Here is a 72,089-nt window from a genome sequence, read left to right on the forward strand (position 1 = left end):
TATCTATTTATTTGTGCACACACAAATGTCTATGCTGATAGGGATGGTGGATGAGTGCCTTTTTGGCATCACACCATATTTGGTTGGCTCTACTGTAGTAGTTGTCAAACTTGGCAACTTGAAGATATATAGAGTTCAATCTCCCAGGATTTCCAAATGCACATTTACCACATTCAAATTTGAGTATCTGTGATAAATTTTCTGTGTATCAAGTTGTCCTGTGACTTCCCTCTCCTTTGAATCTAAGAATCTAGAACTGAATCTGGTGCAAAATGTGATGGTCCTGGTAGTTCTATGAATCCCAAGACTGGTGCATGTTGAACTTCTGCTCTGCAAGTTGTATTGGTTGCCAGTTTGCTTCTGAATTCAGTATAGGTCAAGGTGCAGGTTATGACCTATAAAGTGTCTTCCAGATACATTGCACTGAGCTGACAGTACAGTAGTCATTATAGTTGTAACCTGGGTCATCTAGAAGATACCAGTTTAGGAAAGGCTGTATTATCAAAATGTTTCTGTATCAACACCCATTTTGAAAGGAACTGTCTACATAAACAATAGTAGTGAAGTACTTCTGAAAGGCAGTTAAAATTGTGTGAAAGTAAACAGACGCTTTCCATAGATATATTTTGCCAAGAGCTCATAGAGAGGGAAATAACTTCAGAATGAAATTTTTGTTCAACTACATTTAGAAACAGTGCTATATTTGGAATGTGGTACATTTAGTTGTATATGTAGCAAGTGTTACTTGAACATGGAAAAATATTTTATCTAAATGTGGATTCATTCTACATTGCATTACACTTTTACTCTTATTTCAAAATTTTATGGTATTATTGATATACATGAGTTCAGTTCTGGCACTTTTCAGGCTCTGAAGAAGATGGGTGTATGTAATAAAATGTAGTACAGGGAGGATTTGATTATAGTTACACAGGGACTTCTTTCACTTTCTTGAAATAAACCTTTTCTTTCTGGACTCTGAAATAAGTCGTCTATATACCACCTATGTATAAGGCAATGCAAGATAATTTCAGAGATTCTTCTACATGTAGTTGGATTAGATGTTCTACCACACATTATTTCCCACCAAGCTCTGACCCTGGAAGGCATGATGCCTGCATTCTTTGTTTAAGATGTTCCTCTTCATAACATGAAATGAAGGTAAGCCCCAGTTTTCACAAGGATGAAGTATTTCAGATGGTCCAACACTGTAGAAGAGGAGCATTGTTGCTTTGAACAACTAACAGCAAAAAATGTGCTGCTATACTATCACTCAGCAACCAGAGATCCTTTTTTTCTGGAAGTGCGGATTAAGTCTTCTGAGGGTCGATATGAAAGCGAAGTCATCTTTGTTGACAAACTGGAATGCCTGACATTTGGAGGGATGTATTTGAGTAGCCGAAGGAAGTATTTTCTAAAGTTCTTTCCCCAAAAGCCATAAAAGACAGGATTTAGACAGTTGTTAAAATAAGCTAAGCAGATTGTGAAGGGCATAGCTGTATCCACAATATCTTCAATATCACAGCTCTTAATCAAATCAAGCTGAATCAGCACATCTATAAAAGTAAATATTTGATGAGGAATCCAAGAAAAAAAGAAAAACAGAACTATTGCAACAATCAACTTAAAGATGTCATCACCTCTGCCGTTATTCTTCTGAAATTGGTAAGCCTTTTTCAGAGTTTTCCAGATTAATATGTAGCTTATTAAAATGACCAGAAAAGGAATGAAGAAGCCCAGAATATTTTTGGATAGGCCTAATCCAATGTTGATGGTTATGTGGTTGGTTGAATTCCTGCGTGTGCCATACCAAAAAGCACATACTGTGATGTTTTCGTTTTCAAGGTCATATGCGCGGCGGTGAATCCCAACAGGTAAGCTGGCAACGACTGCCAACAGCCAGATAATGATGCAAGTTACCCGGGCAACGAGCATTGTGCGTCGAAGGCGGGCCTTCATGGGATGCACTATTGTTAAGTAACGATCTACGCTGAGGCACGTCAAGAGAAAGACGCTGGCATACATATTGAAGGTTGCTGCAACTGAAGCGATCTTACACAAGCAGTTGCCAAAAGGCCAATGGTACTTCATGGCTGTTGTAGCTGCCCATAATGGTAAAGTTACTAGGAAACACAGATCTGCCAGGGCTAAATTAAGCAGAAATACACTGGCCACAGTTTTCAGCTTCATGTAAAAGTAGATGATAATCACAACCAGGCTATTTCCAAATATACCAATGATGAAGATGATGCTGTAAACGGTCGGAACCATAACAAAAATGTAGCTGTGTCTTCCCATAGAAGGGCAGTCAATGGGGTTCTTTTTATCGGTCTCTTCTGCAGAAATATTTAGAATCATTGTGATCAGTTCTGTTAGAGGCTGTGTGGGAAACTGATACCAACAGCACCTGAGAAGGAAAAATTAAAAGGTCATTATTCTTGTTTGTTAGTTCAATGTATTAAAAGCACTTACTTGACTGCTCCTTAACACCATTTTATTAGATCTTTAAACTGCTATAATATATCAGATTTCTTTGATGGTTAGATTATCCAGTAGTTTTCTCTCTTTTGGCATATAAACTGTAATTGGGCAAAGACCATATTAAAGTAGCTATCTACACCCAGCGATATCCCTGAAACAACACTTTTGCTTAATATTACATTGCATTTTATGGTTTCTTCCCATTCATCTATTTGTTGGTATATCAGGTTAATTAGTATATAGGATTTTAGCCTTAGATTGAACTCTGTGGCCTAAATAATAGTAAATATTTCTTGAATTTAGGTATAACCTATGCTTTTTTTTAAAGGCTTCGCACTAGAACAAAAGGTGACCTTGTAATCTGGACACACTGCAGCACTGTAAATAAATGAGATGTTGTCCAGTGTTCTGTTATCAATGCAAAAATTAAATATAGCACAACTGCTAGATTCCAAATACCTTAGAGTTCTGTATCTGTTACATTAGGAATGGATTTAGGAAGCATCCAAAAAAGTTTCTCTGGTTGGTCTTGGAATACAAAGACAAAGAACACAATTAAATGTGCATTTTAATGCTCTCTAAAGGCATTGTCTGAGATCACACAAGTTTAGCAGACATTAAGATAATTCTTTCCTGCCTGTGTCCACACCCCATTCTTATCCAGGGCCTAGTGACAATGTTTGTATAAAGTGATTAGTGTTAAGCTTGGTTGGGATTTTTATGGCTTAGCTACTTTTGCAAACACAGATTGACTAGTGACTTCAAAATACCGCATGAATTCAGAAATGGTTGAGTCAGAGACAAGATTAAATATGTTGGGTGTGTGAACACAGCACATTTTCTGCAGTTACACTATTGTGTGTACCATCCAGTAATTTGCGATGTGATTGATTTTAATCAAAAATCTTTATCTGGATTTCTAGGGGAAAAAATCAAGGTTGGCAGTTTTACACTGCCATTAGCAGAGGGAAGCAGCCATCTGGTCCCAACTGTCAGCTGATCTACTAGCTGGCAAAATAGGGATATTGTGAGTGGATACAAGGAACTTATTTTCTTCTCTTTTTATGAAGGAAAAGAAGGAGGGATGATTTATTAATTCACAAAGCACTGGAAGCTTTGGATATTTCTCCAGTTTGAAAGAGAAGGTGTTCTTTACGGTCAGCTATTGGCTATGTTAAAAATGAACCATATTTAGTTCTGACTCTGTAAGCTTCAGGTTCACAATACCAAGCAGTAATACTTTGAAACCTGAAGATCAGGGGTAGGTTCTAAATTTTTTTACTATCGGTTCTGTGGGCATGGCTTATTTTGTGGGCATGGCTTGATGGTCATGTGACAATTATTTAGGATTTAGCAGAGGTACTGGTCTACCAGGCTTTTAACTGCTTGCAGAGCTGTACTGATCTACCCACTTATTTTTGCAGGCGCTGATCTACTCATGTATTTTTGCAGGGACCGATCTACTCATTTGTTTTCTTTTACCACTGATCAGCTGTAGGACGGCCCTTTGAAGCCCCGCGGCAAGAGTTTAAACAGTTTTTTTCGCTCTAGCCATCAGCTGGGACTCAGGAGGCAGCAATAGATTAGGAGTGGGGCCAAATAAAGGGTAAGAATAACGGGGGGGGGGGGTGAGTGGGGGGGGTGGGGGGCATGGGGGGCCCAGAACTGGTTCGGTGACATCATATCATCACCGCTACCGGCTTGGGAGAACCGGGCCGAACTGGGAGGAACCCACCACTGCTGCAGATAGAAAATACTCTTTAGAGAAACTGTAGGTTGGTTTGAGAGTGCATTTATGAGTTATTAGTAAGTGGAGGACTAGTCCTGTGGCTGATTTTTAATGTTGGGTTGATTGAATGAATTTCTTTTTAAGTGAACTTTGCATCTTTGCCCATCTTCTAATAGTCTGAAAACGACCAATCACTATATGAAGCAGAATAAATAAATAAAATCCATTTAATAAAATGTAATCCTTTGAATGTAGCATGCCATAAACTAGCCTTTCCCAATATATTGCTCTCTGTTATCCTGGACTTCAACTCTAAGAATTATCAACCATCACATAGGAAACTTTGCTAATGGAGGAAAATTCACATGAACAATTCACTCAGAGACAGATTCACAAAAAATATGCAAAGTTAATACTTAGGATTTTGGAAAGGAGTTGAAAACATCACATGCTTGTTCTATATTTTAAACTTAAATAGAGAACATGGGAACTATTTTTCTTCATTTTACATTTTACAGGTGCTTTTCTGAGTGAGCTCTAAAATGCCTGAGCCTTCAACTCAACATGATGTTCTTCAAAATATTTTTGACTACAACTCCCAACACTTGTAGAACACAACTCCTATGACAGTCAGTTGTGATTTACAATATGTGCAGAACACCAAGCTGCTCTTAATAATTTATACTGATTGCTACTGTTTGTTGTTTAAGAATTTTCATTTGACATCATGGAGTCCTAAAAAGTAACACCTGTATAATTTCCCCATGATAAGGTAACAATGAGATATATTCATAACCTTATCTTACCTTAACCTTGGCAGTTATTTATTTGACATTTTTCATATCTTTCAGATACAACAGCCCAGTACCTAAGCTGCCTGGAGGAACCACTGCTAAATCCAAATTGGATTTTTATATCAAAAGGGAACTTCTAACATTTCAAAAGAAATGTGTTGCTCTGAAATTCACAGCAATAGCACTAGTATAAAAAATTGAAAAACAAGTACTGTACAAAGAGTAAGAATTAATCAATATATATTCTTACCTAATTGAAAAATCAAGATGTCAGCTAAAGGAGATAGGATGGTACATGACAGCTCTGAAAATACTTTTGTTTTGCACTAAGTTATTCCTTTTCCTTCTAAAAATAATAAAAATCACAACGTTCCCCCTTTAAAAACAGCAATATCTACTTAAGATCCATTTAATTTGCCTAGCACCAATCAGGAAAAAATGTTTAAAAAACCCTAAATAATGTATGAAATATGTTTAAAAGTAAAGAATTTCACATTATTATAAATGATTCTTTGCTCTATTTAGAATGTCACCTGCAGTGGCAGATTATTTAACAGCATTGATTTTAGCTAATCAAAATACAATTGGGATTAAACCTGGCTCAAGTAAAGCAATCAGTTGAGGTTCTACTTTCATTAGAACATGCATTGTGAAAATTTGTTACCTTCTTGCAAATAATACATTTTGGCCTTGACCTTTTTCTTTTACCGATATATTACATTTTAAAAAATCTCTCTGTTTGGTAAATCACAATGTGATTAATTATTATCAGGAATTCAATGTTGAAAACCTTGCAAAGCTGAATATTTAATTAACCTAAAGAAATTAAGAAAGGACACTTAGTTTATTTGTGCCTTCTTTGATCAGAGTTCATATTATGCTGTCATTTTGCTGATTGCCTGTAACAAACAGATTTCATTTTAGAAAAAGAGACAGGAATTATTCAAATCTTCCTTCCTTCCTTCTTTCTTTCTTTCCTCCCTCCCTCCCTCCCTCCCTCCCTCCCTCGAAATAAAACAGTATATTAGAAGCAGTGGTGGGTTTCAGAATTTTTTACTACTGGTTCTGTGGGCATGGCTTGGTGGGCGTGGCATGGCATGACATAGCTTGGTGGGTATGGCAGGGGAAGGATACTGTAAAATCTCCATTCCCTCCCCAATCCAGGGGAAGGATACTGCAAAATCCCCATTTCCTCCCAATCAGCTGGGACTCGGAAGGCAGAGAATAGATGGGGGCAGGGCCAGTCAGAATTTTTACTACCGGTTCTCCGAACTACTCAAAATTTCTGCTACTGGTTCTCCAGAACTGTTCAGAACCTGCTGAAACCCACCTCTGAGTAGAAGATAAAAAGAACAAATGTGTGAATCAACAGTGTCAGAAATCATTAATACTGTTAATTCCAGTAGGATGATTATCCACCTCTGTATACTCAAACAGTGATGTATGAATGCTAGACAAAGTAGCATTTTTGACTGTGAGGAGTCTTCATTTGCATTGAAGTGAACACATGCAGAAATTCTTTGCAATGCTTCCAGCTCAGTGTAAGAAGATGCTTTGCCAATATCAGGCCAGTTCTCAGGTGCTCAGGCAATAGTTTCTTTTGGATCCAGAGACAATAAGCATACAAGTGAATAAAGGGGCGTTAAGCTTTATTGTTTGCTCAGGCAAACAGGATTAAAAAGCAAAACATAAAAAGCAAACGTACCAAGCAAGATGATATCTAAATCTCTTACAAGCTGCCAGAAGCTCCTTAATGATACCAGAGATACCCCAAGGGCAGCCAGTTTCCACAGTCCCCAGTTTCTAGCTTGGGTCTGTGCAGACGCTCCCAACAACAACAACCCCAAGGTTTTTATTAAAACTTGGCTAATTTCATGGCCCTGCTATCGTCAGGAGATTGCAAGATCGCAGACAGTTACTGACTGGCAATAAATCTGGGATGAAAATTGAAAGTCTAAGCCTTTCAGTGAAAATTTTTTGAAGCTACATGATCATCACCCCATCTTATTTATTCAGTAAAAATCTAAGTAGGCTACCTCAAATGATTTTTCTTAATATAAAGGAGAAATCAAAATGTTACTAAATCCCTCAAACAGATATGCAGATGATACCACTCTAATGACAGAAAGCGAAGAAGAACTAAAGAGCCTCTTGATGCGAGTGAAGAAGGAGAGTGCAAAAGTTGGCTTGAAATTCAACATTAAGAAAACTAAGATCATGGCATCCGGTCCTCTCAATATCTGGCAAATAGATGGGGAAGAAATGGAGGTAGTGACAGATTTTTTTTTTTTCTGGGCTCCAAGATCACTGCAGATGGGGACTGCAGCCAAGAAATTAAAAGACGCTTGCTCCTGGGGAGGAAAGCTGTGGCAAATCTAGACAGCATACAAAAAAGCAGAGACATCACCCTGCCAACAAAAGTGCGTATAGTCAAGGCTATGGTTTTCCCAGTTGCAATGTATGGTTGTGAAAGTTGGACCATAAGGAAGGCTGAGTGCCAAAGAATTGAGGGCTTTGAGCTATGATGCTGGAGAAGACTCCTGTGAGTCCCTTGGACTGAATAGCATACATGAGCCAGAAATCATAGTTTGCACTCTACTTAGCCAAACCAAATAAGCCACATGTATGAGTTTTGAGATCAGCCAGTATAAGAAGCTTCCCATATCATGCTCAGATAAAATACAATTCTCGTGAAATGTCTACTTTTTAAGATGGGTAAATATTGTGACAAACTTCAAAACTAAAGTTACCAAATTGCTGTTTCTGTACTATTTCAACTTGCGTGAATTGTTGTGGTAGATTTTTCCATAAATGCCAGTTGGAAGCTTGGAAACAGTGTTAGATTGTGGCCTGACCTGCCTAACACTGAGAGGTAAAAGTAATCTTTGTCAAAAGCCCTCATTCAAGGGGCATCAAATGTGATGATCATTGAAGGCTCAGTCTTTCATCAAATTATATGGAGAGCTGCTAATCCCTGTTGTATATAACTGTCCTGGCTGACCTTTTCTTTTCTTTTTATAATTGCAATGATTATAATAAGTCACTGATGAGAATATGCTGTTGCTTCATACTGTTCCACCAACTATTATTTAGCACTATGCTCATTTCCTATGTTGGATGATCATACCTTCTAATTAAACTGCCTGAGATAACGGAGAAGGATGCTGGGCCTCTCTATAAGGTAAACAGCACTTTGCTGAAATGAAAAACAAGATGAGATACTGGTGGCTGCAGCTTCCTGTGACAACTTCATTAATAGCAATCACGTAAGCAAGGATTGTAAGCCAGATTTCAAGGAAAAATAATTTTTCAGCATTTGCTTTCCAACAAGGGCCTTCTTGACAGTAAGTGGATACGCATTGTAAAAAGGTCACCCGAACATCTTACCTGAAGGACTATTTCACTGCCAAATCTCTAAATATTTGCTCTTGTGAAAATGGAATAAAATTATAGCCTTATTTTTTATATATTTTTGGCATAAAATAATTCTCATGTATGATTTAAACTTTTCTACAATTTCTTTAAGGAGAATAGAAAATATTTGGGAATATGACTTTAAGCAAAATAAAACTGGAGATAAAGAAGGACATTCATCACTTTCTTCCCAGCAAGTTCTTGCACAATTTGGTTGAGATTATGAAGCTGTTCAGTTTTGCAATTAATTCATAGCTGCTTGGATTTATCCATGTCATCAGGAGAGAAAACTGGATTCACCCTAATGACTTTGTGTTAAATTTCAGCAGAAATTCAGTTGTAATTAATTAGAATAATTTATGATTGGCCAGCATTATTTGTGAAAGAAAAGTGAATAACAATAGTGAAACAGAACATGAATAGTTTCCTGTTCCTTTATCACGTCACATATGGGATCAAAATTTAGATTTTGATGCAGTTAAGTCCATTCATTACTTGCAGAGTATATAATGGTTCTGCAGTTAATTTGGCTTAGCATCAGTTTGGAACAATATATTTTATTATAAACATACTTTTAAGTCTTTACTTTAAGCAATAATAACCCTAACCCTATACTGCTCCACTGTGACTTCTAAGAGTAGCTTCTGTTTTAATATCATCCTTATTGAATTGATGTGCTGATTGATTTGAACCATTTTTATTTCAGTACTTCATCTCTGTAAGACAAAGCACCCTATGAGAAGGGTTAAGAGTAAAAGGGATAAAAAGTTAACACAAGACCTAATTTTTGGCTTGGAGAACAATTCAACTTATTTTATTTTCACATTCAGAAATGCTAACTGCTGCTTCTTTTATCCACAGGAAATTGTTCATACCTTGATTTCCTCTCTGCCTTAAAGTATCTGAGGCAACATACATAGATGAAATACTAGACATAAAAACCCACTAGGAAGCTGCAGGACAGATTAAACACCACTAATGATGACATCAGTGGTAGGTATGAATGAGGTCTTGCTGAACTTGAAGAGACAATCTTGTATTTGAAGCCCAACTAGACTGGGGGGTGGGGGACTTACCCTGTCATGTCTGAGGTTGTATTAATGTGAGCAAATGATCTCACTGTCTCTATACATTTTCTCTTTTCTCTGGGGATCAAACTAGTTATGAAACCATTCGTGAAACCGTGTGAAAGTGTTTATAAAAGGAATGGGGATGTATTCCAGGCATTTGCAGCATTTCTGAATCTGATTCTAAAAGTCTTTCTATGTATGTAGTACCAATCTACAACTCTTTAAAGCAGCTAAATCTTTTAGCTTGTAACCTTGAGAAACCAGAGAAAGAGCCACAACCAAGATAAATAAGGTAAATCTGAATCCAAAGCAGGAATGGGAATGGAGAAAGTGTCTCAGCATTTCCCTTCCTAGTTCACTGGAAGGTAGAGGGAGGGGGCCATTCAGACTTGCAAGATTCTGTTACTATAACCTTTGGATACAATTAGTAGCATTCATTATTTTGTTTTCCTAATCTGGTCTACCTCAATGAGCTGACATGATGGCATCTCCCTTAATTGTGGTGAGAAATATGTGTGATAGGACTTTATTTTATTTTGCCTGTTCTAATTTATTTTGGTTCCCATGTGCACCTTCATACTGAAAGATGGGGCAAGCTCAGAGGTGGTATTCATCAGGTTCTGACCAGTTCTGGAGAACCGGTAGTGGAAATTTTGAATAGTTCAGAGAACTGGTAAATACCACCTCTGACCGGCCTCACCCCCATCTATTTTCTGCCTCCCCAGTCCCAGCTAATTGGGAGGAAATGGGGATTTTGCAATAACCTTCTCCTGGAGTGGGGAGGGAATGGAGATTTTACAGTATCCTTCCCCTGGAGTGGCCTGAAAATGGAGATTTTACAGTATCCTTCCCCTGCCATGCCCACCAAGCCACACCCACAGAACCAGGAGTAAAAAATTTTGAATCCCACCACTGGGCAAGCTTCATTTGACTTCCATGGAAGCTGTTCCCTCAAGACAAATAGCAGGTGCATTTGAGTGAGGAGAAGATATTATTTGTCGGGATTCCAGTTTGGGGCAAAGGTTGACATCAACCCCACTTCAAGATTCTAACTTTACTCTTGTAGTATCCTTTGAAAAAATAGCTTTTACCAAATTGCTAATTACTGAACCACAACATTGTAGAAAAGCAATATCATTTATCCTTTTGTTCCTCCATTATATTAGCATAAAAAGATTGGAAGATCTGACTTAAGAAAGCAGAATTTTAAGAGGTGTTTTTTAAAAAATGTTTAACCTATCCAGGAAGCAAAATAGCTTAAATGTAGGTAACTAAAGCTCTCAGGGGAAGCAAGATTGTTCTATTTTTGCCACCAACCATCATGGGGTGCCTTTGAAGGGGCCCTCTGGCTGTTATGCATGGGATGCTGTTGGAGGGACTATTTAAAAACCTTTGTGCAAGTTTGAAAAAAATAAAACTTCTGATACCTTCAAATAAATGCAATTTTGATTGCTTTGTGTGAAAATATCTGCTGGAAGCAGGGCTAGAGACAGTTGAAAAAATAAAGTTATTTTCAACTAGAATCTTCTATATTTGTTCCCTGAAGATGATTTCAGTAGAAAATGAAGGTACTTATATTACAAAGAATAAAATGGTTTCATTTGGTTCAAAATGTACTTCTCAACAAATACAGGATTTGACCGCTAGAGGTCTGTATAACATATTTATTTTTAGAAAAAGAATTTACCATTACTCAGTAGTATCTATACTTTTAAAGAATTTCTTCGCGTTCCAAAATTAATAGTAGAAGGGAGGATAAACTTTATTTCTTGTGTAGATTAGGGGATAATAATAGATCTTTTCCTTTGCTAAATGCTTCTATTTTAATATGTTTTTGATTTGCTGACATTTAACCTAATATCCTGCTATAGTAAATCATGGATTCAGATTTTGACATCTGTTGCTATAAGGTCACATAAAGCTTGCAATCCATAAGCTCACTGACTCTAGTTATGAAAAAGTGTATGTTTGCCATAATAAAAATTCCATATTAAGGATTAATGAAGAACTCACTTGAATTGCAAAATGAGCACACTGCCCCAGAAATAATTTTTCAGACATACAGCACTTTCTTCCAAAGCACTTTTAAATTTTGAGAAATTAGAGGATATAAAGTTTGAGATCCCTTCCTGATTCTTTCTTTCCATGCATATTCTATCAATCTCATCATTTCTCTGTTACTTTTGATGCTGAAATTAATGGTCCAAAAAATAGGAGTATGTAGGAACCCCTCCCCCCAAACTGAAACAATTGTTTTTCTTAGAGTGATCTAATGCCAGACACAAAAGAGCAGGACCACATGCGAAGTTCCAATTAAACTGATTTAGTTACTCATGGCTATGCACAGGAATCAACTACTAGTTAGCACTACAGGATAACCCAATTCAAGGGCAGGTTGGACTTAGTCCATATGTGGCTATATAGAAATTCTAGGCTGATTCCTTTTTTGACCCCTGCCCTTAGGTTCTCCCACTTCTTCTTCTGCATATTATTAGTTTTCTAATATTGAATTAATCATATAATAAAATTAAGACCCCCTCAAACTGATAATTAGGTAGGTCCAGGGGTGAAATGCTCTGTCGGTTCACTTTGCTACCGGTACTCCGTGTGCGTGCATGTGCGGTGCTTGCCAAATGTGTGCTTCATGCACGCAGTGTTGAAAAGGAGGCTTAAGAACCCTTTCCTAACGTAAGTAGAACAGCGAGGGGAGGGGAAACAGCTGTGCCACGTGATTTAGATTCACTAGAAAGTAGGATTTCCTGCTTTCTAGTGAATATAAATCGTGTGGCACAGCTGATCGTCAGAAATATCATTTCATCCAAACTGATAGCATTTTTTACTACCGGTTAACCGAACTGGTAGCTTTTATTACTACCAGTTCGTCCAAACTCATCCAAACTGGTAGCATTTCACCCCTTGGCCTAATCAGTCAATAGGACTTGGTCATGCCCATTATAAAACTTTGATTTTTCCCACCAATACAATACAAAATGTTATTTTAGCTGAATGCAGGTTTATTGTCTTCGTTTTTTTTAATTTCAAGAAATGTAGTAGAAAGGATAACATTCCTTTCAGGTCACTTATTAATCCATGGTACTGACTCTTCTTCATATTCAAGATGATGGTGATGAGTTATACCCAGAATACCAGATAGTAGCTCTTCCTCCTCCTGTTTTCCTCTTCTTCTTTATAAAAGATTTTTATAATCTTTATAAAATCTTTATAAAAGATTTATATATTTTTATTTTTCTTATTTATTATGTTTCTAATAAATTTCTAACCTAACTTTATCACATTTTGATTGTTTTTATGATTTTATATAACATTTCTGTGTGTGAAAAGAAAATGTCTGTATGAATACACAGTATATATAGATAATATCATTACTGTGTAAGCCAAAAACAGCACCCAGCAAAGTAACCTACATTAAAATTTGATTAAGTATTTTGAAGTTCAACATTTAAAGAAGTCAGGCTGTGGTCTTCAGATATTGTTCAATTAAGGAATTCACACTAACTCATATGATTTATTCGTTCATAATATTTTTCTCTCCTTTATCTTTCTCTCATATTGGATCCAATGGCTTAACAAAATAAGCAATATACCGAGGGCATTATGTCTGCTGATACACCATCATTTGAGCTTCTCCAAACTCCACCTATGACAAATAGCTAGAGAGATAATTTAAAAGATGGGAAAACAGAACACCTCAATTTGACTCTGATTCTGGCCTCATATTTATTTCCAAATACACCAGTGGGTCAAACATTTTTAGAAAATAAGAATAATGACTGAAACTTAGTGCTTTTTTCAGAAATGCACCCAGTAAATTAAATTCTTCCTAAAATATACTTTAAAAAAACTATCTCTCCAGTCCTAGCCTTTCAGCTGAGGGATATGAAATACCATGTTACAAAGAGTATTATTATGACAGCAGTAATGATTCTTACAGAAACTAAACAAGTCCCTAACCTATGTACTAGGAGAAATATAATGAATCACAAACACCATTATGCCATGCCAGAAAAACAGAAATGTTATTTTTCTAACTTTTCATCACAATCTCTCATATTTATATTAGTTACGGAACCCATATTTTGTCTTCTAATAGGGAATTTATTATCAGAAATAGAAAATAAAGCCAGAAATAGAAAATAAAGATTTTTCCAAGGTTGGGAAAAAACGAATGTTTTGGAAAAAAGAATGAAAAATAATGGAAACTGCATATCTGTGGTCTAACAAGGGAATAAGTGTAACTAGTGGCTGAGGAAAAAAAAAGAATTTAACACTCAAAAATGGGCACTTCCCCAGTTTCTAATAAGAAAATGATGGTGACAGAAGAAAACATGTATTTCCTGAAGTGTCAGAAAATGATATCATTATATGATATATGGCACCAGAGATGTATTGTATCCACTGTTCCAGAGTTGACAACACATATTTTTGCCCATTTGTAGAAACTGAAAGCTTTTTTTCTTTTACTCACATTCTTTGTACACTAGGAAATATTCAGTATAAAGATTGCAACTAGGAAGAATAATATAAAAAAGAGATTTTTAAAATATTAGACTTGATGGCAAAATTACAAGTTTACTAAGCTGAAAGATATTGGGACTCATCCTATGTAAAATATATTAACATTCTGGTGTGACACATTGATGTTGACTGTTTCTACTATTTCCTTTCTTGGGTGTGCTGTGCCTTGAATTCTGGTGACTACATGGACAGTTTATGCAGTTTACAGAAACATTTTTTTCCCAAAAATAGTTTCCCATTGCTTTCGTCCTAGAGCTCACAGTGACTGGCCTACAATCACCCAGCTGACTTGCCCCTCAGGTGGGATTAGATCTCATGGATTCCTAATTTCTAGTTCAGTGCCTTAACCACTACATCAAACTGGTTCTCCTTCAATCACAGGATCTTATAAACTGATTTTAAAAAGAGGATTTGAGTATTGAATTAAGAACAATTTTAACAGCACTTTGATAGTTCCAGAGGAAGAAGATTGGTATATAAATTATGTAGGTTACCATCTTGCAAGAATTAATAACATACTGAGGAAAAAAGCCTACTTACTAGATATAATATGAAGAAACCAGGCCTTAAAAAGAAGTCCAAATTGAACTCTTCTTAGAAGAGTGGACATAATTCACTCAGACACAACATGCCTAAATTCACAGATTTCACCAGCATTACAGGATAGTGCCAAACAGAACCTTGAAAAATTTGGGAGCTGCATCTGATCAGTGTAGATAGATTCTATTGAGAAAAATGGATCAATAATATGATCATCTGATGTAAGGCAACTTCTTGTATTAATTTCTTGAGTTAAAGGCAAATTATTACAGAAGCTATACTCTATTGATTAATAGAACATAGCACATGTTGTAATGATAACACTGAATATATTTGTAGATCAGGATTATAATGAGGGTCTTTGGTGCTTTCTGAGCTTGGTTGCTGCAGATATTTCATTACCCAAACTAGGCAATATCAGCAGTGCTAACGCTGGCCTAGCACTGATGATGTTACATACTTTGGGTAATGAAATGTATGCATGAAAACAACCAAACTCAAAGAGCACTAAGGACCCCTGATACAGCTAAAAAATAAAACCATTCCTCAAGAAGATGTAGAAGAAGAAGAATCATCATCATCATCATCATCATCATCATCTAGTGCTGCAGTTCGTTCTTTCTTGCATTATAACTGATATCTATGGAGATTCTCAGTCATCCAGGTCCTGGTTGTCCCAAAAGTACTTTTGAAAGAACAGCCTTCTGTTAATAGAGGGGGAGGGATATGACATCATCTATCTCCAGTCTACAACACAGTCCTTTCAACAGTTCCAAGAAGGCTCCACACCCATTTGCACCACTCAGATGATCCTGATGACAGACATAAACCTCCAGGTGACCTTAATTACTTGCTAAAAGTATGCAAATGATCAGCTGCCTGCAAGGAGTATAAATCCTTCCATTCCCCACCATCCAGTCAGAGTTGAAGAAGGTTCTTGGATGAAAGCGAAAGGTCTTCAAAGAAAAAACAGAAAGTCTAATTGCTTCTTGAAAAAATACCTTTGGGATTATAACTGATAACTCATAGCTCAGTGTTACTTTACCGAAGACCACGGTTTAGATGATTTCATACAATATCAAAGTTTTATTTGTAGTTGCCAGATTCGGAATTGTACCTGCACACATTAAATTCATTATTTGATGTTGCAACAATTGAATTACAAACATAACTGTCAGCTTTGTCAACATTCCAGATAATGATTACCTGACCTAGTACCAACAGGATGATCTTGATTTTTTCTCTATGTAAAAATTGTTAGAAAATAACAGCATAATCCCTTTGCCGAGCAAAAAGCAAGCAAGTAGAATCATCAGTTTCCTGGCAAGCCTACTTCAAAAGCAAGAGGAAGCAAAACAGCGGTAACAAGAGATTTTAACCTCTAAAAGTGTTTTGTTTGCTATTTAAAAAAAAATCATTTAAACATTAACATCGTACAATAATGCCATTTCTCAGTGCAAAGTCAGCCATGAAAGCAGAAGCAGAATAAAATTTCTTTGTTTTTGTCCCAGGAGTATTTGGAGGTATACATAATGAAGTGTTAAACAAAAAAGCTACCATTGGATCAATGATGTTAAGTAAATAGAATATCAGGTACAAATACCAGGTAAACTAAGTAAACAAATTCTAGGTAAAAATGACACTAAGAGGGCAGGAATAGCCAACATCCAGGAAGACAAGCTTAGGAGCCAAAAAGATCTTGACAAACCTGAACAATGGACCTTTTTTAGATATACTTTTTCAGATATACTCAAGGAAGGCAACACTTCGCTGAGAAAGAATTCCAAAAAGACTTGAACAATGGGCCCTATCCTACAACATGAACTTTAATGTGGAGAAAAGCAAGGTTTTACACTTAGGCAGGAAAAACCAAAGTACAGATTAGGCTAAACCTGGCTCAAAAACAGTAACTCTGAGATGGCCCTTGGAGTTCTAGTGGACAATCACTTAAATATGAGCCAGCAGTGTGCAACAGCAGTCAAAAAAAGCTAATGCAATCCTTGGTTGTATAAACAGAAGCATAGAATAATCAAAATCATGTGAAGTATTATTTCCATTTTATAAAGTCTTAGTAAGGCCACACTGTGGTTGGTCACCACAGTACAGAAAAGATGTTGAGACTTTGGAAAAAATGCGAAGAAGAGCAACTAAGATGATTAAACACCTGGAGACTAAAACAAATGAAGAACGGCTGCAGGATTTGGGTTTGGCTAGTCTAGAAAAAAGAAGGATTGTGGTGACATGATAGCAATGTTCCAGTATTTGAGAAGTTGCCAAAAAGAGGAGGGGGTCAACTTATTTACCAAAAGATCTGTAGGCAGGACATGAAACAATGGATGAAACTAATCAAGGAGAGAAGCAACCTGGAACTAGCTTCCTAAGAGTCAGGCTTCCTAACAACCAGTGGAACCGTTTGTTGTCAGAAGTTGTAGGTGCTTTATCACTGGATGTTTTTAAGAAGAGATTGGACAGTCATTTGTCTGAAATGTTATAGCGCAGTGATGGCGAACCTTTTTGGCACCGAATGCCCAAACCCGAACGCACATGCATGTGCATTTATCTGCCCATGCCAGAGCATCAGAAACCCGAAGACCAGCTGGCCAGCATGCACATACCTGGTTTTGGGACATTTTTCAGCCCAGTTTCAGGCTAGTTTTGGCCCAAAAATGGCCTGAAAATGGCCTGTTTTGGGGGCCGTTTTCTGGCCATTTTTGGGCAGTTTTCCGTCCATTTTCCAGGCCATTTTCCAGTGCTCTGGTGCCAGAAACCAAAAGAGCAGCTGTCCGGCACACAAATGCCTGGTTTTTTGGCTATTTTTCAGCCTGATTTCAGGCCAGTTTTGGTCCAAAAATGGCCTGAAAAATGGCCTGTTTTGGGGGCCATTTTCTGAGCCATTTTCCGGCGGTTTTCCAGTGCTCCAGCACTGGAAAGTAGAAGAGCAGCTGGTGACAGTGCGGGCGCCCACGGAGAGAGCTTTGCGTGCCACCTCTGGTACACGTGCCTTAGGTTCGCCATCATGGTTATAGGGTCTCCTGCTTGAGCAGGGGGTTGGACTAGATGACCTCCAAGGTCCCTTCCACCTCTATTCCACCTCAATCTATTCTGATTGAGATTGAGATTGAGAACAGTTTTCCTATTTTTTTTTTTGAACTAAAGATGCCATACACCCTTGCTATTTGCCAGGATGCTTTCATTGATGGAAGTTGCAGTTCAAAAATTCTGAAGGACACCAGCCTGTCAGTTTTTGACTTTCTCCAGGTTTTCTTCTGAAGAGAACATGGAAGCTGTTTAGAGAGAGGTGAGTGTCTTCCCTTCTTTGCATTTTGAGACTTCCCTGCACATTAAGCAAATTAAGAAAAATGCTACTTGTTTTTGTCTGTAGAATCTTTTAATTGCAAGTTAACAAAGAAAAAGAATATTGATAAATGAATATTGATAAATGATAAAGGAATCAATATGTTTAGTGCAGGATCCAATCTGGGACACGTATATTTGCCTTCATTTGTGAATACCGTATGTTTAGTCTTCAAAATGTTACTCTAAGATGCACATAACTAATTCTGTATGAGCAACAGGAATATAGCACATTTCTTTAGACAACTAAGTATGTAACTTTAAAGTCTTGTTTATTACTAAATATTGAATATGAGGTTAGTCAGAGTGGAGCTTGTTGAATACAGGCTCAATGAATCTTAGCCAACAGTTACAATAGTGGCCAAAATTGTGGAAACCTTTTGGGGAAAAGTGTATTTTTGAGGTTTGATGGCCACTTTTCCGGGGAGTTTCAAGATAATCATATTTCACTGCTGGAATGATCTGGGAATAGCACAGACCTTAACCCAATTGAAAATCTATGGAGTCGACTAAAGAAACGTGTTAGTCAGAAGCGACCCAGCAATAAAACCCAGGTAATAGAAGCAATCATTCAATCTTGGTTTCACATTATAACAGCTGCAGAACTAAAAGACTTGGTTCACTCCATGGGAAGAAGTTGTAAAGCTGTAATTCATGCTAAAAGTTAGCCAACTAAATATTAACTGACATGTGATAATTTTTGTATATCTTGTTTTTTCTACATGTTTCACTTCTTTATACTGTAACTGCTATTCTAATAGCAAATCCTTCATAAAAGTTATTGCGTTACATTCTTGATTAAATTATCTTTCCATTGATATATAATTTTATGGTACTACTCCAAAAAAACAGTGGTGTTATTAGCTAGTTTTAGAAAATACACTTTTCCCAAAAGGTTTCCACAAGTTTGGCCACTACTGTAGACTAAATTCACGTTGTAAAAGGACATGAACAATTGACTCAATTACCTGATTCACACAGAAACACCAAGGGGATCACATGCACACAGGCTCTAGAAAATGCCTATCAATACTTGAGATAATTAAATGAGCACAAGTAAACCGCTTGAAACTCTTCCAAGATTCTCTGAAAGAACTGATACTGTACGTCTTTGAGATTTGATTTAAATTATTTTGAGATTCCATGTCCCAAATCTGCTGTATGATAAGAATGTTAGCATTTTCTAATCCTAAAGGAATACATACTTGGTAAAAGACAGCATGAAAGCAATTTATTTATACTGTTTTTCTATCTCTGACGTATAATTACCAAGATGGATGGAAGCATCCCAGTTGGATCTAAGTTCATCTTTATCCAGGCAAATAGAGTAACTAACCAAACATTGGCTTTGATTCTTGGCAATCAAGCAACTAGTCTTAAAACCTCATTAGAGATAATTGTAAATATAGCAATCAGGAATATCTTAAAACTATTCTACTTTTTCTTCTTTATTTTAATATATATTTAACAGACAAACATGTAGAAAAAAAGAATAAATGAAAAAAAATTGGAAATTTGAATAAGGATATTCAAAATAAAATTAAGTGAAGACTATATATAAAATAATCTTAACTGTTAATAGAATTGAACCAACAATCAATCTTTAATAAAGTAACCAAAATAGTAAGAATTGTCTACCACATACACATCTATCAGTTTTAGAAGATCCATCCTTATGAAAAATAGATAAAATACTATATTTAACATTTTATGTAAAAAAAATAGCAAAATCAGATATGATACAAATCAATGTGTGGAATTATGCCCCATAAATGATTTATAATGTGTGGAATTATGCCCCATAAATGATTTATAAAGCAAATTAAATTCCCTAGTAGGCAAACTTATTTCTGAAATTGATATTACTTCCATAACATAGTGTGCCATTCTCTAAAGCAGAGTTAATGTGTGATTTCCATTAAGAAGTGTTAAGTATCCTGTTGGTTGTTAGTACACAGAAAAACTACTTATAGTTGGAGCAGTATAATATTTTAGTAATATTTTGCAAAAAGAAAAGTTACTAGAAAAGAAGATTCAATCATTAAGATTTGTTTAATTCTCATTTATTTGAATAGTTTTCCAGAATTTGTGGCTTTAAAATTTGTCACCCCAATGGAAGGGAAAAACAAAACAAAACACCAGACCTGATTGTTGCATTTCTACTGATTTTTGGAATTAAAAAAAAAAAAAAGTCCAATTGTACTTTTTCAAAGCATTAAATGTGTGCAGTAAATGTGTGACTGAGTTCAAAACAAATGATCTGATGGCAGCTGCAATTAAATTCTCTTCCGGATGTATTCTTAGAATTCTTACAATATTTGTTCTGAACTGTATTCTGTTATAATTTTCTCAGGGCAAAGCAAAGTGTGAGGATTTAATGCATATGGTGAAAATGTGCTCCTAGAAGTTGTCCTCCTATCTGTAACAGTTAAAAGCATATCCAGTTTTGTGATTCATCATTCATCCCCATGCTCCTCTCCTTCTTTCCAATAGTTTTTAATGGAGGACTAGCCAAGAATGATTTTCATCTTGGATGACTGAACATCTTGTTGCAATCAAACAGAATAACAATTTAATGATGCCTTAGTGTATTGGTAAGAACATCGATATATCAATTTCTGACACCATTCAAATATGGGAATTTCATAAGTAAAAATTATGTCACCAATAAGAATTAGAAAAAAAAATCACGTTCATCCATCCAACCCATGCCTATGCCTGTTTTTTGTTTGTTTTGAGCATTGCTCTAAAGTCATGAATGGAAAATCCCCATTTTTAAATTGCATTTTTGCCAGTACTCATGATGTGTATTTTTTCATGAAGCTGAATTCATGTGTAACCGCACTGCCACACCCCAAAATTGCATGCAGCAATAGATGACATGCTGCCATCCAGATGTTTTGGACTTCAGTTTCTATTAGCTGCAGCTACCATGGCCAATAAGAAAAAGATAAAGGAACTGTAGTCCAAGATGTCTGGAAGGAACCAGGGTGCCTAAACGTGGGAGAATGGTTTAGAATATTATCCTAAATATAATAGAAACTAAGAATACTTTTATGAGAGAGGAACGGAAGAAACAGTGACTAATTCTAGGCAAATTTATCTGAAAATATGTACCAATGTTTCCTGGACTAACCTTAAGAGAATTTGAACATGATTACATATTTTAAATACATTTGACTTTGAAGCACATGGAGTTCAGTCTATGTGCTGGCTGAAATGCTGATGGACTGATAAAACACAACGTTCCCAGGGAAGCTAAAAGATAAGGAGGAAATTTGTAATAAGCTTTTATTGCTCTTTAAAAAAAAAAAAGTTAAAAGCAGTTGGGGAGCAGAAAGAAATGAATATGACTGAGGCTTCAGTACTAAAAGAAAGGGCTTAATTTAACATAAATTTGTTATATTTCTTTAGGATTTTGTTTGTATAAGTATATTCAAAGGTTAAGTACACACTAGCATGGAGAAAAACTATGTGATCACTAAAAGTTGACACCGACTTGATGGCCCACAATCAATAAAATACAATGGTTTCTGATTGAATGGTAGAAAAAAATGGTGAAGTCTGATAGTGGATTGATTGCTAGAGATGAGCAGGGTTTGTGTGTGTGTGTCTCTCTGTGTGTGTGTCTCTGTGTTTGGTGTTTGTCTCCTCTATTTTGTTCAAGCATATGCTAGTCAGCTATCTGTGTGGGAGATGTTAATCTGCATTTCTGCATGAAGCAAGGGCCTCATAGTCTCTTCTACGTCTATGATCTTGTGAAAAACCTGACATGCTATCTATACATTTAAAAATAGAGATGGAATATAAATGTAATACTTCAATAAAACAACTTATGCTCAAAAACCACACATCTTTTCTGAGAGTTCTAGGAGTTCAGTGAGGTAAAAAATTAATAAAATTAATAAGGTACATGACAGAGAACAAAAAGTGAGCATCTCTAATCAGATATATTAATGCATAACAAGATATTTCCAAATATAGATAGTCCTCAGCTTATGACCACAATTGAACACAAATTTTATGTTGCTAAGTGAAAAATTTGTTGACTGAGGTTTTGCCTATTTTACGACTTTTCTTGCCACATTTGTTAAGTGAATCACTGCAGTTGCTAAATTAATACTACTACTACTACTAACAGTTAAGGGGATGTGGTTTCCCCAGTGACTTTGCTTGTCAGAAGGTCACAGACATGACCCAGGGGCATTGCAACCATCATAAATGTGAGTCAGTTGTCAAGTATCCGAATGTAAATCACATAAACATGGGTCATAAGTATGAAAAATTTATTTATTATTTATTTATTAATTCAATTTGTATGCCGCCCCTCTCCGAAGACTCAGGGCGGCTCACAATGCATTTAAAATCATTATAAAAAACATTTAAAAATTAAAAACATTAAAACTCATTCACACCATACATGGCCGGATCTCGCCGGATTGCAAGAGCGAGATCAACGGCCCCAGGCCTGCCGGAAAAGCCAGGTCTTCACCACTTTTCAGAAGGCCAATAGGGTGGGGATGATCCGGACCTCAGGAAGTAACTGGTTCCAGAGAGCTGGGGCAACCACAGAGAAGGCCCCCATGGGCCCGACAGCCGGCATTGTTTAGCTGACGGGAGCCGGAGAAGACCAACTCTGTGGGATCTTACCGGTCGTTGGGAGTTAGGCGATAGAAGGCCTCGAATATACCTTGGCCCTGAGCCATGTAGGGCTTTAAAGATAATAACCAACACTGTGAATTGTGACCGGAGACCAATAGGGAGCCAGTGCAGCTTGCGGAGAATTGGTGTAATGTAGGTGTACTTAGGTGCACCCACGACAGCTCACGCGGCTGCGTTCTGGACCAACTGTAGTCTCCGAACACTTTTCAAGGGTAGCCCCATGTACAGTGCGTTGCAATAATCTAACCGTGAGGTGATAAGGGCATGAGTGACTGTGAGAAGAGCCTCCCGATCCAAGTAGGGTCGCAATTGGTGCACCAGGTGAACCTGTGCAAAGGTCCCCCTAGCCACAGCTGTCAGATGTTGCTCTAATCTTAACTGTGAGTCTAGGAGGAGATCCAAATTGCGAACCCATTCTGAGGGGGACAATTTCTCCCCCCCCCAGAACCAAGGATGGACAATCAACATAGTCTTTAGGAGGCAATACCCACAGCCACTCGGTCTTGTCTGGGTTAAGTCTGAGCCTGTTGACTACCATCCAGAGGCAGACAGTGAGGGTGAGTGAAGGCGTGGGGGGGGCGAGAGAGGGCTTTGGCGACCCCTGTGAAATGGCCGTTGGACCCCCAAAGGGTCACGACCCCCAGGTTGAGAACCACTGCTATATTGGATTGCAGTTGTTTCCAGTCACATCACCTGTACTGAATCTACTACATTTATCTCAGAGGAATACTATATTTTTTCCCAACTCCTCCCCCTAAAAAAATTTACTGTGAGAGAATAGGCTGAGGCTTACTGAAAAATAGTATAGAAGGCAAATGATTTTTTTCTGTCTTATCTTTCTTTTGGCAGGATGGATTCATCTTCAATGCTAGGTTTTAGGTAAATCAACAAATAATTTGCTCCCCTTGCTCATCCCCTATTTTTGCTGTTTTGCCAACTGAATCCTATTCAGATTATCTGCATAGACAAAGATTTCAAGAGAAAATTAATCTCCAATGGGTTAGTCTGAAGTAAAGTCAATGGCCGGCAAAAGAAATAAGTTACTGGGACAAAGAACATTTTAGGCAGCTCAGATGAAAAACAATTTCACACGGCAGGTGCAAGCAAGCATTACATATTTGGCTTCCTTTGCTTTGGAAGATGTTCCTCATGAGCAATAAAAAATTGCCTGTGCTCTTTTCTATCCCAAATGTGCCATTTGCCAACATTCTGAAACGGCCATTTCAGTATTTACTTGTGGGCAGAAAACATTTCTCAGATATTTTTAGGAATAGCATACTTTTAATAATTACAGGTAGTCCTTGACTCATGACTGTTTGTTTAATGATGGTTCAAAAATAGGATAGCCTCACCTGGCTTCTATCAAGCAAAGTTAACTGGGGGAATCAGATTTGCTTAATAATTGCATGATTCATTTAATGAACATGTGATTTGCTTAATGTCTGTGGTAAAATGGTCATAAAATCAGTAATGTGCTGACCTACTTAGCAACCAAAATTCTGGTATGCAAGCAAATCTTCCCGCCCTTGCAATGTCTTTTAGTTTTACTTCTACTTGCAGTAGTAGCAGCTCTGGAATGAGGTTGGCTACTCATCCCCAATGCCATGGACAATACAGCTGCTAGCTGTAGGGGAAAAAAAGAAAGAAAGAAAGAAAGAAAGAAAGAAAGAAAGAAAGAAAGAAAGAAAGAGAGGAAGGAAGGAAGGAAGGAAGGAAGGAAGGAAGGAAGGAAGGAAGGAAAATGATGAAATACTTTAAAAAAAGTATTAAAAAGTATCCTTCTTGAACTGATGTGTCAACAAGGGAAACTAATGATATCAAAATGGGTGTGACCCAACATGTAAATGTTATTATGTTTGTATTAGAGTGAGATGATCAGCCATATAAATCAGATAATTGATAGATGATAGATGCTATCTATTATGACATATTATATTAGCCACTGTAATCACAAATATTCCTCTAGTTTTTATTGAAACTCTTTAAATTGACCAATACCACATTGTATTCCATGCTATACTTCAGCTCTGAAAGTTTTCATTTGAAAATGTCAGTGCCCTAAATTAGAAATGCTATTGTGAAAGATGTTTAAAATGCCAAATGAGAGAGCAGGCTAAAGAATATTTTCTTAAGCATAGCTGTGATGTATTCTGCTGGTACATAGTCAAATTCTATCACATGGAAATATTTTGGGCGTTGCTAACAACAAATAGACCAATCATACTAAGTATTCATTAATCAACATGGAACATTTTGATTAGATCCAATTAAGTTAAATTAAAGTGCATCCTACTGGACTAAAGCAAATTGATTGTATGAGTCACAGTTTTAGATTTTATACTGATCATGACACATCATAAAGTATAAATTCTCCACATTGTAAGACATCAGAGTTGGGTTGCTATATCAAAATGATGAATAAATAAATACATTGTAACCTGCTTGTTTACATATTGGAAATATGAGTGGGAGGGGTTATCTTGTCCACCAGGGCAACAAACATGAAGAAGTGCCAAATATTTTGCAGCATATTTAGAGAAAAATTTCCTGGCATTTTTTTTTACAAAAATCCCAAAACTATTTTGTCTAGTAGCAATATCCTGAAGGCAATTTTGGAAAATTAATAATAATTATTGTCATTGTACATGTATACACAGTATACACATACAACGAAATTCACTTAACACCCAAAGACCAGGTCCAAGACACATAACAATCCCCAAACACCCCCTCACCCACCACAATTCCCCGCCCCTAAACCACCCAAACATCCACACAACAGGCCAAGTAATGCTGTCCAACAGCTCACTGATGGTGGCCCTTTAGTTCATTGTTGAGTGCAATTATAGATCTGGCTGGGATAAAAACTATTCAGAAAACGTATGGTTTGAGTTTTAATTGTTCTGTATCTTCTGCCAGAAGGCAACAGTCCAAAAAGATTATAAGCAGGATGGGAAGAGTCTCTGAGAATGTTGTGCAACAAACAGCGAGATTCGAAGATGTCGCCCAGGGCTGGTACTGGTATTAGAGTCCGATGATATTCTGGGCAGTTTTAATGATTCTCTGTAGAGCTTTTTTGTCCGCTACAGAGCTGCTCCCGTACCATGCAAGAATGCCATATGTCAGGACACTCTTGATTTTCAAATGTCCTAGATAAACAATGACTATATTTCAAAGACCATAGACTTTGATCAAAGTCAATTTTATCATTCTTGTAGTTTCTCATTTTTCCATGCAGATGTTTTAAATACTGTATCAATTTACTTCTCAAACTGTTGCTGAAAAACTTGTTCCTTTTTGGAACTATTAAGATCCATTTTCCTAAAGTTATTAATTTTACTATGAAAAATGTAAAACAGTTCTTCTGACTCATTAACTTAAAGACCGGAGGAAAGTACAAACATAAATAGTTTTTCTGAGTCCATATACAATGATATGAATTGTTTAAAATTGTACTGAAAACTGAACTAAATAAATGTTAAAATCCACATAAAGTGTTGCAATTTCTTATTTCTTCCCTTGCACATGGCCTTCCAAACTCGTATAAATATTCCAATATGGTTGAATTGCTATTTTCAAACCCGTAGGTGTAATTCTACTGAAGTATTTGCAGTTAGTTTTTAGTATGAAATTACATCAACCCTACTTCAGAGGAAGTGTGAAGTTTGGGCATATAAAACCAACGTTAAAATTATTTTAAAATTAATATTTCCACTGTTTTGCTTATAATTGTTCCCGAGAAGATGCTTTAGAAATTATAAGATAAATAGATTGTCCCACTGCAGGGAGAGTTGATGCTCCAACCTTGAAGAGGAAAAAAAATCTTCATTTGTTCTGAAATCTTCTGTACTCTGTACTTTTCCAGTGTTGGAGCTTCAAAATGGGAAGAGGAGAGGGAAGAAGAAATGGTACTACCAAGGATGGGAAGGCCCTGGGCAAAAGATTCTAGACTTTCACATACTCCTGCAGACCCTCATACTCCCCTCCATTTTTCTCTTCCTCTTCCATTGTTATACAATACTTCTCTCCTCCTGTACTCCTTAACAAGAAGTTCTTTGTTATTCTTTGTTAACAAGAATAAGATCAGAACAAGCCTTTTCTTCCTTATTCTTTAAAAGGGTTGGAGGCATTGCCAAAGAAAACTTCAATCCAACATCTTCTTTTCTCTGATCAGTTTTTAGGATGGGAAAGTACAGCCAAGTCTTCCCATGCATCTTGCAGTAAGTGGTACCATCATCACTAGTGATATGTTGTGTACACAAAAGATTTTGGGATTTTCAGACTGAAACCTGGTTCTCCTCACCAATAAACTACTTAGCCTTATAGCTGAGATAAATTTATTTCTTCTCTGATTTCAGTGACAGAGAATCCGTTAAATATGAACAAATCACAAAATGGCAAAAGTCAGAAAAAGCGGAACATCACTGCAGAACATTTATTCTTCCACTCAACTTTCTCTACTAGGCACGCATCTTTAATAGGATCCGAAATGGATTGGCATGAGGATTAGGTGAGAATTTTGGCAAAGGATAGCATATAAAAGTGTTTATAAAGTACAGAATGGCGGGCACTGACATATTTAACAGCAAAGACGTATCTGCATAAAATACTGTAAATAGATACTCCATTAAAATGCTTTCCTAAGAACTGTATTTCTACTTGTAAATACTGATGACCACTGGAAAATTTAATAAATACTAAGCTTTTGTGATGAGAGATTTTCATTAAAAACAAAAGTCAGGACAACATAATGGACATCCATGCTGCATCACCAGTATTATGTGAACTCAAATTCAAAATAATTTAAAAATAGCAAACAAGATGAAAAATAAAATGTATAAAAAGACAGCTCCCGCTCCTAGTTTGTTCACACATTAACAATGTCTGTATTTTCAATTTTTCCGTATCGTAAGGCAGCATGTGCCTCTCCAGAAATTATTGGACTATGTCTTCGAAGATTCTCAATATTTTCTGAGGCTAATAGCAAGAACGAATTCATCACAGAATGCTCTGCAACAGGGAACATTCTGTATTCTGCCATATGCAGAATACAAAGTGGTGTTTAAGGAAACATGGTACTCGAGAAAGCAAGAGAGTACATAAATAATAACATCTACATCATCCTTTAGTGCTCATAATGTTGACATCTGCAGGGTGCATAAAAAAAAAGGTGACATGTGTAACTGAATTAAACCTCACATGTACAACATGCAACTCATTAGAAGGGGTTGGGGTTTCAATCACACAGTTATGCTCTCTTTGTTGACTCTGTGACATTTTCCCATTGATAATATTTTTATTGTTATATACCTGGACATATTACATGGAGTTTTTATATGTTTTTTTAAAAAATAGCTTTTGTTTCGTACACATCACTGGATTTCTTTAAGCAATACGTTTTGAGAGTTATGTATCATTGAATCCAAAAGAGGTAAACATGCATAGGATAGGGCTGTATATGTATGTTTATTCAAGCAAACAATATAATCACGTTTCAGAAGGATTCTAGCTCCCTTTGTAGAAAGACAAAGCAAATTTATAAAGCAAAAAACTGCTGCAATGGCACTCCACACTCAATAATTAAAAGCCTGTTAGATTTTTTTGCTGTAATAGATCATATATGATTAACTCAAGGAAATTATGTAATCTGTTGTATAATTTTTCTTCCCCAAAATCAGTTGTAGGAAACTGTAGCAAACAGAACTGATGTTATACATAGGTAGATTGTAAACTATATAGTTTGGTACATTTTAAATGTTCAAATTTCAGATCGTTTTTTTGGTTTGTGCTTTCATGGCACACTGTAGATCACTTATAATGAAGCGTAAGCTAAATCGGTTTAAAATAAAATTCTAGCATTAGGAGATATTTATAGTATTGCAAAACAATCAACATTTTTTTCTCCCGTCAGGTCCTGAATAAAAAGAGATGGATAAGATGTGTATGCAAGATGAACTTCCTAGTAACTTTAGCCTTGTTATATATGACAACTACTCAACTGGAGGGATCTTCCTTAAATATATTTTCTAAAAATGAGAAAAAGGCTGTTTAAAAGTGCCCGAAGCATAAAGCATTAAAAAAAATAAGAGTAGCAGAATCAGCCAGGGGTTTATTAATAGCTTATTTGTTATGGTCCTAAAATTAAAGGGTGGGTGGAGGGAAACATTCAGGTTATACAAAAATATAAATAGGTTTAAGAGAATTAGCTGGAGACCAGCCACAAAGGTCTACACCACCAGAGGGCAGGGGTGTGGCAACAAAGGACAAGGTTGTCTCGGGTGGTGCCTTATGGCCTTATGGAGTAGCTTTGCCATTGTGTAAGGAAACACAGATGTGTTTATAACTTCAAAAACAGATTCCATTTAGTTACTTTGTTCTGTTTCTATTCTCAGAGGCTTTTAATGACCAATTTTATTGCTCTTGCCTTGATGTTCAAACTCTGTTTACCTATATCTCTCTGCAGACTTTCTGCTCTCTGCCTGCTGTGGTTGGAGGATAAATCATTTTCTGAAAAAAAATAAAAATAAACCATTTTCATTAAAGTAAGGGGACAAATAATCAAGAAATACACTATAGGGAAGGGAAGTCATAAGGGTCTTCAGAATATCTGAAGATATTCAGATGCCTGATAGATCTACAACTACAAAGATTAGAATAGTGCAAGCATTTGTATTCCCCATGACACTCTATAGGAGAAGGATGGATTTGAAAGATGCAGGATAGGAAGACTATTGATGCTTTTGAATTTTTGTGTTGGAGAAGAATACAAAAACACCCCCCCCAACAAATACATAATTGAACAAATCAATCCAAATTCCACTCAAGGTACAAAGGACCAGGCTCAATTATCTCACTTTGGACACATTACATAAAGACCTAGTTCTCTAGATAAGGCCCTAATGGTGGGAAAAATAGAAAGAAAGACAAGAAGAGGACAACCAGCAGCAAAATTACAATGGCAATGAATGTGCCATTGGGAGACCTGAAAGACCAGGTTAGGGATAGATCATCATAAAGAAAATCTATATTTTAAAAATCTATAAGCCGCGGTGGTGCAGTGGTTAGAGTGCAATATTTCAGGCTACATCTGCTGATCACAGGTTGCCAGTAGATTGGCAGAGTGAATCTCACCAGACTCAAGGTTGACTCAGCCTTCCATCCTTCCAAGGTCGGTAAAATGTGGATCCCGATCATTGCGGGCAATATGCTTACTCTGTAAACTGTTTAGAGAGGGCTGTAAAGCACTGTGAAGCGGTATATAAGTCTAGGTGCTATTGCTATTGCTATATTTGCCATCCTTAAGAGTTGATGATGATTTGATGGTACAGTCAGCCAGCCTGCCTGCCAGCCAGCCGGCCAACCAACCAATCGTGGTGTGAAAGTGCTGGAAGATGAACAAATCTCCCAGCTGAGTGAACGCATCTAACAAAGGTTCTTGTTTTCTGATTTTAGACCAAGCCTCTTTCATCCTTCACCTTTCCATGTTCTACCCTACAATTTCATATTGAAGAGGAAAGAAATACACAAGAAATGTCTTTAAAGCATGTTTCCCTTCATAGTAATTTCAGATTCAACCGTTCAAGAATTGTGAGAAAAAGATTATATGCTATCAACTTTTTCCCATGCATGCCATTCGTTGAGAAAGTACATTTTGCAGAACATGACTCCACTCTAAAAACTGTTAATAACATGAATTTCCATTGAAAATGAAAGAGAACAAGTTGAACCTGTAAAAAAAATGTTTCTTCAAGATACTAGATTTTATTTTCCATCCTCCCCATTCAGGCCATCAACATTTGGTAGTCATTCAGCATCATTAGTTTTTGAATTTCTGGCATTTTTTTCCCATCTGGCTCCATGTTTTCTTCTCTCTTCTACTTACTTTTAAGATATATAAGATGTATGATAAGGGAACAATGATGTACCTGATGAGGAATTGCAGTAATTTAATAGTATATGGGTGTACTTAGCCTAGTGGTCTTTAATGCATATTGCTTCAGCTTTGTTTAACATGTAAACCTGCCTAAAAATTGTACAATCCAGTGTTACAAATTGTACAACCAAATTGCAGCAGTAAAAATTGCAACTGGTAAAAATGAGGAAACAAATCAAATACAGATCATAAGTGACAGATGTCTCACTTGTTTAATGGATGATTCTTCTCCCTGCTGAAATTCTGTTAACTATCTTGAAACCTACTGAACTTGAGTATGGACGGTGCTATTTTATTGACTATGAAATGATCCAGTGATGCTTTCCCAAGGGTGATAAGCAAAAGAAAAAATTTCAATTTGCTTTATTGCTACAAAATTTTTCCTGGCTGCTATTAAAATTGAAATAATTTTCTATTGAGATGAATAAACAAAAATAGCAACATTCATGGGACATTTTAAAGATAAATTATTGTAGCATAATAATAAATCAGCTGGGCTCAAAAAAGCCACTGATAGCTAGTGAGCTTAACCTGGTCTTCTCTTTATTCAAGTGCACTTTGGAGAATATGAGCAATTTTACTTCCCCTCCTCCCTCATCGATACACAAATGACAACCCAAATGATCACATTTCTTAAATTATAGCTTACAAATCTACATAGAGCCGAGGTGGCACAGTGGTTAGAGTGCAGCACTCCAGGCTACTTCAGCTGATTGCTGACTTCAGCAGTTTGGCAGTTCAAATCTTACCAGCTCAAGGTTGACTCAGCCTTCCATCTTTCCGAGGTCTCAGAGGACCCAGATTGTTGGGGACAATATGCTGACTCTGTAAACCATTACATAGGCCTGTAAAAGCACTATGAAGCAGTATATAAATCTAAATGCTATTGCTATAGAGAAATAGCTTATAAAATTGGGTTCAGCATGTTTTGTACCACAAAACCCTTGGAGTTTTGCTGTAGCCACTCCAACAAACCAAAATTAGACCACTCATCATTATCATTGACATATACTGAATATTTAATGTTCTTTCATTGAGCATTCTGAACAACTTTTGCTTATTTTTTACAAATTTACTACACTTGTAATTTGCTATTGATAATTAAATCTTTTGCAATTTATCATTTTACTAGCTCACGGACAAAGTACAGTACAAAATTGTAGCTCTTTATATTTTGAAACAGAAAATGCCTAAATGCACATTATAAATAATAAGTCTAATAAATTATCAGCAACAAATTGCACATTAATGTCTGCTATTGAATAGTGAATATATCTAGTTTTAAATCAACATTCCAAATCTGAATTTTTTAAAATCAAAAAACAGCGTTGAAGAGTATAGTCATACATCAACATAAAAGAGGAATTTCATTACGAAAAGAGAACAAAATAAGGAATGGACTTGAATAAAATCTATGTCAATAATGACTACAATCTTAGTGTCCATTTTATGAACACTAGAGATGTGCTATGTTCCCTCTTGCTTTAAACACTCTACTATCATCCCAGTGCCGAAGAAGCCCAGCCTCAAAGAACTTAAAGACTACAGACCAGTTGCTCTAACATCTGTAGTCATGAAAATCTTTGAAAGACTAGTGCTGTCCCACTTGAAAACCATCACAGATCTGCTGTTAGACTCCTTGCAATTTAAATACCGAGCAAATAGATTGAAGATGATGCTATTAATATGACTCTGCACTACATCCTACAACATCTTGAATCTCCAAAGACCTACGCAAGGGTCCTCTTTGTAGACTTTAGTTCAGCGTTCAATACCATCATTCCGGACACACTTCTAAGCTAAACCAGCTACAGATACAGATACAGATACAAATACAAATAAATAAAATACATAAACAGGCAATCACATAGAGACATGCTTTCAGGTTATGTTGTTTTTTTCAGGACAGGATTCACTAGGCATATGTCATCAAAATGGAACCTCACACCCACTCAGCTCTCTTTCAGCTTTACATACAACTGCAACTCTGTTTTTTGTTTGGGTGGAGGTGTTTATAGCTTTTATATTGTGGGTGTTTTACTTGGCTTATATACTTTATGTAAATCGCAGAGAGTCTCTTGACTGCAGTAGGGTAGGAATGTAGAAAATCATCAATCAATTATTCTGGCAAGCAGAACATGCAAACAAGGATACACTTTAGGAAAGCTTGGAAGTCTATGGAGTATTTCACAGATGTTGCCTACCAGATGTTTGGATAATATCTTATGTGGACAGACTGTGCAGTCTACAATAAACCTTAGAATCTATGAAAATATAATATATATTCCTACCAGATGTTAAGATAACACCACATATTATCCTAACATCTGTTTTTATGCAAACAAGAAAGCCTTTATTTTATTGTAATGTATCCTTGTATCCTGCAAAATAAACAGATATATGCAGGAATCAGTTTATGGAAAGTGTGAAAATGGAGAATAAAATCTTTTTCCTCACAAAGGCTCAGTGTAATGACTAACATTTCACTTGACTGTATAATCAGTAAATTATTTTTCCAACTATCTAGTCACATGCAGCTTTCCATTTGAAATGAAATGGCAGTTAGGTATCTTCTGTCTTGCCTATCCCTAAATTTTTCCTGGTGTGGTACATATTCACACATCCAAGTTCATCTTACTTTCTCTTTCAGATGTTGTCCCACCTAAGTAAAGCTGAAGGTGAGGATGAATAATGCATAATATCTTCACTGTCCAGCATGTGGGGTGATTAGTAATTATGACACAATACTTAAAATTATGAAGAACACATAATTTTTCCTTTTATTTGTCATCTCTCCATCTCTCCGTCTGTCCATCCATCCATCCATCCATCCATCCATCCATCCATCCATCCATTCATCTCTTCTCAGATTTGATATTCATTTTGTATCTTCAGTTTTGTTCCAACAATTATAATGAATTTCTTGATTTTTGTTTATGTGAAGCAGCTTGGTTTATAGACTCCAGCAGAAGGATTCATCTTTTTTCAAACAAAGTAGTTTCTGGGTTTTATATGGATTATATGAGGTCATTCCAGCAAGTAACCTTGTCTATGAGAAAGATTTCATTGGTTTCACTTCATTTCATTTCACTTCATTTCACCATGAGCTGGTTGGTTGCCAGTTTGCAACCATTTTGAACCCAATTCAAAATGCTGATTTTAACCTTTAAAGCCTTTTATGGCATGGGCCTGGCCAATCTGAGGGATGTCTTCTCCCTGGTTACATCAGCTTGCTCCATTAGGTCTTGCAGAAAAGGAATGATGCAGGTATCATTTGCTAAATTTCATAGTTTATAGTATGGTAGAGTATTCAATCAGCATTTACTTTCCTTTTTATAAATGAATATTTTCATATCCAAGTTATGAAATATAACATTATGCAGTATTATGCAATACTGAAATTAAGATTATTTTTTTTAATTTTGCCTTAAACTTAAGGAGAAAGTAATTTTGCTTCTCCTTTCATTTGCATATCTGTGACATTCAAGAAAGCTTTAAAAAAATTGAACAACGAAGGTTGTGATTGGCAACCCTGAAATGATATCCTTCTCTATGTTTTTTAATGTAAATTCTGAATTGTGTAAGAGTCTTGCCTGGGATCTTGCATGGGTAAGTAATTTTGCCTTGGATGATCCATGTTGTTATCTAATGTAACTTCAGGACATTCAGTTGGGGACAGCATAGAAGCAAAAATAGAACATTATTTAATTTTAAGGTGTTTTCCACATTTTCTTTCACCAGATACTTTACTTACGCAATCCACTTTTTGTAACACTGTACAATGCAAAATTCATTTCCCTTCTTTTCCATTTTAAATTTAATCCTAGCAGTGAAATGCTTAGGCTGTATGGTGGTTTTACAATTGTCTTTGAATGATAGGCTTTTATTGCCTCAGTTTGTTCTGATTGATTATAGAAATATAAATCAAGCAAATAAATGTAGTGTGGTATATTTTATAAGTTTATGCACTCCCTTTTGTAAAACAGCCCTATTATTAATCTGACCTATGACTGTGAGGTAACAGAAGGCTGACTCAATTTTATTAGAAACTGTTTCCTTTTTTCAAACTCACTCATGTTCCATTCATCCCTTATAAAGAAATGGAATATTAATATACATTAAATAGTTATTATAACACATGCTGGAGACCGGAGAAATTATTTTCATTTCCCAAAGGAAACGTTCATAAGAACATCTTCTTTCACAAGGGGAATGCTGGGGAAACATGGACAGCTGGGAATTATCCCCCAAACTTGTCTCATGTGCTTCAGAAAGTATTGTTCAAAGCTCATTCCATTTCTTTCCTCCCCCACATCCCAAGCCAAATATAAGTGGAACATGCACACTATTGACACAATCTTCTGAATCCTTAAACAGAGTTTCTAATGCTTCCTCTCTTTTATTTTAGGTGGGGGGCATATATCCTGTTGGGTACACTTGCTTCAACGAGTAAAAAAAAAAAAAACTGAGTTCAGTTTTTAATGACTACATAAGGACAGCCCTATAGCAGGCATGAAATGTTTCTTGTTTGGACCGGATCGCCCGATCGGGTAGCGATGGAGGCGGGTGGTTCGGAGAACCGATAGCAAAAATCCCTGCCCCCCCATTGCCCATCTGAGCCGCGCAATCATCAGAGGCTTTTTTTTAATTTTTAAAAGCATTTTTTCTATAACCTCTTTGGCCGAAAAAATGCTTTTAAAAGTAAAAAAAAAAAAAGCCTCTGATGATTGCGCGGCTCAGCTGGGATCATCAGAGGCTTTTAAAAGCATTTTTTCTACAACCTCTTTGGCCGAAGAGGTTATAGAAAAAATGTTTTTAAAAGGAAAAAAAGCCTCTGCCGATCCGGCAAGTCAGCTGGGATCGTCAGAGGCTTTAAAAGCATTTTTTTTTACAACCTCTTCAGCCGAAGAGGTTGTAGAAAAAATGGTTTTAAAAGTAAAAAAAAAAAAAAAGTTGGCCATGCCCACTCAGTCATATTACCCTCCCCCCACCAAGCCACGCCCACAGAACCGGTAGTAACAAATTTTACATTTCACCACTGCCCTACAGTCTTTTTGGAAATAGTGCAAAAGAGACAGAATTGCTGTGGCTGTGATAAAATGAATGGGAATCTCCATCTAAGCATTGAACGGATAGGATATCCAGTAAATCTAATAAAAACAAGGTAGATGTATTTACTGAAGCCCACCAATAATGGATTCTTCTTTTATTTTTAAGAAAATTACGTGAAAAAGTGAGATTTTTTTTTTTTAAAAAAACAGAGATAAGATTGATTGGTGGTGGTTGTAACCATTCAGTCATGTCTGACTTTTGGGAACTTTATAAACGCTCTGCATGCTTTCCTGTCAAGCACAACTTCTTTCAGTTGTTGGATGCTCAACTTTGTATCAGATTTGATGCTATCAAGCCAGTGTGTTCTTTGCTTGCCTCTTCTTGTTCCACTAACCATTCCTAGCACCGACTACTCCAATGAATTTGCACGCATGATATGGCCAAAGTAAATCAGACATAGTCTTATGATTTTGGCTTCTAGTGATGTGTCTGATTTTATATGATTTAGCACCTCTCTGGTGCTAGTTACTCTAGTTGTCCATGACATATGCAGTAATTTATACCAGCAGCAGCATAGTTCAAAGACTGCAATTCTTCTTCGATCAACCATTCTTAGTGTCCAACTCTCATACCCATACATCATTATAGGGAAGACTATTGTTCTAACTAGCCTGCTTTTTATATTTATATCAGTAGCTCTGCTTTTCCAGACCATATTCATGTTAACCATTGCAAAGTGTCCTAAAGTTATCGTGTGTTTGATTTCAGAATTGCCAAAGTGAAAAATTTTTGATCCAAGGAAGCTAAATTGTCAAACTCATTAAAATTTCCTCTTTGCTGATTTTAAACATCTCATCTTTTTTTAGCAGCTGTTATCATTATCTTTGACTGATTGATTGATTACATATCATCAGTTTGCTGTCAACTCTTAACCATCATGTAGATAGATCTCTTCCAAGATGATCAGATGACACAGGAAGTTATATGTCAGAGTTATTATTTGAGTTGTCAAGTTTTACACAAAATTAGGAGAATTTTGGCAAGGACATTGCCAAAGAAAGCAGGACATTCCTTTAAGAAAAGTCATCCTGATGAATGTCTTAGTTTTGTACCACTGTGTCTTATCAGACATCATCTTTTTTTTAGCCAATGTACTGCCGTAATGTAGCAAGAAAAATAGGCTGAGGAATTTTTGTAGTTTGAAGAGTGTCTTCTTCTTCTTGTGCCATATCCGTCATCGGACATTGACGATCATGTTGGCAATCCAACATTGACTAGTGCTTCACAATATATCTAGTAGCATTGCAGAAGGCAATAGAATATAATTCAAATTCAATTAAGATATGCTAAAACAATGCAAACACATGATTGGTATTGTTTTTATAAAACAACTTGTAAGCAGGGTGGATAAAAATCAATGATTTTTTAAAAAAATAAATAAAAAAAAATCAGATTTTTTGATTTAAATTGGATTTTTTTATTTAAAACGGATTTTTTTGATTTTTATCGAATTTATTTTAATAAAAAACTTTTGGGGTAAAAATCTATCGTAAGATAGTTTTCTATTTAAGATACATAAATAATTTAATTTATTCAGCATGAAACGGAGCTTAGTTATGTAGCATGAGGCTGTATATTCTGCAACACTGGGACTATCGGTGAGTCAACAATGGGTCAAAGGTGTAGCAGAGATGACAGTTGCTCTTTAAAAATTATGATTTAAATCGAGTTGATTTAAATCAAGCCTTTTTACTAGTGATTTAAATCATGATTTAAATTGTGATTTAAATCAACTTGATTTAAATCAAATCCACCCTGCTTGTAAGCAATAATGCTAGGCTTAAAATAAATTCATTTAATCTGGGTTACAAACATCCTGTTGACAACTACACAGAAAGTTTGGACTCTTTGCTGCTATTGAGAGGAAGCCCAGATGTTTACAGTTCATTTAAGAGAAATATCTCACAGCAGTTCTAATTATAAAATGTGCAAGGAAGCTAGCAATGCAACATATACACCTAAAACAAGAAATGTGTTTTTAAATGTAATACATAGTAATATTGTTTGCCAAATCAAAGAGACAAACTTATACACATTCACTTGAGAGCTACAGTTAGGATTTGTTTCTAACATTGCTATGATAACAGTCACAAGGCTGTATGTTGACAAAAATCTTCTGCCAATAGTAATTCCTTATGCGTTATGCGTTACTTTATGGATATTACTGGTTTAGCACAAAAGTATGAATGTTAGAAAACTATTGTAAAGACTTATCATCTGTCTATTCATCCAGCCATCTCATGTTTTTTTTTCAACTGAATGTTGTTCGGATGTGCTGGATTACAAATCTCATTAGCAGAGTAAATAATTTTCATTCTTCTTCTCCCTCTCTTTTTTCTCTGCAATTCTCTGGGCAAATAGCTGAAATTAAGGACTCACTTACGTCTTGACATGGACATGGTCAACAATTTTTTTTCTGCAATGTTCTCATGTTGTTAAAATCATCTCATCTTCAGGTATTCCTTTTCAGTGGGCAATAAGCTGTGCAGTTTTGCAATCTAACACACTTCAAAGATGATTTGATTACTGTTGAGCTCTAGTGAACTTTACAGGGAAGGATCCTTCTGGCACTTTCTGACCAAGTTGAGACTTTTGAGGGCATATTCCATAATCCCTGAACAGTATTTTCCAAGGTCATTCTGCTTTGAATAGAGGGTGAATAGTGGGAGAGACATAAATCACCCCAAAGCAGCTGAGAGAGTGAGAGAGAGAGGCTGTATGTCAAAGCTGGAAGAAATAAGATTTCATTTTTCATTTCATTTTATTCAATTTGTATACCGCCCTACTCCCGAAGGACTCAGGGCGGTGAACAGGCACAGAATAAAAAGATGGTCATCTTTCTACAACTTCCCAGTGCAATTTTTCCCAGCATCAGTTTTTGAACAAAGATTTGCCAGAATGATCCTTCCCTATAAAGTTCACTAGAACTCAACAACTCAATCATCTGTGAAATGTATTAGATTGTGCTCATCGCAAAACTGCACAGCTTATTGCCCACTAAAAAGGAATATCTGAAAATGAGATGACTGTAACATCTAGTAGAACATGTTAGGCTATTGCTTAACGCATTGTAAGCCGCCCTGAGTCTCCGGAGAAGGGCGGCATATAAATCAAATTAAAAAAAAAAAACTCTTCTAGAATTCTACTAAGTGGTATCTAAAAGAAGCCCAATAAGCATCTCTGCTATGGCAAATGGCTTTGCAGTTGATGTTCAGGACTCTTTTAGGTATGAGTTTAGTCCTGTTCCAAAATAGCCTAAAGCCCTGTTTATTGGAATTCAGTTAGAAGCTCATCATTGATTGCACTCACACAAAACACTTGCACCAACCAGAATGAATGGTGACAGACAGCTAAAAGTGCTGGCCTGGCCATCTTCAAATCTTGTCTCCTCCCCAACGCATCCCATGTTAATTAATGGTTATTTTGCCATTGGAAGGTAATATTTCATGGGAATGGACGAAAACATAGCTGGGGAGCCCACCAATTTCTGTCATTAATGTACACTCACCTTAAATAAAAACAGCACTATTTGCTGGTATTGTGCCTCTGGCAGAGTAGGATTGTCAATAGACACAGCAAGTTATAGTTTTCTAAAAACTCAAGGACAGGTGGATAGCACTTTAGCTCAGCTGTCAGGAAGAGCTGTAGGATAAACAAATTCATAGTAATGCGTCTATAAAATCTGCACACTAGTTTTAAACACAGGGCAATGAAGTGAATTTTGCGATAACAAGTCAGCTTAAAACTCAATGAAGAAAAATAATCCAGCAAACTAAAACAGTATAAAATCAGAGTCCATTTAAAAGGCATGGAAATCTCTATCTCAATCTATCATCTATCATCTGTCTTGATAGATGTTTCTGTCTTGCCTGACATTGATCTTATCCCTATAGTTCTCTAAGAAGCCAGTTTATGAAATCATACAGATTACTAACTGAAGTTTGTGTACTTTATCCGGAGCAATTCTTAAACAGAGGTCTTACCGAACACTGCAAAGTTTATATAAAACTACTGTTTTATATATAAAACATGTGTTCTACTACTAATCTTCTCTTCCCCATAATGAAACCCATCATTAACTATTCTGATTTATTGAATTTCTGAAGTCCAGATATATTTCTACATGGGTTTGGGTCACGAGGATTTTTTTGGTGCATATTTTTGCTCTGAGTAACAGAAACTCAGAGTAACAGAAACTTATTCTGATAGTTGAGTTTTATCTATGACTGTTGTGATAGAAATTCTAATTAGTTCAACAGGATAGTTTAGGGGTTACACCATAACTTCCGTTCCCTGGCATCCTTTGGAAGTGACTATAGCCCCCAGTCAACCAAGTCCATAGACATATTGTCTGTAGATTAAGAACAGAGTAGGATACCTTAGATATCATCAGCACTTAACCTTATTTTTTCATGGGGAAATAGGTTGAACTAAAGATGAATAACTCGCCTCAGATCTATTCCTATGACTGTGAATGGGGTAGCACTCAACTCTCCCCAGTCCAGTTCAACACCTTACCAAATGCACACCTTGGTTCTTGGTCTACAGCCTTAAATATTGCAACATTTAGTCACAGCAATAAGATAGAAAAGCAAAAATATCTTCTCATTTTAAATGGGCTTATAAGGTCAAAAATGTTTTCTATGAAGTCACTAAGACAATAAAAGGAACCCTCATTTTTGCCCTGGACCCACCGGATGGGAGGGAAGAAACCAACGGACAAAAAAGTATCCTATTACAATACATTTATATATAAGGATAATAACAATAACTATAGGATAATAACAAAGCTAGTGAGCCTAAAAGCCATAGTCTTGGAGGAAAACCCTTGAAAAATCTTACCTGAGAGATAACTAGGTTCAGAAACACAGTTAATATGTCAAAACTATGTTTACGAGCCACCTACTTCCTCCAACTCATGACTCCTTAAAAAAATATAAAAAGGAATCAAGTTTGCTTTGTATCCACACAAATTGTAGGAGGTAATAACTGGTTGACTGCATTTATTTCTCATTCAATTTCCTTCTTCCTCAGTATCTCAGTAGTACACTGTGGTCTCTTCACATGCCAGAGCTGTTCCTTTATTTTTGTGAGAAGTTTGTTTTGTATATTATGAAAGCTAAGGGGTCTCTGGTATTGCCCCTTGCAATCATATCCCATCCTTTTCCTCTCTAGATTCCTAGCATGTTCACACACATACTTTCCACAGATGAAAAAGTGATCGACATTCCATTTGGAGAATTCCCACTGTTTTCTCTGTCTATGTTTTCCAAGCATTTTTCTCCCTTTTCAAATGTCTGCTGCTTCTTGTCTTCTCTTCCATAATTATACACCAAAGGTCATGGAGCAAATCTTCTCAAGTCTACTCAAGTACTAGCACTGATTTCAGTTTAAAAGCAGAGACAGACAGAGTTGGTTTCTAATCTTTCATGCATGTTTATCTGTATATATCCTAAATCATGTAATGTTTATTCTGGCTACTTTACACATAGCAAAAAATCAGTATTAGGCAGACTTTATGTAGCGTGATTCACTCTTTACTTTTGTATGGTAATGGAAATGTTCAATTAGATAGGCCCCATAATGGTGATGTTTGACACGCAGGGTTGTTTTACAATTTTCTTCCACCTGGTCTCAAATATTGCCATTTCTATGTTGTGGGACCCAAGGTTAATATAATCCTCAGTTTTCCTTAATCAGAATTTTACATATTTTTAAATTCTGACCTACACTTGCAATAAATGACAGATTCTTCCAATTATTATGACTCTATTAAAACTATCAATTCCAATCCGCTTAGCAAGATTGGAGTGTTAAGAAATCATTCCTCACTTTATCCACATAAACCAATGTATCTGTTCTACAATACAGGGTACACATACCAAGCAGCCAAATGCGGATAAAATAGAGAGGTTTGGAAGAGTCAAAAGTAGTAATTGGTAACTAAATTAAACATATCCATGGAGTTTTCGAAGTGCAAAGTACATTAAAGTACACATTCCTATTAGTTAAATGCTGGACTTTTATTTACGTCAGACTTTGATAATAATCAGGGGACAAGAGAAGGCATCGAAGGTCATAGAATGGAGTGAGTTTCCTAACCAGAACATGTGACTGTGATCCTCTACATAGTTTGGCTATTCAAATGCCACTGAATTCAATGGACTTTAACCAACCCAACCAAATAGAAAGAGCTTCCCCGGGACTACAGCGTTTAACTGCAAAGAGCCAATGCACAGAGCTAATGCACTGAAGCCCCCAAAAATCAGTACCTTATCTTGTGAGAGAAAATCAAGAAAAACATAGCAATATCTAAGATACAATACTGGCATGAAATTACTTCATGTTCAGAAGAGAACAGACTGTGAACTCAATTGTTTATTTTTTAGATCCAAGCAAGAATATAACTTTTTCCATTGGATGTTGTGAGAAGTTGGAAAACTTGCCCCTTGTACAGTAATGGCTGGTAGTCTACACTGTTAAGTGATTGGAGGTGCTGATAAGAGGACAAAGACAAGAGGATTCATATGATAAGGCCAGAAGTGGAGACACCCTTTATCATTTGTACACAGCATTGTTTCTGTGGCATCGTTTCAAGCTAGCCTTGGAACAGCACTACTCTCTTCATGGAGGGGCCCAGTTGTTATTGTGAACTGATTAATGCAATCCCACTTTCAAAGTTTTCTGAACATTCAAAGTTTTCTGAACAGAGTGTACAATCAAAGCCATCACTCTGCTAAACAAATAATTCCCTCAACACTATTTACTAAGTCAAACTATTTACTAAGTTTGCACTACTATTAATCTTCTCATCTTCGCATCGTTCCCATCACCCATCTCCTCCCACTTATGACTGCATGACTGTAACTTTGTTGCTGGTATCCTTACGATTTATATTGATATTGTTTCCTGATTGCTTATTTGTAACCTATGACTATCATTACCTTATGATTCTTGATGAGCGTATCTTTTATTTTATGTACACTGAGAGCATATGCACCAAGACAAATTCCTTGTGTGTCCAATCACACTTGGCCAATAAAAATTCTATTCTATTCTGTTCTGTTCTGTTCTGTTCTGTTCTGTTCTATTCTATTCTATTCTATTCTACAACCTCCCAAAAAGTGCTTATATAATGAAGTACATATGCACCTTGAAAGATACATTTTGTATTGCGCTTCACCAGAAAAAGAAGTAGCAGTGTAAATAATAATAAATCGTAAAAGGAATACTTTATCCTAGAAACAATATAAATAACTTTAAATATGGCAGCAAGTTAAATATCTCGAAAGTCTTTAAATTTTAAGTATTCCAGAATTATGATCCAATACAATACTCAAGTTTAGCCAACTACTACGAAATTCAGAAATCGAGTTGCTGGATTTTGATTGCAACTGTCTGATTTTTTTAAAGCAAAGAACTGGAGAGGAGGAAATAACAATACCCAACTCCTAGTATTACTACCGCATCTGCATCTCGCAGGAGCAGCCTCCGCTCATCGGTGTTGCAACATCAGTATCCCCCAAGTTACTCAGACCTTTCCACAACCTTACCTGATCCTACAGATATAGGCGCGGGGTGTTAAGAAAACTGAAATAGCGCTGAAAAGAGTGGAGGGGAAAGAAACTTACAGGAGCGCCTCCGCGCGTGTGTCGTAGGGCGAGGAGGTGGCCGCGGTGGTACACCTACGGATTGGTGGCGCTTTCCCTCTTCTCCCTTTAGTTCGGTCTCTCTGCCCGCTACGAGCCCTTCTCTTCGCCTTCTGAGCTCGCTGGTGTTACTATTGCTAGAAGGCGGAGGCTCAGCCTCAACCCAGTCCCCTGGGTAACTCGAAGGGAGTGTCATGAGGCTTGGACTTGTCCGGTGTTAGTTCTGGATTTATAGCAAAGGACGTTGCCCGCTTCTTTCCCATCTAGCTCACTCCACCCGCCCCATTCCCTCCTAGGAGACCCCCTTCTGGCCACCTCGCGTTCTTTCCCCCGCCCCGCCGCTCCTCCCAGCTCGTGATACGGCCTCTGCCTTCCAACCTCCACGGTCTTCTTCCCCGCCGCCGGAGCCCACCGGTAATGAAATCGCTGCGTGGAAGGACACGCGTGCGCCTCAAGCTTCGCCTTCTCAGCGCCCGGAGCCAAGGTATCCATCAGCGCGCTTCCCTCAGCTTCCCTCGCTCTGCACTCTCAAGAGGACGTAGAAAAAAAAGGAGATAAAAATCGGGAACGATTCCCTCGGTTTGAAGAGACGCCTTTGCAAAGTTTTACGTTTTTTCGAATGGTGGGGGAACGAAAGTTTCAGTAGTGGTTTTTTTTTTTTTCTGCGTTTATTAATAGTCAATTTTTATTGGTCAAGTGTGATTGGACACACAAGGAATTTATTCGATGGAAGCAGCGCTTTCCTCTTTGATAAAAGGCCCGCATTTCCAGAGGCCCTCCCCGCCAGAAAGCAAACAGCTTGTTCACATTTTCGGGGTCCTCATGGGAACAATTACTTGAGGCACAGCTCAGTGTGGTCAGGGCGTTGCACCGGGAGTGTGTGAAGAGAATTTCACACAGAGAGAATTTCACACACAGTTCCCTTCACTGATTGATTTCCGTAATTCTTACATTGTATGCATATATGTGCCTCTGTGTTTTGTGGGAGGGGATATGTCCCTCCCACATGAGGATATACATACGGTGTTCAAAACTTCTCTTGAGAGTTCTCAAACTTCGAACTCCATAACTTCTAGAGGTCTGAGATTTCAATTAACCCATTCACTGCTGTTGGCAGGAATCCGTGTAAAAGGTTTTTGACATGCTATCCAAAAGACCTGTCCTGGGAGGATACTGGATTGCTTTCCCTTACCCAACATCACCTTCAAATCAAATGCAAATAGTGGACAAGTGGGCCGACAAAACATACAAGTTAACTGGACATTTCTTTTGATTGGTCAGTTTAGTTCTGATCTGCACTTTGCAGCAGGGGTGAAATCCAATTTTTTTCCCTACTGGTTCTGTGGGCGTGGCTTGGTGGGCATGGCAGGGGAAGGATACTGCAAAATCTCCATTCCCTCCCCTCCTGGGGGAAGGATACTGCAAAATCTCCATTCCCACCCCAATCGGGGGCCAGCCAGAGGTGGTATTTGCCGGTTCTCCGAAATACTCGAAATTTCCGCCACCAGTTCTCCAGAACCTGTTAGAACCTGCTGGATTTCACCCCTGCTTTGCAGAGATTTCATTTTGAATTTGAACCTAGACTAAACCATATGGTGCCTTGCTCCACTGCAAGCATGCCTCATCCTTTATTTTAAGAGCCTGGCTATCCACAAACTTCTGCAAGTATCCCACTGCAGAATCATCTTATAGGCTTTTGTGCTCCACAGCAAAGTGGTGTTTTTGCCCTTCATTTTTCAAGTCACTGTATGGAGGCAATGAACCCTGCATTGATGGTTGTTGGGAAGGTAGCACTTAGCACTTAGCCCTATATACCACTTCACAGTGCTTTACAGCCCTCTCTAAGCGGTTTACAGAATCAGCATATTGCCCCCAACAATCTGAGTCCTCTTTTTACCCACTTCGGAAGGATGGCACTTCTTTCATCTCTCCCATTGGTCTTGCCATGGTATACCCTAGTCCTTTGCTATTCTCTCTGCTCCTTGGTGTTCCCATGGCTTTACAGTCAAGTGGAGCTCTTCATGCCAGAGAAGTTCATGTTTTGGACATCTCTCTCTTTATTTTTATTCTCTTTTTGGAAAAAGGGCAAATGACACACAGCCAACCATTCGTTGCTGCTATGAAACACTAAAAGCCTCAGGTGTCCTACATGTTACCCATATTTGGACCTTTGGAGCTTTTGTCATCTGTTTGCTTTGATTCTTCCTTTCTCAGGCTTCTTATCATGGGTTCAACATCAGACAACCTAGTTGTTGTTGTGTCCTACCCTTGGCTTGGATTTTTGTTTTTTTAAAAAAGCATGCTGGGAGATTCTGGGGTTTAATCTAGGCAGTTTAAAATGCTGCTTGATTTCAACAGCACATGCTAGCCTCATAGACGACTGTTGGCTATTATCACAGAAATGGGGAAGCAACAATGTACAGATAGTCCTCACAATGGAGCCCAAAATATCTGTTGCTAAGTGAAACATTTGTTAAGGGAGCTTTGCCCCATTTTACGACCTTTCTTGCCACAATGGTTAAGTGAGTCATTGTAGTTGTTACGTTAGTAACATGGTTGTTAAGTGAATCTGGCTTCCCCATTGACTTTGCTTGTTAGAAGGCCGCAACAATCACGTGACCCTGGGACACTGCAACTGTCATAAATATGAGTTAGTTGCCAAGCATCTGAATTTTGATCACGTGACCACGGGGATGCTGCCATGGTCGTAAGTGTGAAAAATGGTCAGCAGTCACTTTTTTTAGTGCCATTGTAACTTCCAACAGTCACTAAAGGAACTGTTGTAAGTCGAGGACTATCTGTAATCTTTTGTCAGCTGCCCTTTCCTCTGCTTCACAGAATACCATGAGAGTTAGTGTATGAGTGGTACCTTCCTCTACTACAAAGTTGCACATCTCTGCTTCAGCTCAAGCAGGCAATGACAGAGGCTAGGAAAGAGAAGAAAAGATAATAGCAATAGCACTTAGACTTATATACTGCTTTACAGCCCTCTCTAAGTGGTTTACAGAGTCAGCATATTGCCCCCAACAATCTGGGCCCTCATTTTACCGACCTTGGAAGGATGGAAGGCTGAGCCAACTTTGAGCCTGGTGAGATTCAAACTGCCAAATTGCAGTCAGTCAGCAGAAGTAGCCTGCAGTACTGCATTCTAACCACTGGCCACCACAGTTCTTATGGTATAATGATATTATCCATACCATAAATAAATGGTAAAGGCATTCCTTCCGATTTCAGCATGCAACTTTGACCCTTCATGAAATGAGGAACTTGGTTATGATGTGGAAAAATTGGCACTAGTATGTATATGTGTACATGTGTATGGATATTCATATTTATTCTAAATGTAAGAATAAATGCATTGAGATCTTAACTAAAAAACTGTACACTGCTTATATAGCAGTCAGAGATGCTGGAACTGTGACTGCCCAGGAAGAAGAGTTGTCAATGAAGAAGGACCAATCAAAATCTTTACATGATGTGGTAGATAAGGAAAATGATAGAAATAGATAATAGAAGAGTGAACATACTGTATAGGTTTGATGCTGAGCCAGCAAGATGAGACTGACATTTATCAGCAGCAGAGGAAATAAGAAAGCATGAGAGATTGACAAGTGGATCTGTCCTGGGTGACAAATAGAACAACTTATATCTCAGTTGGGGAGGTTGATGTGTGGTCTGACTAGCCTTCCAATAGTTGTAAACCGCCAACTTGAACCATCCTTTTGGATGGTTCTCCAAAATACTCCAACAATGCATTTTTACAAATGAGAATGCAAAGCAGAATATAGTTCTTTGAAATTTTCATTTATTCAAATGTCATGATGTAATTTACCAGGGAAAGAAAAAAATACATTGGAGAAAACATAGTAAAAATAACGGTCAAAATGTAATATATGTATTAACTTTGGCAAATTGGTGTAAAAAACTCAGTAATTTGAAAGCTATTTGTAAACCTTCAGTCAATGTAATACAGATGTTGCCTCTGGTACAGATCATATAATTAAAAAGCAAAAAAAAAAAAAAAAATGCCTAAAAGGATAGATTCATTTAACCCTAGTTCTCAATTTAGAAAAAAAAATCTTTCAGATGTTGTCTCAGTATTATGGTGTTTCTAATCATAGGTGATCTTAATTGTAATGATGCCAAAATGTAGGCATAAGCTTCGACATGCAAACCACTGCTCTTTTCTATTTGGCTTATGATATTGCATTCAATCCATAAGGGGAAGCTATATGGTAGACAGAGATATATACTTAAAAGACATCTGATTGGTCCCCATTTGAGGCTATATTAGATAAAGTTTCTTTAATGAACACTTAAATAATTTCTAAACTTAATAATTATGATGATTGTGGTGGTTGTGGACATGATAGATGGCTGTTATTATGCATTTGCAAGTGCACCTTTTCAGCTTCCTCTTAATTTTGAAATAGGAGTGACATATGTTTCTCAGCAGCTGTTCATGTATATTCAATGGAGAACAGTCTGGCAGTTGTGGGCTTGCACATCTGTTTATCAAGTCAGAAATTCAAAGGCATTCTTCCAAAGAGCATTATGAGAGGACTCATTTTTTTTGTTCACCTCAACAGTATACACACACTACTTCAAGTCATAACTGTAGGCATTGTTGGCCTAATTTTGTTCAGATTCTACCTATCAGTTTAAAGCACCATGGCTCTATTATTCAAAGCTAATATTATGATGCTCCAGAAAACTGGACTAAATTAAGGATATCATTTCACACGATGAATTCCAGAAAGCAGAATTGTCTGGTTTGCGCACTATGCAATATAAGGCTGATGTAATATTCCAATGTGTGAAAAAAGCATCTTATTTTGACTAGCATTATACAAAAAGATACTAATTAGATTAGAATTATACAAAAAGACCTTCCTCTTCTTTAAAATATAGTCAGTACTGTAAGGTTCATCTTTGTAACAATTTCACTAGCTCCAATAGTTAATTTGTATTTGTTAAAAGTGAAAATGTTTATCCAAAGCTGCAGATGTGGTTGAATTTCTTGTTAGCCATATCACTGGTATGAAAAAGGAATGCTCCAACATTCTTTTTGTTTATTGTCTCTGCATGATCAGCATTTTCTGACTAAAGTCATGTTGGGTGCATGTAAGAGAAGAGGAAAAAGGATCCACATGTCTGGAATTTTTGCCTGTCATTAAGCTGTGGGAGAGCTTGACAGATGGTTTATCTATTCCTAATTGTAGCTGAATGTCTATGGAGATTCTCAGTCATGCAGGTCATGGTTTTCTTTGTTTTTCCTTGAAGATGTTTCACTTCTCATCCAAGAATCTTCTGCAGTTCTCCAGAACTTCTTCAGAACTGAAGAAACTTCTTGGATGAGAAGTGAAATGTCTCCAAGGAAAAACAGAGAGTCCAGTTGCCTTTTGAAAAAGCATATTTGGGATTAACATTAGCTGTTAATTCCAACTCAATACTACCACTGGATCTATAGCATATTGTTATCAATTTTAACAGCTGTTTGAAGTGGAGGTGAGTAGTTGGGTTTATACTGAACTGGTTTCCAATGCAATGGAAAAATGGTTTCTGGCTAAGACAATTTAATGCCTCAGGCAGACAATTCAAAGGCACAATTGATTGGGAAGTTTTCTTGAATTTGTGTTTAATGAATTAAAGAGCAGTGGAAGGAAGCTCTTTGAATGAACTATGGCCTTCTGAATCAGATCTTTCTACCTCCCAGTTCTGTTGATGGTCTTCTAGATCCTTCACTCCTCAGTGTCTGTCTCCTTCCATGTTTGTCATCTTGTTCTAGGTTTTCAATAATGGATTTCTCTGTAATTTTGAGTAGTACTAGATCATTTTGCATATCCAGTTAATCCCTGGATACATCTTCTGCAATGTTTTTATTTAGTGTTTCTTTTATCTGATAAGAAGCAATAATTATCAGTGACCGGGAATAGAAGGGCTACATAAATTGAATGAATAAATGAATGAATGAATAAATAAATAGGCAATTGAATATCCAATGACTAGAAGAAAAGATCTGGTAAAAACAAGGAAAATGTGTGGCAGTTCAAATGGCTGGAATCATTGCTGCTAAAAGGCATGGCTACGTTGAAAGATTAGCAGTTGCTTGGTGTTAGCAGCTTACCTGCTAAAGCTAATCTTTTGTACTATATAACATCTAAACTGGACTCTCCTCTCTTGTTTTATTTCAAATCTGCTTTGCTATTTTCATGCTTCCTTTCTATCCAGTGTTGCTTCTCCTTTCTTTCTCCTCTATCCACCCTTTCCTTTATCTCCCTTTCTGTTAAGTTGGGTGAATGAGGACGCAGCAAGCCAGGCAGTGAGTGACAACAGCTCTGTAGTCTCTCAGCTGCCTTGGATGAGGATTCTTGAGCCCTTGCCTCGTCCAGTGCCATTTGTAGCGTGAGATTTGTCTTTGCGAGCAATCTCCTCTGCAAGCGAATATCTCTCACTCCGCAGATTAGTTGCTCTAGCAGCATCTCATCGAGGTCTCTGTACACTCACTGGTTTGTGGCTTTGTGCAGGCCAGCGACGTACTCGCTGATCGATTCTCCCTCCTGCTTCAGCCGTTGCCGGAAGTCAAACCATTGGATGTACTTCGACGGCGTTGGGGCATAGTGGTCCTTCAGCAGTGTCTGAAGCGTCTGCCACGAGATGGTGTAGACCGAGTTCGGTTCCGACAGGGCCTCGGCCATATCGAACACCTTGGCTCCACAATGGCTCAGGAACAGGGCTTTCTTCCGTAGGTCGGGCAGCCCCTGTAGGTCGCTGGCCACCAGGAAGCATTCGAAGCGGGACATGTAGGATCCCCACTTCTCTTCTGCGGAGTTAAAAGGCACTGGCGGCACATAGGTAGACATCGTCGGTAGATTCTCCAAGTGCTCCGCTCGCTCGCATGGCTAGATTCGGGTTTGCAGCTGTCTTGGCGGCTTGTGGCTTCAGCTCTTTCCGTGGCTTCTGGCCTCAAAATCCCACCTTCGTCGCCAATGTTAAGTTGGGTGAATGAGGACGCAGCAAGCCAGGCAGTGAGTGACAACAGCTCTTTATTGTAGGGTGAGAACCCAGCAACTGACCAGGGGAAACAGCTCCCTTTATATACCTTGCAGCTGTGGTGGTCAGCCAATCAGCTGATGGTCAGTTAATTCAAACTGCCCGCCCAAATCTACATACATAACACTTTCCTTAATCTCCTTTGTTGAACAAGGGAGGGGTACTTATATATATATATGTGTCTGTCTCTGTGTGTGTGTGTGTGTGTATGTATATAAGAATGAGTTGTGTATGAGAAAAGAGTTATCTCATGCAGATGGCGGGTTAATTAATTTTGTATAAAACACATGTTTACATGCTTACACATTTAGTAGGCTGTCAAATGGAACATCTAATGAAGAATTTGAGGACTGATTTCAGATGAAGTTGACAACTCCGAATTGACAGGATGGGACAGGAATTTTCCTGAGCTTATATTTTTCTTTTATTATTTCTTGGTAGCACTGAATTCCTTTGGTTAAATATGATATTGTTCTATGCCTACCGTAAAGATAATGGTTTTGCCATGATAGCTATCAGTCACCTCCGTATTTCAAGCAAGCAGACAAGAATATAAATTCAAAATATGATCTGGACTGAATTTGACGTATTTTCAGTTTTGAGGATGAATAATTCAGATTTTCTTGATAGAACATGTGTTAAGGTAAAAGTACTGAAAGTTACCATATAATGTTAGATAATGAAAATAAGAGACTATACTGATCAAGAAAATTCCTCTGGATAATTTCTGTAAATCATGGGAATATCCAGACATTCTTCAAGTCAAATATATAGTGAAATTACAGGTGCTCTGTAAATGATGGAGTGGATTTTTAAAATATTAAAATAGAATTTGGGAAAGATTTAAGACATAATTTGTTGGAATTTTGAAATTTATAGATTACCCTAAAGCAGAAAATGGTTAATATTCACTCACAAAAAGTGTGACCATTTGTGCTTTGTGACCAGGGTGGATTTGATTTAAACCGAGTTGATTTAAATTACAATTTAAATCATGATTTAAATCACTAGTAAAAAGGCTTGATTTAAATCAACTCGATTTAAATCATAATTTTTAAAGAGCAACTGTCATCTCTGCTACTCCTTTGACCCACTGTTGACTCACCAATAGTCCCAGTGTTGCAGAATATACAGCCTCATGCTACATAACTAAGCTCCATTTCATGCTGAATAAACTAAATGATTTATGTATCTTAAATAGAAAACTACCTTATGATAGATTTTTACCCCCAAGTTTTTTATTAAAATAAATTCGATAAAAATAAAAAAAATCCGATTTAAATAAAAAAAAATCTGATTTAAATAAAAAAAATCTGATTTTTTATATTTTTTTAAAAAAAATCATTGATTTTTATCCACCCTGTTTGTGACTAGCAGTTGTTTCTTTCATGAATTCTCTCTACAGAGCACTTGTGTCCTTAGTGAAATCAGTGTAACAGTTTACACTGTTACAATCACTGTTACAACACTTACAGTTACAACCTTGGCTATGCCATAAATTCTGTGTATGCTTAAAGATTAACTTTATATGGGCAAAATCAGACCATATTAGGTTTTAGTATTCTGAAGAAAAGAATACTGTCCCAAACTCTTGGAAATAAAGTGTTACTTATTTTTTAAAACAAGGATTTGGATTCTCAGCCACCCCCTATTTTTAAAAAAGAATTAAAAACCTCATTTGGTATAAGAAAAATATTTTTAGAAACATAAACCTGAAATATTAGTACACTGGGTATCATAGCTAAGCAGTGATGTTTCTGCATGTTTCCTTCTAAATTTTAAGAAATATTAAAAAAAAAATAGTAATTGTGGTAAGGAGAAAAGTAAGTGATAATGTTCTATCTAATGTTCCTCCTTCCCTTTTATGTCCCATAATCACAGTGTAATATGACTGTAAATATTCTTACTACAGCTTGAGTCTGGATTTCTCCATCTCCAACTGCTTTTTAAACATTTTAAAGGATCCAGGCAACACCATCTGTGTGGTAAACACAACGTCCACAGGTTTGACCTACAGGCTTGCTCAATCTTAAATCATATCCAGACTCCTGACTTTCATTCAGCCTTAATTTTTTATCTATGAAATGAAAATACTATATGATAGTATTATTATATATCATAGTAATGCTATACAACCACCATATGCCATGGTTGTTTCTAACATTGGATTATAATGCTTTACTTTTCTTTTTAAAAAATCACAGATGAATGTAAAGTCATAGACACATTTTTCACAATGTTATTCTTTGTAAATCCCAGAGATTATGTTCATATGAATGTTTATTCATATTAATTTAACCGTGATTCATGGAATGAAAGCAGTTTCCTAGATATGCACAGCACATTGGACCATAAACTCCCCAAATTATATGGGTTAATGTATCATCCTAGATTAAAATGTAGTTGACTTAATTTGTAATTCAACTATGCACATATGAATAGTACTGGTTTTAAGAATTATCAGGATAGGTTTTTAAAGACGTTGCATATCTGTTTTTCACTGAGTGGATCCAGAATGATATGAACGTAAGGATTTTTGTATGCACACAATGAAACAGGATCCCTATGCATTTTATTAGGATGAATAATGGGTGAATTAAAGGGCAGACTCTCTGAAATCATAATTCTTTTGCATTTATTTTAAGAATATAGGAAGCTGTTCTGTACCAAGAAACACTATTTGCCCATGTAGTCCATTGTGATCAGATTCAGAGGTCAGCACTGAACGAAATCCTTATTCCCAAATCTGTCCTCTCTTTAATATAAACCACATCTTCTGTTACTGTTCTTAGATGCCTTGGTAATTTGGCATAAAGAAAGCTAAGCAGCTTTCTCAGACAGGTATTCCTCTTTGTTAAGAACCATAAGACCAAAACTATATATATATTTCTGAAGTACACTTGCATTGTTTTCAATTAATTAATATGTTCTCTTATATTTTATTCTGGAGTGATTTTCTGATTATTATTTAAAGTATTTTTCCAAGTATTGGCACTATGCAGAGTTGTTGACAATTTCTTCAACCTTTATTTTATCACATCCTGAAGATAGGAATAATTGCTGTAATTGTTTCCTTGCACCTCACTGTGGTTGGTCTGGTTCACTCTGTTATTTTTCTGTTGAGGCTGAATTAAACAGGGCATCCATTATTTGTAAATAAGACTGGGCTAAACTAATACTAGACTTAAGTCTGTTGGAGAAATTGGAGTGACTGTCATTCTATCTCTAATCGGCCCTTTTTGCCAAATTGCTTATTGAAACATTGATAATCATACACATAGATTTCTCAAAGTGAACATTTTTCTTTCAGTGACTCTTAATGTCCTCTTATCAAACTGATAAAGAGCAATGTACAGTTAACTTTTTATTCCCAACATTTTAGATAATAAGAAATGAGACTGTTTTTTGATGGACAGTTGTTTCTTTATGTAACTTTTCTTGTATTTCCTCACTTTAAATTTGGGGTGTGTAATTTGCAATAGTGGGTTTCTTCTAATTCAGTGATGCATTGGTGTATGCCCAGATCTGCTACTTGTGACCTTCCTAGAAGCATTTAGTGGTCTACTATGTGAGTTGGAAGGTTGCCTAGGTCAGATTCAACAAGGTTCTTCTCAAATTTTCAGTGGGTTTTCTCTTGCGTAAGTGTGCAGTGTGTATACAAACACAAAGATGCATAGAGATATTCATTGATTAAGTCTCTGTTGCATTGATTCAGTCATCATATTTATATGGCTGCCCTTCTCACAAAAGTGATTCTGGGCAGTGTACATTAAAATATATATAAAACAGTAATCTAAATGATAAATTGAAGTACTCATATTACAATTAAAAGGCAGGAAGATAGCAACATATATTAATAACAATGGAACCATCTCAGCAACTCACCAAATATAGACATGTTGAAAAATATATGAGAGATATTTCTTGTTTAATTTTTTATTTATTTATTTTTTATATTAGAAAGGGATGGCTGCTGAGTATAATTTAAAAAAAAAGTTAATATAGGCCACAATGCACATAAAAGCACCAATCACATCATTGTGTCCATCTTGTGATTTCTTTTACCATACTCTGTCATATGGGTGCAGTGGTAAAAATGCAGTATTGCATGCTAACTCTGTCCATAGCCAGGAGTTCGATCCTGATTGGCTCAAGCCTTCCATCTTTCTAAAATCCGTAAAATGAGAACCCAGATTGTTGAAAGCAATATGCTGACATTGCAAAACACTCAAAAGAGTGTTATGAAGCATTATGGAGCAGTATATAACTCGAAGTACTATTGCTATATTGCTTTCCATAATATGTTTCCCTCTTTTGTTCTTCTTTCCCTTCTTTTTCCTTTTTGTTAAAGTTAAGATAATTTTTTTTTTAATTTGATTTATATGCCGCCCTTCTCTGGAGACTCAGGGCGGCTTACAATGTGCTCAGCAATAATAAACTACTTGGTGCCAAGATCCATTTGTTCTGCTCCCTACAATTAGATTCTACAGTCTGAAGTATGGAAATCTATATATATAAAAGCAAAAACCACTCATGCCATAATCACGAAATCTCCAGAACTGTAAAGCCTACAAACTTGAAACTTGCCATGTATGTTCCTCTTGGCTTTTAGGTGCTCACTAAGAAAGGATTTTTCGAAATAACCATCAGAGCATTAGTATTTCCTATATTATTAACATGATTTGATGCTGAGGAGTTCTACTTCCCCTCCCCACCTGAAAATAAATCTGTTCCAAATGCAAAACACAAGCAGAGGAGAGGAGTTTCACTTTCAGTTTTACTTTCACAGCAGGAAGCAGCTTTAATACAAAACCCTTGAGCTAAGCTAGGCCAGGCTACTTCCTGTCTCCTTCTTGCTCACACAGCAAATACTGTTTCACTTTCCAAACAGCTCTCTGATGCTAAGGAGTTCTACTGCCCCTTCCCACCTGAAAAGAAATTTGTTCCATGCTATGATGCTAAAGAGTTCTACTCCCCCTCCCTACCTGAAAAGAAATCTGTTCCAAATGCAAAACACAAGCAGAGGAGAGGAGTTTCACTTTCAGTTTTACTTTCACAGCAGCAATCAGGTGATAGTATAGGGGACGCTTCTGTGGGGCAAGGCTGAGGGAGAGAAAGGATAGGGGAGGCTTCTGTGGGGCAAGCCTGAAGGAGAGAAGGTGATAGGATAGGGGAGGCTTCTGTGGGACAAGGCTGAGGGAGAGAAGGGGAATAGGATAGGATAAGGTTCTGTGGGACAAGGCTGAAGGAGAGAAGGGGAGAGGAGAGAAGGGGAGAGGAGAGGCCAATCATAACTACTCATTAATTGTCAAGCTGTAAGTGTTGATTTATCAAGCACCATCACAAAGTTTCATAGCCAAGCACAAGTATCCCATTTTTTTTAAAATAGTAGTTAACCTAATTCTTCTTTTGTTATATCTCACCTTGAATATGGTATCTGTTCTGGGCATGAGATTTTAAAAAGTAGTTAAGCCTAGAAACAATTTGAAAAAGAGCACCATTGATAATCAGGAAGCTGGAAACAAAGTCCTGAAGGAGAAATTGAAGAAACCAGGATGAAAGGTGGAGCTATGATAATCCTCATCAAGTACCTGAAGACCTGTTATATTGCAAAGGACCAGCCCCAGTTTTCTAGCATCCTAGGATATAGAAGAGGGATGGCTAATCTTTTTGCCATCGTGTGCCAAAAGCAGGGAGAGACCGTGGGGAGGAGTGTGCGTGTGCCCACACCCATAATTCAATACCCCCCCCAATGGCCCCGTGCATGCACGCACGACCTTCCCCTGCTTTTGGCACGCAACACCAAAAAGGTTAGTGGTGGGCCCAGTAGGCCTGTTTTTTTGCCCTCCCCAGGCTCCAGAGGCTTTCTTGGGTGGGAGGTGGGAGGGCAAAAATGGCCTTTTCCACCTCCCTGGAGGCCAGAAATGCCCTGTTTCCAGGGCCGGATTTAGATGAAAAGAGGCCCTAGGCTATTCCACTTATGAGGCCCTTTCACCTATAGTGAAAGTGTAATTTTAATTTTGCTAACAATTTGAATGTAGGCCCCTCTTGATCTTGAGGCCCTAGGCTGAAGCCTAGTTAGCCTATAGGAAAATCCGGCCCTGCCTGTTTCCTGACTTCTGGTGGGACTGGAAGGCCTAAAAATTAGCTGGTCGGCGCGTGGATGCGCGCTGGAGCTCAACTAAGGCAATGCTCGTGTGCCCACAGATATGGCTCCATGTGCCACCTGTGGCACGCGTGCCATAGGTTCGCCATCACGGATACAGAACATGGAATAATTATCAAATCTTGCAAGATTTGGGATTTTTTGCATGAGACTTCATTTATTTATTTGTTTGTTTGTTTGTTTGTTTGTTTGTTTCCATTTCTATACCGCCCTTCTCCAAATAGGACTCAGGGCGGTGAACAGCCAAAGTAAAAAACAGAGCATACAAAATTTAAAAAACAGTATTAAAATAATTAAATATTTTGGCCATAAATTAAAACAACCCAATTTAAAATCAATTTAAAATTTAACTCAAGCCAGCTCAGCTAGTTGAAATAAATAGGTTTTCAGGGCCCGACGAAAAATCTGGAGGTCTGTTATTGTACGTAACTCTGGGGGGAGGTTGTTCCAGAGGGTGGGTGCCGTCACAGAGAAGGCTCTCCCCCTGGGGGTCGCCAGCCGACATTTTCTGGTGGACGGCACCCTGAGGAGGCCCACTCTGTGTGAGCGTACTGGCCGGTGGGAGGCTATTGGTGGCAGAAGGCGGTCTCGTAAGTACCCCGGCCCTAAGCCATGGAGCGCTTTAAAGGTGGTCACCAACACCTTGAAGCACACCCGGAAGACCACCGGGAGCCAGTGCAGCTCGCGCAGGAGAGGTGTCACATGGGAGCGCCTCGTCGCCCCCATAATCCCCCGCGCGGCCGCGTTCTGGACCAGCTGGAGCCTCCGGGTGCACCCCAGGGGGAGCCCCATGTAGAGAGCGTTGCAGTAGTCCAGTAATAATATTTCAGGGCTAAAATCTTTGAAATTTCATAAGATGTGTTGATTTCAGAAGAGTTCAGATACTTTTAGTTTTGAGAGAAGGCATATTATTGCAGAAGTTTGTATAAGGATATCTGATGTCTGAAAAAGCTATAGAGGACACTTTGTCAAGAGCAAACTATTTTAAATAGTTTTTTCCCGATGATCTTTGCTGTGCCTGCCTTAATTAGGCATATGAATCATGCATTTATAAGGTGCAAGTTTAAGATATTCAGACATACTTCTCCTTACGCTTTTTAAATTAGAGAATAGATGGATGGCTATCAGAGATATTATATTTCTCTGGTACCTTCCATATATGGTGACTTTACTTTTAGCCTGGGATGTGTGTGTCATCTTCTTGGAGTTTATTATGAGAAATATCTTTTAGCTGTTTGATCTGCTATTTTATTTTTAATTCATGTTTTTGTTTGCGTTCTATTTTTTAAAAATCTTTTTTTATACATTTTATATAAGCCATTTTGAAGCCCTTGTGAATGAGGGAGGTAAATATGGAAATAAATCACTTAGAGAGGCAAGTAACTCCATGTGTTAATCATTCCAATGTTTATTGTATTATCTCCATCTGAGTGCAAACTAACAGGATAAATTGCCCCTAATAACAATAATGCTTTATTTATAAACATTTCACACTATGAGATAATGTAAGAAAAATAAGTAAACTGCAAAAATAGAATTCAGTTTCCCACAAAATGAAATTTGCATAATGCAGGAGCAAACTGGAGAATTTTTTTCATTACTTTAGATACATTTTTGACTATTTCTTCCAAAGCTGTTGTAATAAGGATTTTGAAGATAACTGAAATTACCATATTTTTAAAAAGATTATTTTAAAGCTCATTTCAAAATACCTTTAAATATGTGTATGACATTATACGTATATCTTTTCTGTGCCGTGAGAACTTAAACTGAATGTTATCCAATAAAATATGTAACAGAATTCTTGGCATATGCTTCTGTTTCAAGAGGAGTAATTTAGAGCCAAGATGTCGCCAAGGAAGGAGAGAACAGTGTGTGCTCTTAATGCTTTTCCCTGCTGGTCATTTTTCTATTACATCTCCCTCAGCTGTTATTTCTTGCTCAATTCAAGATTCACACTGATATAGCACAATGGAGTTGGAGTGAAGAGTGTAAACAGAGAAATGGCGGGGAGAAAATGCATTGTAGGCCCTTTCCTTTCCATCTACCAGTTCTTTAATCCAGATCTCCCTGTCCATGAGTAATTTTACTAAATAAGCAATAGTCATATTTAATTAAATCTTTATTAGTCAAGTTGTTCTTTATCTTTAGTTTTCTTTTTAAACTAAGAATTTGAAATGGACCATCTGTTTCTTAATCCATGTTGAGTTATTTATTTCCCTATTTTTGCCAAGATAGAGTTTCTGTATGTACATTTGTCAATAACAAAAGGATGTGAAAGGGGAGCTGGATAAATATAAGGAATAATAGAAATATCAGATTAGAATATATACATGGTTCAATAATCAACAGTCATCTGGATGATTTATATTGATTCATAAAAAATTAGAAAAATTATAAGCATTTGGATTGTATTTTATAAATTAGAATCATATAAAATTCATGGAAATGTAAAAATATACAAAATAGTAACTGATGAAGATTACATTGCTTAACCAGTAATTCCAAATTAATTTCCCAAACTAAGAGATGATAAGATTTTTAAAAAACTAAATAAAGCATATGGACATAAATATATTACATTACTATATTAGTTCTTCTTGCATCTAAATATATTGTTTTCTATTTGTAGATAATTGCTATTATACTTAGTCATCATCAATCCAAAGTTTTAAATTCAAGGATGGCTGGCAATGGTATGTGTTGGTAAAGTCATAAAAGAACTATCAGATTAGGGCAAATCTGGCACAGATATCAAACAGGTCATGGTTCACTTGCAGGGCAACCAAATATCGCTTGAAATATGTGACAGCAAATGTGCTATACGTGACAATGGGCATGGACCCTATTCTTAGAAATTTTGATAAGATGATTATGATATGCCTTGGAACAGTGGTTCTTAACCTCTGCGTCGTGGCCCACTAGTGGGTCGTGAGGCATTTGCAACTGGGCTGCAGAAAGGGTGGTGAGCGCTCACGTATGCATATCCCACATGCATGAGCAGTGGGTAGGCATGTGCATGTGAACTCCATTTGAGTGAATGGCTGCACACCATTTGTGCAGATGGAGCTGCACGCATGTGTGCTTGCCAGGCACTTACAGTATATAGATCCATTTTCTTTCCCAAACCATCACTGGTCTACCAGGCCAGAAAGGTTGGGGAACTCTATCTTGGGTTCACCAGTTTGCTCCTTTTCTATCCATATATCAGAATTACACTTTACTATATCTCCTCTTGAGTGATAAACTGTAAAAATTAGAAATATACTTTAAGCAATGTTGAGCTGCGGATCAAGAACTGTGGAGTAAGCTTGTAGCCCAATATGCTTGGCACAGGACATGAAGAAAATGTTAACATTCATTTTCTTAATAGCACCTGGAGATTATTCTGGGCTGCGTATTTGATTTAATGTGCTTAGCTGTTCCCTCCCCTCTTTTTGTTTTATACACTTCCCAGAGTCCACTGGAGTTAAGATGCCACTAAATTTAATAAATAATAATTCTAATAAACTTAATAATAAATAAGTATATATATATAAATATATTTAATATTTTTTTATTTTAAATATATCATAAAAATCAAATAAATTTATCTAAGAAAAATGAGCCTGTGACTCAATCATGGCCAGCAAATCCTCCAGTATTTTTGTAGCATCTCAGGTGCAATAACAGAAAGCTCAGAAAATTGTTCATATTGCTACACTATCCAATTTGAACATGTGGTATTTGTGGATTTATAAAGGTTCTATTAGCTTTGGCAATCTTTTCTGAATATGAATGTATTTTAACTCCTTTATAGGTATTTCTTTCAGAACTGACTATACCACATTCATAAAGAGTATCAATATCAGAATTTTCATTAAGAATTATTCTATTCCATGAAAGCGTCATCTTTTTCCCATTGCCAAATAGTTCTTGTTGCTCTGAGCAGTTCATTTAAAGGGTGCAGGATGTCCTACAAGATATTCCAAAGCATTGCACCATAGCCTTGAATTTCTTTAAATCAACAACAGATGGTGGGGGGTGGAGGATATTAATTCCTAAAATACTTCAACTTTATTTCAATGAGGACTCAGTCCATGTTAATTTATACAATGACACTGATACATGTGCTTTTTTTTTTTTAAGTGATCGGGGGCATTTTTGTGTGTTTAATTTTCAATCTGCAGCTTTTAAACTTGCAGAACTTTGGGAAGTCTTTGGAGAGGTTCATCTTAAATTAAGCCTGAAAATTCAAATTCTCACCAGCTGCATACATACTCCTTTGGAACATCTTGGGAGCACTAGAAATCCTAAATGGTATTCTTTTATAAAAATGTAGCAAATTGTGTAGTAAAGATAGGTTACTACACAATCTGGCACGGTTAGCTTTTCTAAAACACAGGGAGTAGATCAAGGCAGCAAGAAAACTGTACTTATGCACATGCAAGTCATTATGGAATATAATTTATAGTGTAGTAGGAAGGAAGTGACAGGGACGCAGTGGCTCAGGGGCTAAGATGCTGAGCTTGTCAATCGAAAGGTCAGCAGTTCAGTGGTTCAAATACCTAGTGCTGCATAATAGGATGAGCCCATGTTACTTCTCCCAGTTTCTGCCAACCTAGCAGTTCGAAAGCACGTAAAAAATGCAAGTAGAAAAAATAGGGATCACCTTTGGTGGGAAGGTAATAGCATTCCATGTGCCTTTGGTGTTTAGTCATGCTGGCCACATGACCATGGAGACGTCTTTGGATAGCGCTGGCTCTTCAGCTTTGAAACGGAGATGAGCACTGCCCCCAAGAGTCGGGAATGACTAGCACATATGTGTGAGGGGAACCGTTACCTTTACCTTTAGGAAGGAAGTATCTCTCCCTTTCAATGTCTTTTTCCAAGTCTTCACATGAGTGACTTGTTTCACTTTTCTTGAGCACATTTCTTTAGTGTGACTAGTCTTCTGGTTCATTGCTTGCTTCATTCATTTTATATGGGACTATTATTCTGAAATTCTTTTACTTTAAGACTAATATTATCCTGACTGTATTTTATACTAAGTAGAATAGGAAGTGTATTGACCCTGTTGAACTTTTGTGTTGGAGAAGACTCTTGGGAATACCAAAGAAATGCATTATTGAACAAATTAACCCTCAAGAAAACCCACTTGAGACACAACTGACCAAACTCAAATTATTCTCTTTCAGAATTATATGAAGAGCCAGCTCTCTTGAGAAAGGTCTAAAGTTGGAAAAGCTGAAATGAAAGAGAAAAAGAGGACAAGAACAGCAGCAAAGTGGATAGATTCAGTTACAGTTAAGTGCACATCTGGAAGATTTGAAAGAACAGATTAAGGACAGATCATCATGGAGAAAATCCTTCTATATTGTGGTTATGATTTGACAATGACTTGATGGCATATAATCAATAATCAATCATTCCTTCTTAAGCCACATTTTTTCAGAGGAAGGACTACGGCTTTTGTTCTTTGTTGGGCTACATGGAGACTTATTCCACATGGCACATTAGTTCTATTGTTAGAACTGCCTCATATCTAAGAAGAGTGTTTATCTGTCCAAGAGAATGCATATTTTAAATTCACATTCACTGCCTATGGGCTGGGTACTGCCTATAAATATCCTAAGTGCATTTTTCCAGCCAGTGTTTCCAACAATATTTCTTAGAGATGAGCTAGCTCTCGAAATTTCCATAGAAATATAATAAAAATGTGATTATATCCTGTTCTGTGCCAATTGTAAAACACCCAATTTGGCCATTAACTTGTCAAGATACAACTAGAAAATGTAGCAAGAGTTACAAAACAAATAATTGATTTCTCCCACCCCACAAATGCTTGTGTTATCAACATGTGTTGCAATTTTGCAACTTCTCTTATCTCTCTATTACAAAGCAACATGGTCTTAGCAGGACACGCTGCGCTCTCTGTGTGCAAATTTTTTTACCAATGAAACTTAAAACAACTAAGCTATGTTGGTGCAAATTACCTTAAAGGATACATACCATCACATGCATTAGTATATACTTACAAACTTTACAGGACAAGGTAATCAGACAGCCCAGCTTTTGAAAAGACATTTTAAGCATACTCCCAAATCAGGAACATTTTCCAGATTTTCAAGATTCCCAGCTGGCTGATAGTAGTAACAATAGCAGGCTCAAACTAGTCATAATATGGATCATAATTCATTGTATATAGGAACAGTATTTAGGATTAAAGATAAAGGTTCCCCTTGCACATATGTGCTAGTCGTTCCTGACTCCAGGGGACAGTGCTCATCTCCATTTCAAAGCCGAAGAGCCAGCGCTGTCCGAAGACGTTTCTATGGTCATGTGGCCAGTATGAATAAATGCCAAAGGCTCAAAGAATGCTGTTACCTTCCCACAAAAGGTGGTCTCTATTTTTCTACTTGCATTTTTTACGTGCTTTCAAACTGCTAGGTTGGCAGAAGCTGGGACAAGTAACGGGAGCTCACCCCGTTATGCAGCACTAGGGATTTGAACCGCTGAACTGCCAACCTTTCGATGGACAAGCTCAGCATCTTAGCCACTTGCCACTGCATCCCTATAATCTTGTAATCTTGTAATCCCTAATAATTTGGGATTACAAAACTCCAATTGGCCACTAGATTAGAGGAACTACCTACTTATTAATGTGTCAGTTTGCAATCATATAATGATCATTAACATTTTTGCAATCCAGTTAAATTGTGCCTGACTGAGCACTTTTGCGCATTAATTAATAAAACCAGTTATACAGAGAGACAATTTTATGTAGTGGTTAAAGGCATGAGGGTAGAAACTGGGAGACTGTGAATTCTAGTCCTGCTTTAGGCAAAAAGCCAGGTGGGTGACTGTGGGTCAGTTTCTTTTTTTCAACCCCTAGTAGGAAGAAGGCAAGGACAAATCATTGTTGAAAATGTTTCCAAAAATACCTGCAGGAATTTGTCCAAGCTAGGAGTTAAGACTATTCATGGGGTCTCAATGGGTCAGACACAACTTCGCAACTAACAACAACAACAAAAGACATATATTAATGTCTCCATTTTTTTTCTTTGAAATCTGGTCAACTAGTATATGACATTCAAACAAAGCAAAATGCAAAACAAGCTAGTTAGCTATCTTTAAATTCATTTAGTATATTCACCACATGAAGTGAAATTAATCTTTACTATCAGTTGTGTATTTGATAGTTGTGATAACTATCAGTTAGTTATCCTGAAACTCCAACATTGCTATGAAAACATAAGTAACTCTTAAGAAACAATGTAATTTTGGGGGGTGGGTCGGAGCATGGGACAATAAAATAGGGGGAAAGCATATCATGAACAGAATCTAGATTACTGTATAGGAATCCAACACCTTAGTATTTTTTGCCATTTTTCCAGGGTATCTACAAGATTACTTTGTCCAATTGGGGTTGGTTTGATTTAGCTAGGATACTTTTAGGGGAAAAAATACTTATAGTATCATATTACTGAAAGATTCAGAGGAGTTATAACTACTTCCCAATGGAGAGCTAACCCCTCTCCTTCTGTTTTTTAGATATATTTATTTATTTATCGGACTTATATGCCGCCCTTTCTCCAACAAGGACTCAGGGTGGCTCACAGCAATAAGCAACAAGTCCAAATTAAAATTCAAACAATAAAATAATCTAAAATTCCCATTAAAACCCCTTCAGTCCAGGCCAACCATGTTTTAAGGTCACGGTGGAAAGAGCAAAGGTCGGGGGCCACCCGGAGCTCCAAGGGGAGCTGATTCCAGAGGGTAGGTGCGCCTACAGAGAAGGCTCGCTCTCTAGGGACCGTCAGCCAACATTGCTTGGCCGACGGAATGCCAAGTAGGCCCTCTCTGTGTGAGCACACCGGGCGATGGGGAGCTGTTGCTGGCTGCAGGTGATCCGCCAGATACCCCAGGCCTAAGCCATGTAGGGCTTTATAGGTAATCACCAACACCTTGAACCTTACCCGGAGGGCAACTGGTAGCCAATGCAGGTCACACAGGAGGGGTGTGACATGGGAGCGTCGGGACACTCCCATCACAACCCGTGCGGCCACATTGTGCACCAGCTGAAGCCTCCGAGTGGTTTTCAAGGGCAGTCCCATGTAGAGAGCGTTGAAATAGTCGATCCGGGAGGTGACGAGTGCATATATGTTAAAAAGTGAATTATCTTGGAGGGCTTTTATGTTTCTAACTGATGTCATCTTGTTCTTTTTCCTTATTTTTCACTGATTACACTTAGGTGTAATTCTTGTCATGTACTGTTTATTTGTTTTTGATGCTTTTGACAATGTTTCTACTCTATTATTGTTGCAATTGGATAGATTTTTATTTTTGATAGATTGTGTACACTGCAGCAAAGTAGATATGTATTTAATCAATAAATAATGAAGCAGTATTTCAATCTGGAAATAGCAAATCAGTGCCAATAGAATGTGACGTTTCCTTCTATTGATCATGGCTTGATATAACTTTGGAATCTTAGGATACAATTTATATAAAATTATATTAAACAGGTAACCAATTTGTGATGACTTATCTATGAATCTTAAACTCATAAAAGATATATCAGTTCCCTAGCATAACTCAACACTGCTACAGTATATCCATGAGTGCGAGAGAATATAATTGGAATAAATTGCCAATTCTTATATTATCTGAAGTTTCATTTCTTCAAAGCATTGAAGTGAGAAGTCCGGATTGATTGTTTTTAATCATATTTCTTGAAAAACATGATTGATTGCTAAATAAGTTTCCAATGCCTTCCTCTGGTGTAAGAATCTAGTGAACCTCCAGCAGAATTAGATGGATGTTCAGATTATCTGTTTTGACTCAACTGAAACAAATCAATAATACAACTGGAACAAATTAACCTGTCACCTGTGTTGTCACTAACACTGCTTCTGTTCTTCATGCTTCCTGCCTGATAAATATGATGACAGTCCAGAGATATTCAAAGGTCAGATATTCATCATCTGGTGTGAGTTATACATTTCATTGTGAATAGCTGGACTATGAGGTGGTACATTAAAAACATGCCCAGCTTGAAATGTAGGGAATCATATTTTGCTCATGTGCAAACTAGATCAACTGGTTATCACTAAAGTTTCTTGAAAGTTCATTGTTCCTTCCTGCTTTCAGCCTTGTACCTATGACCAGAGTAGCATCCAAAAATCTATTTTGGATAAACTTCTTATGAGAAAATCTGTCCTTGCCCAACCAGACTTGGTAACACATGTTAGGTATGCTCTCTTTTCCTTACTTAAATTGTCTTAAATATGGATTTGAAAATATTTTTAAAAAATCATTTTCCATGGGAGGAAAAATTAAATAGCAAATTCTCATCCTATTCTCATAATGCTCTCATTATTCTATGTTCTTTGAATACTTATGAATGCCACCATTAATAATACTGATCATTAAACTTGTTGCAATATTTTCATACCTTTTCCTATTCAGAATTAGTTTAATGATGATGCAAAATGACAAAAAAAGTAGGCAAAAACCAGACTCTTGAGCAATCAAAACTGGGAATTTGCTCAGTTTAAATGCTCTTTTCCATCCACAATAACATTTGGTTCATTACACACCACTGCTTAGTTATTAACAACCAATTAAATGCAAAAGATGGCAAACAACCAAGCTTATAAGAAATTATAGGAAGCTACGTTAGATTGTGCTTTTCTGGGATGTTTCTATGGAGTCTTAGAAGGCCTGCAAAAAGCAAGACATAGAACTTTTTGTTCTTTATAAATCCATTCCAGGAAAGTGATAAGCTTCTAATTAAAACAGCGAGCAAAAACCTCTCTCTAAACAATGCCTGGTGCATGGAAAAAATTGGGCTTGCTGAGACAGGAATAAACACACTGGCACAAAAATACATATTTAATTTGTGTACTTCTTTAAAGAATCTTGAAAAAGAATGCCAGTTTGCAGTTGCATGGCAATCATTAAACCCTCTTTGCTTGTAATTTAAAATAGCACCTGAATGACCTAACAACTCTAATTTTACTCTTACAACGATGACCTTATTTTGTTCCTGGCTCATACTTTAAATCTTATTATCCAATTGTTTTGTGATCTTCAAAATAACGAAACTTGTTTTATTAAACTGCCACGTCGCATCCTTTAAAATGTAATGTTTACTTTATAAATAAATGCCATATAAATTTAATAAATAACATAAACTAATAGCCTTCCTCCCTTTTCCCTCCAAATATGTGTTTATGTATTTATAATGTTTCATCTAAACAATCTAGGTCTTGGTTATTTATTAGCTAATTGCTGCCCTCAAAATACTCACAGTAATGAGACAAAATACTGTCTCTGTAGAGAAGATACTTGATATGATGATAGTTAGATCATGACAACCCTATCCCAAAATAGGAGAGATGTCTCCTATCTCTTGTATGGGAGAGATGCCCAGTTTAAGGCAGAATAAGCATCTTGTATTTGTCCATCCAACTTGTAACTGGATAGAACACCACATAAAACTGCTGGTCAAGGTGTTCCCTAGAATGGTAAGATGCGTTTTATTATTCATCCAATGAATTCATATTGATTTTCATATTTTGCAACATCCTCTCTTGTTCCTTTTGTACTGATGCATTGCTTCCATGGTATATCTAAGTAGAATCATGATTTTATTGATTATTGAATTTACGTATTTTTAAAAATCTTTTCAGAACAAGCTTAAGGTAGCTTAGAAGAGGTGGGTTTTCTTTTGTAGTTTTATTTCCACTATAATAACCCTGTGAGGTAGACTCGCTTGAGTAGGAATTATTCTCAGTCACTTAGTGAGCACCATGTTTGAATGAGGACTTAAAGCAGGATCTTCACTGTGACCTTTAACACCATAGACCCATATGACAGTGGTTTTTCATTGAAGAATTTTCCAATATTCTTCTAATTTTCCTTTTGTCCCCAATTTTTGTAAAGGCCTTAAAGAAAAAAAAAAGATCTAAAAATATCTTGAATTTTTCCACCTTTACAAGATGTGAGATTTATATGTTTTGGGTTGGAGCTAACTACTTAAGTGACATAAGCTTGTGCATAGCTTCAATATTTTTTGAAACTTTTACATGTCGCCCTTTCACACTTCAAGTACTATGACAGCTGATAGCTGAACAAGTTAGGTATGCATTATTCTGACTCTCATATCTATCTATTAGTTTAAGATAGTTCAACTCATCCCTCCATTGTACAGATTTTTCTTTAGACCTGCCAAATTCTGCTTCCAGAATTTACAACTAATGTGACCAAAGAAGTTACTGGCTAAGAAATCTGGAAATTATATTTCCAACACATCTGCAAAACAGCAGGTTAGGAAAATTTAATACAATGACTTTGTTAAATAAATATTTTGTTAATAACTCCTACATAAGAGGAAGGAATTTCTGATGTTGTTGCCACTTCAATGTCATTAAAGAATGGTATAGAAACAGAATTGCAAATATCGATAAATACATTTAAAATGAATAATTTGTTTTGCTTTTGACAGGCCTAGAAGGCAATTTGTTTATACTATATCTAAAGAGCAATCTGTCTGATGATAGAGGATATTTATGAATGTTCATCACTGGTTCACAAGATCCTTCCTCCATTTGATGGAGCCTTTCAGGATATTCAGAAAAACAGAACTGTGAAGGTTGTGTGATGCAATGGAGCCATGCCTATGTTCCAGTATGCCAGTGGTGGAGTTACACAATGGAGAGGCCCATCTGGTCAGGCTGGGTTGCCCTTTATGCAGGAAAGGATAGGCTAAATGTCCAGAAGGCTTGTTCTGCCACTGGGAGGCCTTGTCAACAATTGGGCATTTGAGTTGGGACATTGTTAGCACCTCTTGGTGGAGTTAGTCAGTTCAAAAAAGCTTGGCTTATACAAACTATGTTTAGACAACTTGCATGTATGACAAGGCAAAAGTAGAAGTAGATTGTGTGAACATTTTTTGTTCAGAATTCAGGCCTGGGCATGAGACACAGTGACATTAGTTGCTCTAGCTGATGATCTATTTCAGGATCTAAAAGAGGGAGTGGGCCTGCCCTTGCCGCAATGAAATTCTCAGTGATCTTCAGTATCTTTATTTATTTATTTATTTATTTATTTATTTATTTATTTATTTATTTATTTATTGTATTTATATGCCGCCCTTCTCCCATAGGACTCGGGGCAGCTCACAAGATAAAACAACACGACAATAAAATGATATTAAAATAATCCAATTTAGAATCCCCATGCAATTAAAACTCCTGGCAGATCAAATTTGCTGAAAAAGCCATGTCTTCAGGTCGCTGCGGAAAGTGCGGAGGTCGGAGACCATCTGGAGCCCAGTGGGTAACTCATTCCAGAGGGTCGGTGCGACCACAGAGAATGCCTTCATCCTGGGCGCCACCAACCGACATTGTCTGGTTGGTGGCGCCTATGTGAGCACTGGGCGGTGGGAGGCCAGTAGGAGGTGGTCCTGCAAGTACCCCGGAGCCATTTATCTTGGTATCCTTCCCATTGGAAATAGGAGATCCTGTGTTTCATTGGTTCCTCTCCTACCCTAATGGGCATCTATAAACATATATTCTAATGTAGTGGATCAGCTACCAAGAAAAAAAGTGAAGAATTTTGGCTTTAGAGATTTTAAGAAATTGTGCTATTAACTAATTCTGAGATGTAATTAGAGATGTATTTTGTAAATGCCAAATGGCTGGTGGCAATAAACAGAGCCACTTTGAAAACTAGAATGAGATTAAACTACCCTGTTGTTATAAAATTATCTAATTATACATGTAGATATAAATATATATATAAAGAAATACTGCTGGCTTGAGGCAAACGTTTTGCCTTCAACTTTGCCTCTTACAGTAATTGATTGCAAATAGAACAAAACTGAGCAGTTAATATCTGAGTTGCAGTGATTTTCTTGGGTTCAAGAAAAGAATACAGAAACCCTTTCTCTTTAGTTTTCCTTTGCTCCCTTTTAAAATCTTTACTAAAATGTTTGAAGCAAAGTAAATGGTGCATTTTCACTCCAGATTGCAGGACACAGAGTAATTGCTTTAAATTACAGGGAAGCAAATTTCACTTGAATGTTAGCAGGGAAAACCCAACAGGCAGAACAATTTCAGAAAAACCAACCATCAAGGAAAGTGGTGAACTTCCTCTTTTAAATGTTTTCAAGAGACACTTGATAAATATCTGTAAGGGATGTTTTAACTATAATGAGTAGAGATTGACTTGGTTGTTCAACTGTCTTTTCCAACTCTATGCTTCTATACATACATGACAAGTAAAACCTTGGTTGTGATATATAGGTAGTCTTTGACTTACAGCTATTTGTTTAATGATCATTTGAACTTACAACAGCATTAAAAAAAATCAACTTATTACAGGTTTTCAGACTTTCAACCATTGCAGCATCCCCATGATCATTGTGATAAAATTCAGGCAGCTGGCAACTGGCATGTATTTATGACAGTTCCTGTGTGATCAACTTTTGTAACTTTCCCACTGGTTTCCGACAAGCAAAATCAACAGGAGAAGCCAGATGACTATATCAATTGATAATTGTGGTTAAAAAAAGGTTGTAAAATGGGGCAAAACTCACTTAACTGTCTTGCTTAGCAACAGAACACTTGGACTCAGTTGTGGTCATAAATCGAAGACTACCTGTATTAAGAACTTCCACTGGCTCCACTGCCACCCGGACATTATCAAAAACACTCTGTGCATACACATTCCCAATAGCGAACCAGTAGCACAAAAAAATTGAAACCCACTACTGATCATAAGGGTTAATTCTTAACTGTGATGACTATTGGATACATCATCCAAATTGTTCATTGGTGTTGCAGATTAGAGGAAGGATCAACTAAGTCATAGCTTCCACTTCTATTTTTCTACAGTTACATACATAACTAAAGACCTGTATCGCTTTGGGACTGTCCATGCTAATTAAAGGCAACTTTGTTTCCATTGGCTTTAGAAACATCTTTCATTTTGCTATAGATATAGATAGATATATAGATATATATAGATATATAGATAAAATAGATTGTTTTTTACTCATTGATCCTTTTATATCTTCCCTATGGTTGATGTGTCTTAACTGTGATAAAAAAGGTAAAATCAGGTACAACTCACTTAACCATCTTGATAAGAAATGGAATTTTTGATCTCAATTGTGGTGGTAAGTCGAAGACTACCTGAACATTGATATAATTGATATGCTTTTACAGGGAATGGTCCCTTAGTGACTGCCTTATTTAGTGACTTTTTGTAAGTATGATGATGATGAAAAAAGTAACTATAATTAATTTATGGCCTTTGCAGGTCAATAAAGCAAAGGAAAGCTGAAGTAAGAGGTGATATTCCACTTAGTGACCGCTTCACTGAATAACTGAGTTGCTAGTTACAACTGTGATTGCTAAATTAGGACTACCAGAGCAATAGAAGAAAAAAAAAGAGCATGATCTCCAAAGTTCATTCACTTTAAGTAATATGTCAGATTATTTTAAAAGTGAAAGATGAATATCAGCCGTATTCCTTCATGGATTCACTGATTGCAAAACACCCAAATTTGTTCCTATCCATCCTAAAATTACCAAAGCACTCAATTTTCTATTGCATTTTCGTCTATTTGTCTTATTTTTTTGTAGCATCAGATTCTTTTTCTTCCCTGATTTTATTAAATGAAAAAGAATAAAGCTCCCATACCTTTGTTCCTAAGCATTCTGATGTTTCTCTCTTCCAAAACAGATTTTTTCTTTTTATTTAAATTATTTTTTATTAAAACAATCTCTGTGTTTAAATATGTGTAAGAATTATATGTGTACATACCTATTCGATATATATTGAGATTTATACATATTACATACTATAAATATGCATGTACCTTGCTAATTATCTTTAGATTCCAGCAGCTTCTAATTCATATTGAAAACACCATGGAATACCTCCAAAATGGCTTTGAATGAATATGCATTGCCATACTGGCAAACACAATTAATGTACTTAAAGATTTTAAACAGATGTTCTTCATTAACAATGTCATTGTGAGAATATTACACGTGCTGTAGTCAGTGTTGAATACTATACATTTAATACCTAATATCCAAAAATACAAATTGGAGGGGACAAAAAATAAAAGCACAAAAGAAGTGTAATATCCAAAAGGGATTTATAAAGTTAAAAAGTTCATATGAAATATAATCTGCAATCTTTTCTTATGTTGATATCCTAATTAAAATGATACCTTTGAGGCAAGCTATGCCAGGAAATAATTGATTTAGATAGTTTCAGCTAAAGATGCCTTTAGTTAGCTCTCTTCATGTTGAGTTCACGAGAATGAAAGTTTTTTTTTGGGGATTCATTTTCCTTTTAAATATTATACAAATTACCTATTATTCAAATACTCTCATCCAAGTCTTAGTCCCAAGGATGGTATATAGGTATTCATACCACTTTCAAGAATTAGAGATGAACCTGTAGATTTAAACAGAAAAAGTCAAATGTAGACATAATAATGATTAAATTGTCATAGCTTTGATAAAAACAGAGACAATTTGTTGATCAAGATTTGCTATATCAACCTCATTATCAAGGAAAACTAATATGTT

The 72,089-nt window shown here is 36.8% G+C and overlaps 1 protein-coding gene across 1 annotated transcript; it reads right to left on the reverse strand.

Moving 5' to 3' along the window:
• Window positions 1–764: 764 nt before the first annotated feature.
• Window positions 765–43,376, reverse strand: AGTR1 (angiotensin II receptor type 1). Its single transcript, XM_070946372.1, has 2 exons — window positions 43,257–43,376; window positions 765–2,407 (listed from the first exon to the last, which is right to left on the reverse strand). Exon 2 carries the CDS (start codon window positions 2,356–2,358, stop codon window positions 1,270–1,272), a length of 1,089 nt encoding a protein of 362 aa, XP_070802473.1. The 5' UTR covers window positions 2,359–2,407; window positions 43,257–43,376; the 3' UTR covers window positions 765–1,269.
• Window positions 43,377–72,089: the final 28,713 nt, after the last annotated feature.

Source organism: Pituophis catenifer, unplaced genomic scaffold (genome assembly GCF_029215685.1).
Source record: "Pituophis catenifer annectens isolate HBS135680 unplaced genomic scaffold, rPitCat1.0.hap2 SCAF_6, whole genome shotgun sequence".
NCBI classification, from domain to species: Eukaryota; Metazoa; Chordata; class Lepidosauria; order Squamata; family Colubridae; genus Pituophis; species Pituophis catenifer.

Excerpts from the sequence above, each read along its gene's own strand:
- AGTR1 (XM_070946372.1), bottom strand. The coding sequence starts at position 2,358 with ATGATTCTAAATATTTCTGCAGAAGAGACCGATAAAAAGAACCCCATT.